Raw genomic sequence first — 72089 nt, forward strand, 5'->3', positions numbered from 1 at the left:
TCGATGACTGGCGACAAGTGACAACTGACGAGAAGAAACACCAACAAGCAACGAGACAATGATGAAGCGAGCTGGCAGTAGTGTGAGCACCTAATTTTTTACCGTGTTTGAATATTTCCCGCTCCCGTCTTTCCGCGCGTGTCCCCACCATACCGGTCCCCCACGTCTAAACCCCCCCATTATTTTTTGTCCCCCATGTTTTGTCCCCCCCATTATTTTTTGTCCCCCATGTCTTGTCCCCCCCATTATTTTTTGTCCCCCACGTCTAAACCCCCCATTGTTTTTGTCCCCCATGTTTTGTCCCCCCCATTATTTTTTGTCCCCCCATGCTTGTCCCCCCCACATGCCTAAAATCAGCCAAAATCAGCCCAAACAACCTTAAAAGACTAGATTTCAGTCCGAAAATGGGACGAAAAAAAGAGCCGAAAATCACTCGAAAAATACCTGAAAAACGGCCCTTTTTCAGCAAAAATTCGCTGCAAAAATAGCCAAAAGGGGACGAAAATCAGCAAGAAAAAAGCCATTTTTCCAGCCGAAAATCACTCCAAAAACGGCTCCAAAAATACCTGAAAAACAGCCCTTTTCCAGCAAAAAAATCGCTGCAAAAATAGCCAAAAGGTGACGAAAATTAGCAAGAAAAAAGCCATTTTTCCAGCCAAAGAATCAGTCCAAAACCCAGTAAAAATACACCAAACTCTAGCTCAAAATCAGCCACTTCTCTAAAAGTTTCGGCTGAGCTTTGAGGTTGCCGGTGAGGTTCCGTTCGAGGTCGACGGTGTTGGTTTCACATTTCATTCACTTAATAAGCGATTTGCTGCACAAGTTCTCTTATCAATATATTGAAAAGCTTTGAGGTTCATTTTTAGCCTTATCTAGTCTCTTTTTAATGATTTCAAATGTTTATAATACTTGCTTTAATTGCAAGTTACTGATTTCTGCTTGGGCACACTGATCTTGAATTGCTCACTTATTTTATTTTATCTGTGTCGTTTGGCTGCCTAATGCGTTTGAAGGTTGTTATTTGCGCGACATGAGTTTTGTAGCGTTTTGAATCTAACTAATTTGTTTCAATACAGCAAATATTTTTGTGTTAGTAAACATCATATTCTCGTTTCTTGCTTGAGTTTAGTATGCGGATTTGGTTGCTTTAATTTTATCTCCTAGTATGAGTAAGTTATGATTGTGAGTATGAAATTTAGCATGATTCAGTTTCTAAATGGATTGAAACTAGAATTGGGCCATAGATAAAGATTTGTAGGCCATGGAGAAGTGATTCTAAAATTGAGAATTGTTGGACTTTACACTTAAGTTATGATTTAAAGTAGTATGGTCCAAAATAGACTTTGTCCAACCCAATAATATCACAATCACATACCATCTCTCCCACAATAATATTTGATTCATAAGTCATGGCCTCATAATAATCCCAAACTTTTAGAAAGAATAATTTATGAATATCGTAACTTGCTTTAGGCGCGATTAATAACAATTCATCGTGAGTATGTATATGTTCGCGTGACATGATTACGATTTCCCAAAATAAATCAAAGTACGCGTTTGTGCGATTTTGAGCAAACAATCTTGATAATAATAAAGTGTTAATAATTGTGTACACGTATGCATGACATAATTTTGGCACAATAAATAAAACGAATTCACACACGCGATTTGTTTCAAAGATAATTTTATATTTTAATAATAAAAGCGGGCATAGATAAAATATGGAAACCAATAAATCACAGTTTGTCCAAAATTAATTCAAGCCAATTTTAGTCAATAAAGCGACCGTGCTAGAACCACGGGACTCGGGGAATGCCTTACACCTTCTCCCCGATCAACAGAATTCCTTCCCGGACTTTGTTTTGCAGACCAATAATAAAAGAGTCAAATCTTCCTTTGACTAGGGATTCAAACAAAAGGTGACTTGGAACACCCAAAAAAATCAATTCCAAGTGACGACTCTGTAAATAAAATAATCCCTATTCAAGTTTGTCACTTTAATTGAAGAAACTCTTTAACCCACCGTCCACAATCAATAACACAAATATCTTTTGGGGGTAGAAAAGGGGTGTGACAGCTCTAGCGACTCTGTTGGGGAACTTCAAGAATTCGAGCTTGTACATTGACTTCATTTGGCTTTATTAATTTTTGTATATATTGTGATTTATTTGAGTCTAATGTGTTACTTGTCGAGTTTTTACCGTTTTGATATTGCTGAACTGTACATATAAATTGTATCTTCTCTCGCATCCCTCTGAGTCTTCTGATAATTAGTTATGTTGTGTTTGCCTACCAGCATCACAAATTTTCTGTCTTGAGATAAACCCAGTTAGCCTACCAGCTTCTGGTGAAGGATTTAGTCACACATGTTTAGGCGGGAGAGCCGTTAGCTAGCTAGTGCTGTTCTACTACTGGTAATGCTTGACGCTCCTCGGCTCGGGTTGTCCGCCTGAGTAAGCCAGGTCTAGATATCATCTCCTTTAGGATTTACAAATTTAGAAGAACAAGCCACAAGCAATGAATACCCCTAGTAGGTTGCGCTTTATTTGCATCATGTGCATTTGACTTAACAGTGGTCGACTCATGGGCCGAGTTTTGTTTTAGGACAGGTACCTAGTTGAGACAATTATGTCATGTTATGTGCTACTTGTTGCATTATTTGGGAGGCTTGCATGTCGACCGACTTTTAGCATAAGACAGTTGAACGAACAGAGAAAAAAATGATGTAGTCTAGCGCATATGGTTTTTGAAGATTAATTTTCATTAAAAGAAAAAAAAAGGGGGTTGATTTTCACCGAACTACGCGGGTCTGATTCTCACCGGATGTGAGATATGTAGTCAAACCTCATCGGTTCCGGCCCCAATTTTCAAAAAAAAAAAAAAATATTTTCTTTTTCCTTAATCCCCTATTTACAATTCTTTCCTTAGAGAAAAAAAAATAATAAAAAATTTTCTAAATCCAAAAATATTTTTTATAGTCCCATAGTTGAGTTTTTATTTATTTATTTATATTCTTTTATGGAGTCAAAACCCGAGAAATCGAAATTTTTGTGTGTCAATAATATGTTTGATCAAATCCTAACCCTGTGTCTGGTTAGACAGGCATACCATGAGTGGGGAAAGAGGTAGGTCTGAAAAGAGGCCCAGATCAGAAGGGATACCAGATTTTCTGATTGTCGATCAGATACCACAGTTGTTGTGGGATTGGTGGAGAGACTTTAAGGAATATGAGCGAAACCAGATAAAGAAATACTTGGGACATTTGGTTCACATGATTACGATAAAGCCCAGGAGGGATGTGATTGAAGCTTTGATTCCGCATTGGGATCCTGAAAATAATGTGTTCCGCTTTACCGACTGTGAAATGACTCCGACCTTGGAGGAAATCTCCCATTTCCAGGGGTGGGGCCGCAATCTTCGCCGCCAAAGGCCTATAGTACCAAAAAATATGAATGAGGGTAAGTTTCTGAAGCTTTTGAACATAAATTACGGACAATATGAAGGTCTAGGAGGCAAATGGGTTAAGTTGGGCCTTTTGTTTCAGTTGTATGGCCTAGAATGCAATTTCGAAAGGAATGTGAGAAAATTAAAATCGAAGGAAGATAAGGAAACATGGAAGATACATAGAAGGTTTGCATTTATGGTCACTTTTTTGGGGCGTGTAGTTTTCCCGGAAAGAGAGGGACGCATTGACATCCGTTTGGCAGGTGTAGTTGAGGCTCTGACCTCAGAAGGGAGTGATTATACTTTGGTTCCTATGATTCTTTCTTGCATTTTTCGTGCTTTAACTAGATGTAAAATGGGCGCGCGAAACTTCGATGGTTGCAACATTTTGTTACAGATATGGTTTTTGGAGCATTTCTATCGTCATCCTACGATCACTAATTTTAGTGAGTTATGGCCTAATCATACTTACGATCACCAGAAAAGGATTGATAAATGTGACTTACCAGAGGGGATTGGCGCCTGGAAAGAACTACTTCTTACTCTGTCTGCCAAACGGATCACTTGGAACTACGATTGGTTCTCCTCCAAAGAGGTCATTTGTGAGTCTGCATACCACTCTTATTTGGTACTCATAGGATTGGATGGTGTTCAGTCTTATGCTCCACTTCGGGTAATGCGCCAATTTGCACGACTACAGGAGGTGCCACCAACACGAGATATGAGCAAGTTCTGTTATGATTTTGGTAAAGATCAACCTCATGACGAAGAAGAAATTATGAAAATTTGGTATGCAAGTAAAGTCTCGGAGTTGAATGATATGGTAGAAGACCGCGATCGTGGAGAGGTGATCCCTGAATATATTACCTGGTTTCATAACCCTTCGTTTCTTAGAGATAGGATTGAAGGATCCAATAGGAGGAGAAACGATCAAAGAGCTATAGAAAGGTTAAAAGAGGAATTGGAGCATTCCCAGATGACCATATCTAAACAACAAGCCCAAATGTAGGCCGGAGTCGCTCAGATTCGTTTAAATGTTGAGAAAGATTATCAATCGGCCTTACAGGGCATGGATAAAGATCTAAAGCATGCTAAAAATGAGGCGGCCCGCTTAGAAGAAGAATTGGCCAGCACTATTGGTTTAGTTAGAAGAGTTGAGGCAAATAAAAATGCTGAAATGCGTAAGCTGCAAGAAGACTTGAGTATCATTGAAGAGGATGCGCACCAACAACAATTAGAGTTTGATCAACAGAGAGAGCAGTTTGCAAGGGAAAGGGCCCATTTGATACGTTCAAAGGGTCAGTTTCTTGCACAATTGGAAGAAACGAAAAGTCATCAACATGCAGATTTTGAGGTTGAGCGGCGTTAGTGGATGATTGAGAGAGCTGTGCTAAACCGCCGGATTGAAGAATATGAGGGACGCGAGACTGATATGGGTAACGCCCTCAACACTACCCAGATATGGTTGCAGAATTGTCACATGAATATGGGGCAAGCTAGAGAGCAAGTACTTCAATTGGCAGAGAAAGCAGCATATATCCATGATGATCATCGTCATCTAAACAATGAGCAAGTTGGTCAACAGGCACGTGCCCTCGTTCCACAATTGCCGGGAGTGTTTCAGAATTTGTACGAGATGTTGGGGAGAGAGTGGAGGCCAAGGGATGCAGATCATTGATGATATCAGTTTAAGAAAGAATGCCAATGAAGATTAAAGTTTTAGTGCAGTCAATTAGTTATTAGTTTCATTTTGCATTTGTCATATTTTTAATTTTATATTTGTCGCATTTTCAGTCATATTTATGTCTTTAGAGTCATTTTGAAAAAGAAAAAAAAGAGAGAAAAAAAAAATTATTATTTTGTCCCTCTTGAACTACGTAATGATCTGATTCATGCGGCGACATGATACGTAGGCAACCCACAAAAGGTTCGATCAAAATATTTTTTCAATGATTCTAAGATAATGGATCAAAATGAGGCGTGAGTGAAAAAAAAAAAAAAAACGTCAATAAGAAGCTACCTCATAAGCCGGAATAAAACATGAAGCCTCCAAAAGCATGTTAGAAATATTGACAATGATAGGAGCATGGCACATTATGTGATTCATATCTATAAAATGCTTAATCCTAACACGTTTGCTGTCTCTTATCTAGTAAGCTTAGGGTGGTTGGTTTGTGGTGAAACTGGCAACACACCATTACTTCACTAGATCTAAGGGAGCGGTAGTAATGGACAACGATGATGAGATCGAGTTGATCAGTGACGATCCATAGGGTCAATCGGTTGAACCAGAGTCAGAGGAAATAAGAAAATTGAGACAACAATTGTCTGATGTGTATCAAGCTTGGGTGTCTGGTCAGCCTCCACCCCGTGGTCCCTCAGAGGGAACTTCCACCGTACCCCTGGCTACTCAACCACCGCCCCATGCAACGAGCAACCACATCCTACCACCAGGGTATGTACCAAACTACAGCCTCCACGTTGCTCCTGGTACCTCTAATGTGCGACCTCCAGTCGCACCGGTCAGGAACACTCCTCTAGTCATGTCTGGCGCACCGGCATACACAATCCCGCCTCTACATCCTGTGACAAGGCCAATTAACGAGCCACCATCTCATGCTTATGATGGCCAATACGACTCTCCGAACAAGGCTTTCGGGGTCTCGGCTCCATATAATCAGACTCCTCAATACGAGTCACCAGTGGAAAATGAAAAGCCTGCCAAGACGGTTGAGTCGGATGAGATGGCCAGGAAAATGAAAAGTCTTGAACAGAATATAAAGAACATACAAGGACTAGGGGGTCACAAAAGTGTTTCGTTCAGTGATTTATGCATGTTCCCTCACATCCATTTGCCACCAGGGTTCAAGACCCCAAAATTCGAGAAATATGATGGACACGGCGACCCTATCGCCCATTTGAAAAGGTACTGCAACCAGCTGAGGGGTGCAGGTGGAAAAGAAGAATTGCTGATGGCTTATTTTGGAGAAAGTCTGGTGGGGGTAGCCTCCGAATGGTTCATTGACCAAGATATCTCTCACTGGCATATCTGGGACGACATGGCCCAAGCCTTCGTCAAACAATTTCAATACAACATAGATATTGCGCCGGATCGCAATTCTCTATCCAATATGAAGAAAAAGCCGACTGAAAGCTTTAGGGAGTATGCAATCAAGTGGAGGGAGCAAGCAGCTAGAGTTAAGCCACCCATGGATAACCACGAGTTGATCACTGTTTTTTTGGAGGCCCAAGAGCCTGATTACTTTCAGAACATGATGTCCACAATGGGTAGACCTTTTGCAAAAGCGATCAAAATAGGAGAAATGGTCGAAAATGGCCTCAAGACTGGCAGAATTGTAAGTCAAGCTGCTCTCAAAGCCACCACCCAGGCTATCCAAAATGGGTCGGGAAGTTTGGCAAATAGAAAGAAAAGAGATGAAGGGTCCATGATGACTTCGGGATCCAGGGAAGTTCAAAGAGGGGCATCGCACCCTTACGTGCAAGCTCAGCAGGGGCACTCCAGCTACCCTCAACATTACTATCCCCCGCCAATTCCTCAGTACTCTTTGGGACCGCCATAATATACAGTGTTTAATGCTCAATCATATGCTCATCTTCCTAATCAACAGGTACGGGCACCAGCTCCAAGATTACCCCGACCTCAGCAGCAAAATTTTCGGGCACCCTACAACGCTCGTCCTAGGCAGGATTATGGTCGAGAGCAGAGGCCAGTGGAAAAATTTACTCCATTGGCGGAATCATACTCTAGTCTGTTCCAAAAGTTGAAGCAGATAGGAGTGATCGGACCCATCGCTCCCCACCATATGCATCCCGATTCACATGGATTTCAAGCAAACGCTAGATGTGAATATCATTCAGGTGCTCCGGGACATAGCACTGATGATTGTTGGACCCTGAAAAGAGCCGTAGAAAGACTCATTGTTGAAAAATTGATTGTAGTCACGAATGGTGAGGACCCTCCTAATGTGACCAATAACCCGTTACCAGTACACAATGATGTTCATTTTGTGGGAATGATTGGCCGAGATCATGAATACAAGCCGGTTGGTCGAGCAGAAATGACAGTGGTAACGATTCAAGAGGGAACCAAACTGGAAGTAAATCCAAGCCTAGATGCACCGTTGATTGTGAAAGGTGCCCAGAGCTCAGAAGGGGAAATTTTATATGTTCCAACAATCTCGAGGTTGGAGGTTCGCTCCAATGCTCCAAGCCCAAAGTTATACGTCCTTGGAGGTCACCCCATCACAAAGGAGAATCAGGGCGGTACGACGGGTATAATAGAGCCGATCATAATCAAGCCTGCCACACAACCCCGTATAACAAATACGAAAACCATCCCTTGGAACTACAACAAAACTGTAGTAACCTACAAAGGTAAGGAAATCATAGAAGAAGTGGGGGAAATTGGAGGTTTGACTCGATCAGGAAGGTGTTACTCTCCAGAAGAGTTGAGGAAGGCTAAGCAAATCAGAGAAGGCCAAATGCCAATAAAGAAACCGGTCACTGAAGAAGAGGCGGAGGAGTTTTTGAAAAAGATGAAAGTTCACGATTACTCAATCATTGACCAGCTGAGAAAGACTCCTGCCCAAATCTCTCTGTTATCTCTGCTTATACACTCAGGAGAGCATGCCCGTGTACTAATCAAAATCCTGAACGAGGCACATATCTCAGAGAATACCACCGTGAATCAATTAGAGAAGATGGCCAATAGATTTTTTGAGGTGAACAGAATTTCATTTACTGATGATGAACTTCCTGAGGAGGGAGCCGGTCACAATAGGGCTTTGCACTTGACTGTCAAATGCGATGGGCATTATGTGAAGCGAGTCATGGTTGATGGAGGCTCGAGTGTAGATGTATGCCCTCTTTCTACCTTGCAAAGAATGAAGATCAATACAGACAGGATCCGACCCAGCAATGTTCTCATCCGGGCTTTTGATGGCTCAACGAGGGATACCATTGGGGAGATCGACCTGACCATGACGATTGGGCATGTTGATTTTGAAATTGTCTTCCAAGTATTGGACATGAAAACTTCTTATAACTTTCTTCTTGGAAGTCCATGGATCCATACAGCCCGAGCTGTGCCATCCACTTTGCATCAGATGCTCAAATTCGAGCACGACAGGCAAGAAATTATTGTTCACGGAGAAGACGAGTCATCCATTTATAAAGACCCGTTAATCCCATGTATTGAGGCCAAGGAAGGATGCGAGTCCATTGTCTATCAGGCTTTCGAAGTGGTTGTTGTGGACCATGTTGAGGAAGGAAAACCCATTCTACATCCGCGTCTCTCTGCCACATCTGTAATGGTGGCTGCACTTATGATGAGACAAGGTTATGAGCCAGGGAAAGGTTTGGGGGCATCATTGCAAGGAATTTCAGAACCCATTTCTCCGTTCAGTAACAGGGGTACTTTTGGTTTAGGCTTCAGGCCAACACAAGCAGACAAAGACAAAGCCAAGCACTGCAAGAAGCAAGGGTGGGTCTTGCAGCAACCTATCCCTCACATTTTCTACACTTTTGTCAAGCCACGATTCAAATATGGTCAAAATTCCGAGGCGCATGCAAACATTAATGAAATTTGCCATGACCTCAGGCAGATGTTTTTTGAAGTGAACATGATCCAGGCGGGTGAAGGCACTAGTCGTGCCAATATGCAACTAATTGGCCCAGAAACCATGCTCAATAACTGGGAAATAACTCCACTCCCCACAAGGAAGGAGTTTTGGTAGTTGACTTTTGCAGCTTCTTTCTTTTGTACTTTGGGTTACTTTCAGGGTTGTAATCCGAATATCTTAGTATGATTGTTTTATTTTGACGTTAACCCTCCTATCCTTTCAAATTCAATGAAATGCAGTTCAGTTTTGTGTTAAACTTTGTATATTTTCCTTTTCCTAATTCCTGCCATTTTATTTCCATTTCAGTTTTGTTAATGCCGGCTTTAATAACATGACATGCATGCGGAATTCACGCCCAGATCTCAAAAGGCTGTCTAATTTCGAAATAATGCATCAAGAGGTCGAATATGATGAAGATAAGGTTTTTGATGAATTAAAAAGAGAGTTGGAACAATTTGAAAACAAGCCTAGGCCCAACCTCAATGAAACTGAGCCAATTAATATCGGAGGTCATGAAGAAGTCAGAGAAACAAAGATAAGCATCCACACTGAACAAAAAACCAGAGATGCCTTGATTCAACTTTTATTTGAGTATAGAGATGTGTTTGCCTGGTCTTATGATGATATGCCTGGTCTAAGCTCCGATTTAGTTGTACATAAGCTTCCTACGTATCATGATTTTCCACCAGTCCAACAGAAGCAGCGTAAATTTAAAACGGATATGAGTGATAAAATCAAAGAGCAAATAATGAAGCAATTGAGCGCCAATGTTGTCAGAGCCGTACGATATACCACCTGGGTGGCAAATGTTGTGCCTGTGCCAAAGAAAGATGGAAAGACTAGAGTCTGTGTTGACTTCCGAGATCTGAACAAAGCAAGTCCGAAGGATAATTTTCCTTTGCCGAACATCCATATTCTTGTAGATAATTGCGCAAATCATGAGATACAATCGTTCGTGGATTGCTATGCTGGGTACCACCAGATTCTAATGGATGAGGGTGATGCAGAAAAGACTGCTTTCACCACTCCATGAGGCACCTATTGTTACAGGGTCATGCCATTCGGTTTAAAGAATGCAGGGGCAACTTACATGAGGGCCATGACCACCATTTTTCACGACATGATGCACAAAGAGATTGAAGTATATGTCGATGATGTTATCATAAAATCAAAGACACAGACTGACCACGTGAATGATTTGAAAAAGTTCTTCGAACGGCTTCGAAGGTATGACCTTAAGCTCAATCCAGCCAAATGTGCGTTTGGGGTTCCATCTGGGAAACTCCTCGGTTTTATAGTCAGTCGAAGAGGCATCGAATTGGACCCATCTAAGATAAAGTCCATTCGAGATCTACCACCCCCGAAGAACAAAAAGGAGGTCATGAGTTTGCTCGGAAGGTTGAACTACATCAGTAGGTTCATTGCTCAACTCACAACCACGTGCGAGCCCATCTTTAAGTTACTGAAAAAGGATGTTGCAATCAAGTGGACAAACGATTGCCAAAATGCTTTTGACAGGATCAAAGATTATCTATCAAAACCCCCTGTACTAGTCCCACCTGAACCTGGTAGGCCTTTGTTTTTGTATCTATCAGTGATGGATAATTCTTTTGGATGCGTTCTGGGGCAACATGATGCGACATGCAAAAAGGAACAAGCAATATATTATTTGAGCAAGAAGTTCACAAATTATGAGGTTAAGTACACCCTTTTAGAAAGGACATGTTGTGCTTTGACTTGGGTCGCTCAGAAGTTGAGACATTATCTTTTGGCCTATACTACTTACCTCATATCCAGAATGGATCCTCTGAAGTATATTTTCCAAAAGCCAATGCCCACCGGCAGGCTCGCAAAATGGCAAATCCTGCTTACTGAGTTCGACATCGTCTATGTCACTCGCACTGCGATGAAAGCACAGGCTTTGGCCGATCATATGGCGGAGAATCCAGTTGATGACGAGTACAAGCCACTTACCACATACTTCCCAGACGAAGAGGTCAACTCAATAGAGGAAGTAGTTCCAGATGACAACCCTCTATGGAAAATGTATTTTGATGGAGCTGTCAATATCAAAGGAGTTGGGATCGGGGCAATCCTCATCTCACCTATTGGACAGTATTACCCTGCAACAGCCCGACTTCAGTTCTTCTGTACCAATAATACGGCAGAATACGAAGCATGTATCATGGGTTTGAAAATGGCCCTCGATCTGGATGTGCATGAACTATTGGTTATGGGAGATTTTGACTTGCTTATCCGGCAAGCCCAAGGTGAATGGGAGACTCGAGACATCAAGCTTATTCCATACAGACAATGTGTACAAGATTTGAGCAAAAGGTTCAAATCCATCGAGTTCAGGTACATTCCCAGGTTTCACAACGAGCTAGCAGATGCTTTGGCTACTTTAGCCTCGATGCTCCCTTATCCGGGAAACACCCATATCGATCCACTAGAAATCCAAGTTCGGAATCAACACGGTTACTGCAATGCAATTGAGACAGAACCAGATGGTGAACCATGACATAAAACGATTCCTAAAAACGAGAGAATACCCAGAGCACGCTAAGGGAGATCAAAAAAGAACTATAAGGAGGCTCGCCAGCGGTTTCTTCTTGAGTGGGGAAGTTTTGTACAAAAGGACCCCAGATTTGAACTTGTTGAGATGCGTAGATACAACAGAAGCTGAGCGGATCATGAGTGAAGTACATTCGGGGGTATGCGGACCTCACATGAATGGATATGTTTTGGCGAAGAAGATTCTACGGGCAGGGTATTATTGGCTTACAATGGAGCGAGAATGCTTCAGTTTTGTTCGCAAGTGTCACCAATGCCAGATTCATGGTGACCTGATTCACTCGCCACCTTCAGAGTTGCATCCCATGTCCTCTCCTTGGCCTTTCGTTTCCTGGGGAATGGATGTTATTGGGCCAATTGAGCCAAAGGCTTCAAATGGGCATAGATTCATTTTGGTTGCAATTGATTACTTCACGAAGTGGGTGGAAGCTGTCACTTTCAAAGCAGTCACCAAGAAGGCAGTGTTAGACTTTGTTCATTCCAACATCATCTGCCGCTTTGGTATCCCAGATACCATTATCACTGACAATGCAGCCAATCTCAATAGTCATTTGATGAAGGAAGTATGCGAGCAATTTAAAATTATGCATCGGCATTCTACCCCTTACCTGCCAAAAGCCAATGGAGCCGTTGAAGCGGCGAACAAGAACATCAAGAATATTCTTAGGAAAATGGTCCAAGGCTCGAGACAATGGCATGAAAAGTTGCCTTTTGCTCTTCTAGGATACCGCACGACCGCTCGCACATCGGTCGGTGCAACTCCTTATCTGTTGGTAAATGGGACAGAAGCTGTAATACCGGCTGAAGTCGAAATTCCCTCTCTTCGGATCATTGTGGAGTCGGAGATTGAAGATGCAGAATGGGTAAAGACCCGATTAGAACAACTAATGTTGATTGATGAGAAACGGCTAGCAGCAGTGTGCTTTGGCCAGTTATACCAGCAAAGAATGGCACGCGCTTACAACAAGAAAGTGCGTCCAAGGTACTTCGAGGTAGGCCAACTCGTCCTGAAATGCGTTCTTCCACACTAGGTAGAAGCTAAAGGAAAGTTCGCCCCAAACTGGAAAGGACCCTACATCATCAAGAAAGTGTTACCAAAAGGGGCCTTGCACTTGGTAGACGAAGAAGGACGGGTACCAGATATGACTATTAATGCAGATGCAGTCAAAAGATATTATGTCTGATATATACCCACTGTGGAACTTTCGCGCATGATTCTCTTAGATCGAAATGATGAAGGCTACCATTGCTCGCTATTCCAAGAAAGTGTCACCCTTTTGTTACCCCTTTTAAGTTATATTTTTCTTCTTCCTTTGTTTTCCACCTTTTGGAACATGTGTACTTGAGCAAATTTTTTTTGAGTCATTGAACTACGTCCGACCTGATTCCGAAAGGATACGTAGGCAGCCTTACCCTGGGTTCGGTCCCATTGCAACAAAAATCCATATTCCCAATACTCCAAAACTGGGGCAGAAGTTTATTTTTATCTTACGGTTTTTCCTGTAGAAACAGTTCCAAAGGTTGTAATTCAGTTCAAGGTTCCTTTCATATTTTTCTGTTAAGAACTTCTGATCGATCTTTGAGAATACTTGAAGTCCCCATGCCAGGGGCATCAGCCAACCTTCCCGCGGGTCGTATCTTAGTGGAAAAAAAAAAGAAAAAAAAAAGAGAAGAAGAAGAAATGAGAGAGTCTTATCGGTGAAAACCCGTATGGGCACTGTAAGGCGCCAGTGATTAGAGAAATGAGAGAGGTGAGTTAGTGAAAACCCGCAAAGGGCGCTACTAGCCGAATGAGGGTCTTCCATGCTCCGACATGAGCACAACTAAGACAGTTGCAAGATGAGTGTTTACGATGTATTTTGTGAATTAGACAGATCAGACAGATCAGGCGTCCAATCCAAAATGCATGTCATGATTCATTGAAGTCGGCACATATCTCCAGATAAGTCTCCTTATTTCTTTCCCCGAAAGGGACACCTTTTATTTAGACACAATTCCTTTTTCATTTCCAATTGCTCTTCTATTCTTTTCCATATTTTTTTTCTAGATTCCCTTCCGGTCTAATCTTGCATCCAAAGCAAAGCAAAAATGGCTGCAAAAATGGCTACAGTTTCCCCGTAACACCAAGCATAATTTGGAGCATATACGGCATTGATGAAGGCATGAATCCATATGTGATCTCTTTTGATAAGGCGGACAAAGTGTCTCAAAGAAACTGAAAAGGTCGCTTAAGCAAGACTTGCTTCATGGGAAAAGTTGATAAGCACTACACACAAACATTGGTTCTAGGTGGAGGACAACTAAGTTTGATTTTAAAGGAAAATTGTCTTGCCTTAGGGACAAGGATCAGCGGTACCATGGACATCCGGGTATGAAACAACCAGGGGAAACGTCAGAAAGACAATGTCTCTAGAAAGCAATACAGAGTATTCGGGAACCTCGGTATCACATTGACAAAATCAGTTCTTCGACAGCGGAGGGGTGAATTCAAATTACTAAGGGAATCAAGGCCACAAACCGACCACCACTTTAAAAACTCACAGATTTTTCTTTGTTTGCAGCATGAACAAAATAGTGAAGAATGGTGATTTCTAAAGGACGAATGTCGCCAAACGTAAGTTTCCTCAAAATCTTCATTTTCCTTTATTTTTAGCATGCGTAACTATTGTTCATACCTCTCATTTTCGTAGCTTAACCCAGGAAGAACCTTTTCGCCTAGGGGGATTCAGCTCATAGTTCCGGGTAGAAGCACTCTTCGCCCAGGTTATTTTCGTAGCTTAACCCAGGTAGAACCTTTTCGCCTAGGGGGATCCAGCTTGTAGTTCCGGGTAGAAGTACTCTTCGCTCAGGTTGTTTTATGTAGTTTAACCCAGGTAGAACCTTTTCGCCTAGGGGATCCATCTCATAGTTTCCGGGTAGAAATACTATTCGCCCAGGATTAGTTTTTTTTTTGTAGCTTAGCCCAGGTAGAACCTTTTCGCCTAGGGAAATCCAACTCATAGTTTCCGTGTAGAAATACTATTCGCCCAGGATTGGTTTAGGTAGCTTAACCCAGGTAGAACCTTTTCGCCTAGGGGGATCCAGCTCATAGTTCCGGGTAGAAGTACTATTCGCCCAGGATTATTTTTCGTAGCTTAACCTAGGTAGAACCTTTTTCGCCTAGGGGGATTCAGCTATTAGTTCCAGGTAGAAGTATCTTCGCTTAGGTTATTTTCGTAGCTTAACCCAGGTAGAACCTTTTCGCCTAGGGGATCCATCTCATAGTTTCCGGGTAGAAATACTATTCGCCCAGGATTAGTTTTTTTTTGTAGTTTAGCCCAGGTAGAACCTTTTCGCCTAGGGGGATCCAGTTCATAGTTCCGGGTAGAAATACTATTCGCCCAGGATTGGTTTAGGTAGCTTAACCCAGGTAGAACCTTTTCTCCTAGGGGGATCCAGCTCATAGTTCCGGGTAGAAGTACTATTCGCCCAAGATTGTTTTTCGTAGCTTAACCCAGGTAGAACCTTTTCGCCTAGGGGGATCCAGTTCATAGTTCCGGGTAGAAGTACTCTTCACCCAGGTTATTTTCGTAGCTTAACCCAGGTAGAACCTTTTCGCCTAGGGAGATCCAGCTTGTAGTTCCGGGTAGAAGTACTCTTCGCTCAGGTTATTTAGGTAGCTTAACCCAGGTAGAACCTTTTTGCCTAGGGGGATCCAGCTCATAGTTCCGAGTAGAAGTACTCTTCGCTCAGGTTGTTTTATGTAGTTTAACCCAGGTAGAACCTTTTCGCCTAGGGGATCCATCTCATAGTTTCCGGGTAGAAATACTATTCGCCCAGGATTAGTTTTTTTGTAGTTTAGCCCAGGTAGAACCTTTTCGCCTAGGGGGATCCAGTTCATAGTTCCGGGTAGAAATACTATTCGCCCAGGATTGGTTTAGGTAGCTTAACCCAGGTAGAACCTTTTCTCCTAGGGGGATCCAGCTCATAGTTCCGGGTAGAAGTACTATTCACCCAGGATTGTTTTTCGTAGCTTAACCCAGGTAGAACCTTTTCGCCTAGGGGGATCCAGTTCATAGTTCCGGGTAGAAGTACTCTTCGCCCAGGTTGTTTTTTGTAGCTTAACCCAGGTAGAACCTTTTCGCCTAGGGGGATCCAGTTCATAGTTCCGGTTAGAAGTACTTTTCGCCCATGTTTGCATAATTTGGTTTAATCCGTGTAGAAGTACTCTTTGTCCAGTCTTGTTTTTCATAGTTTAACCCAGGTAGAACTTTTTTGCCAAGGGGATTCAACATTCTTTTTCCCAGTAATATAGGGCATCAACCTTTGGTTACATTTCCTTTTAAGTAATACAGGGCGCCAACCCCTGGTTATATTTTTCTTTTTAGTAATACAGGGCGCCAACCCTTGGTTACATTTGCTTTTCAGTAATACAGGGCGCCAACCCCTGGTTACATTTCCTTCTCAGTTCTACAGGGCACCAATCCCTGGTTATATTTCCTTTTCAGTAATACAGGGCACCAACCCCTGGTTACATTTCCTTTTCAGTATAGGTTACACCAATCCCTAGCTGTGTTATCCAACATAGGATACTTCATTCCCTGGTTGATTTGAGCTTAAATGCATGGTACACCACTCCCTAATATCATTGCCAATATAGGGTATCCCATTACCTTGCCGCATTTTCCCAATATAAGGTACACCAATACTTAGTTGAGACATTCTTTTGGGATCATGACTTTTTCAGGATACACCATTCCCGTTTTTTTTTGTTTTTTTTTCAATAAAGAAGTAGTTTAGAATTTTATTACAATAACTCACGAAAGTTTCCTAGTGAAAACTGGGGTAGAAAATTTCGTTCGTTTGTTTGTTGTGATGTCTGAGCAGATTTTACCTCGAGGCACATGGTTCGAGATGAACAAAAGAAAAGTCTCAATCCAAAATAAAGAAAAGAAAAGGAAAAGAAAGTGAATCCAAATGCAGAAGCAAATAGAAAGGATATGGACTGCTCAAAACCTGACTGAAGTTAAGAGCTTCACATTTCTCGTCTTGCTCAGAAGAAGCCGTAGAAGAATGAACTAGCACCTACAACTAGCAAGCATCAGGGTTCAGATCAGAGTCCGCATGAACAACCAGCCAAGACTCAAGATCAAGGTTCAGAAGACTTATAGATAGGAATTATGTAACTCATAGTTGATAGGCTTGTCTAGTTTCTTTCAATTTTGATGTAATAGCAAGACCACAGACCGGAGCCTCGACGGAACCTCACTCGACACTCCAACTCATCATTCCATCACTATCCTTGAACTACACGCGACCTGATTCCCTTATAACCCAGGATATGTAGGCGGTCCAAAACCAGGACTCGGTTGCACCCTTATTTTTTCTTCCTCTTTTGAGTAACGATATGGTCAAAATTTAGTCACACGGCTCACTTTATCTTTGCCTGAAAACCTTTAATGTTTCCAAGCAAAGAGGGGCATGCTGTGAGCACCTAATTTTTTACCGTGTTTGAATATTTCCCGCTCCCGTCTTTCCGGGCGTGTCCCCACCATACCGGTCCCCCACGTCTAAACCCCCCCATTATTTTTTGTCCCCCATGTTTTGTCCCCCCCATTATTTTTTGTCCCCCATGTCTTGTCCCCCCCATTATTTTTTGTCCCCCACGTCTAAACCCCCCATTGTTTTTGTCCCCCATGTTTTGTCCCCCCCATTATTTTTTGTCCCCCCATGCTTGTCCTCCCCCCCCCCCCACATGCCTAGAATCAGCCCAAACAACCTTAAAAGACCAGATTTCAGTCCGAAAATGGGACGAAAAAAAGAGCCGAAAATCACTCCAAAAATACCTGAAAACGGCCCTTTTTCAGCAAAAATTCGCTGGAAAAATAGCCAAAAGGGGACGAAAATCAGCAAGAAAAAAGCCATTTTTCCAGCCGAAAATCACTCCAAAAACGGCTCCAAAATACCTGAAAAACAGCCCTTTTCCAGCAAAAAAAATCGCTGCAAAAATAGCCAAAAGGTGACGAAAATCAGCAAGAAAAAAGCCATTTTTCCAGCCAAAGAATCAGTCCAAAAACCAGTAAAAATACACCAAACTCTAGCTCAAAATCAGCCACTTCTCTAAAAGTTTCGGCTGAGCTTTGAGGTTGCCGGTGAGGTTCCGTTCGAGGTCGACGGTGTTGGTTTCACATTTCATTCACTTAATAAGCGATTTGCTGCACAAGTTCTCTTATCAATATATTGAAAAGCTTTGAGGTTCATTTTTAGCCTTATCTAGTCTCTTTTTAATGATTTCAAATGTTTATAATACTTGCTTTAATTGCAAGTTACTGATTTCTGCTTGGGCATACTGATCTTGAATTGCTCACTTATTTTATTTTATCTGTGTCGTTTGGCTGCCTAATGCGTTGGAAGGTTGTTATTTGCGCGACATGAGTTTTGTAGCGTTTTGAATCTAACTAATTTGTTTCAATACAGCAAATATTTTTGTGTTAGTAAACATCATATTCTCGTTTCTTGCTTGAGTTTAGTATGAGGATTTGGTTGCTTTAATTTTATCTCCTAGTATGAGGAAGTTATGATTGTGAGTATGAAATTTAGCATGATTCAGTTTCTAAATGGATTGAAACTAGAATTGGGCCATAGATAAATATTTGTAGGCCATGGAGAAGTGATTCTAAAATTGAGAATTGTTGGACTTTACACTTAAGTTATGATTTAAAGTAGTATGGTCCAAAATAGACTTTGTCCAACCCAATAATATCACAATCACATACCATCTCTCCCACAATAATATTTGATTCATAAGTCATGGCCTCATAATAATCCCAAACTTTTAGAAAGAATAATTTATGAATATCGTAACTTGCTTTAGGCGCGATTAATAACAATTCATCGTGAGTATGTATATGTTCGCGTGACATGATTACGATTTCCCAAAATAAATCAAAGTACGCGTTTGCGCGATTTTGAGCAAACAATCTTGATAATAATAAAGTGTTAATAATTGTGTACACGTATGCATGACATAATTTTGGCACAATAAATAAAACGAATTTACACACGCGATTTGTTTCAAAGATAATTTTATATTTTAATAATAAAAGCGGACATAGATAAAATATGGAAACCAATAAATCACAGTTTGTCCAAAATTAATTCAAGCCAATTTTAGTCAATAAAGCGACCGTGCTAGAACCACGGGACTCGGGGAATGCCTTACACCTTCTCCCCGATCAACAGAATTCCTTCCCGGACTTTGTTTTGCAGACCAATAATAAAAGAGTCAAATCTTCCTTTGACTAGGGATTCAAACAAAAGGTGACTTGGAACACCCAAAAAATCAATTCCAAGTGGCGACTCTGTAAATAAAATAATCCTTATTCAAGTTTGTCACTTTAATTGAAGAAACTCTTTAACCCACCGTCCACAATCAATAACACAAATATCTTTTGGGGGTAGAAAAGGGGTGTGACAAGTAGTACCAAAGAACCAGTGCAAGAACAAGAGTTTGGAACATAAAAGCTTTATTTTGACTTTTGGTCTTAAGGATTTCTAATCCCTTATTTTCCTGGAAAAAAAGAGAGACCATTTTGCTATGTCATATAGACTTTGTGATATTTTCTAACATTTTATTATCGATATAATATTTTATTATTAGTATAGTAGTTTGTTAGATAGCATAGCATTTTTTAATACTTAATATTGTCTGGAAAAAAAGAGACTAATAGTTTCCACGTTCACCCTATTAGAAAAAAGCTTTCTAAAATATGACTGTTTTATCAATCAAAAGAGGTGTAGACTCGTTCATTATTCACAAATTCATTTGAACAGATCAAATGCGTTTTGACTTTTAAAGCAAATAATAAGGTTAATTCAAACAAGAACTAGTATGACAAAAATTGGAGCTTCCATGGTGACTTTTGACTTTTTCTCCTCTTCATCATATTGAAGAATCACAATTAAATAATACCAGTCAAGTCTAATTAGTTGAAAACTCAAAAACTAAAAACTAATAGTCTACCAACCAAAATAGAAATATTTACATGAGCGTTTCCGCAACCTCCTCCAAACTCTTCGGACGACCAATTACTTGAGGTATAAAATCTACAAAGGCGTAATGGCACGGCAAGCAACCATGGCAAGTAATGTCGTCACTTATATGATGCAATTTCTCAAAGTCTCGTAAGGTTTCCTCTAAATAACCTGGCTGGTAAATTTCTTCTATTAATGGGATTTTAGAGTTAAATCCATATGCAAATAACCCCCCAAGGAAATATGACTTTCAAAAAATCATAGTTTCGAAATCCTTTGTTTTTGAACTTTTCATATTTCTCTTGGTAAAAATTAAAATGTGAAAGAAAAGAAAACAAATCAATAAAAAATTATGGAGTAAAGAGAATTAAGCCCAAAATGTAATACCAATTTACACTCGTTGTTCTGGCCCATATCTCATCTCTGCATATGACTTGGTTATTTTTATTATATCAAATATATCCTTCAACTGTCTTGAGGTTTCTAAAGGCATAGGTATAATTTCTAAATTCAAAAAAATATCCCACGAGTTTACTAATTGCAATTTCTGTCTGGAAGCAAGATAAATGTTCATCGTGCAATGCATATCAATCTATCCCATGAAAGAGTTGGCGACATAAAATGGAGAGAAACCTTTTCTTTATTTTCGTGTTCTATGAAAGCATCGGGCTGTTTGATTTTTCACAGATAAATTTTTTAATTTTTGCAGCAAATAAAGAGCAAGGCGGATTATTTAGCAAATTAGGTTGCTGAAGTACTACGAGGAGAAAATTCGGTAAAGAGAAAAGTAGGATTATTAGATGGTTTAAGATGCTTTTGGGACTTAGGAGATGGGATTATTTTGCAATTGGGTATGTTATGAGCAGTGATGAGTGATGATAATAAAATTAGAAAAAATTTATTCCTAGAACAGTGACATATTTCCTCTAACAAATCTCATTTGAGAGAAAAGGACGGTATGCGATAGAGAACCCAATTGAAATTGTGAATGAACGGACTTAATGCATTGCAGTACTAGCACTTTAAATCTTGTTAATTTGAAGTCCGTCATAACTAGCAAAAGAGTGGATGGACAGGGGATTAGGAACTTGAGATTGCACAACATGCAAGTGTCTATTGTGGAAAAAGCCACAGCTAACACAACAAAAATAACCTTAAACTAAACTTTTTGAATTTCAAGAAAAATAGAGAGAAGAGAACTTACCTTCGCAACGTGAGGGTCTATCGGTGACTAACGACAAGTGACGATTGGCGAGAAGAAACACCAACAAGCAACGAGACAATGATGAAGCGAGCTAGCAGTAGGAGCAAAGAACCAATGCAAGAACAAGAGTTTGGAACCAACAACAACAACCCCGTGTAATCCCACAATACAGTTTAGAACCAAAAACTGTATTTTGACTTTTGATTTTAGGGATTTTTAATCCCTCATTTCCCTGCGTTTAAAAAAAAATTGAATAGTACATAACGACTTCGTCTGGCACTTCTAAAAGTAAGAAACTACAATTCCTAAAAATATAAAAATTGACTCCACATATGACAATTAATGCAGTAATTTACGACCTAGGGCCTGAGTATTTCAATTTCAATAAACAATAACTTATGTTTAAGTTTAGAGGTAATAAAATTGTTACGACTTTGTATCGAGTATGGTAACAACACATTACTTTACGATACTTCAGTAACATTTTACTACATATGGCAGTTACAGCAGTAGATAACGAGTTATTAACGACCTAGGGCCTGAGTATTTCAATTTCAATAAACAATAACTTATGTTTCAAGGTTGAGGTTATAATATTGTTATGACTTTGTATTGAGGGAGTGGTACAAAAATCTCCTTAACTCACTTGGTCTAGCCTCTCTCTTGCTTCTCTTATGTCGTGGGCTCAAATCCTAGCAGTTGCATGTGTTGTTTGTTTTAAAGTTTTGTACCCAAAAAGATTACTCTTATAATAACCTCTAGGCTGCTAGTCACCTTGTCAGTTGTCATGCTTTTTTTTTTTTCGAGGAGAGTTTGTAGTAATAGTTTGAATGTTTTTTTATTAAATGATTCAAAATGTAATTTTTTTTATGTGATGTCGTTACGTAGATATATTTATTTATTCACTTCCGTTTATGAAAAATCATGTGTAGGCCTCAGACGATATCCATACAATGTTTTATTCTGCTTTGTTATCTTTTTGCACTGAATGCAAGTTGCTCATGCATGATACTTGGTTTTTTAATATTAACTAATAACTAAAAGAAATAAACTAAAGCTACTGAGACAATATCGAAATGTATTCGACGTATATGAAAAAAGGATGTCAATTACCAAACAACGGGGCATTAAATGCTTTAAACAAATGACTTTGTTGTATAGTATTTTTTATTTTCTTATTTATCAACCTAGTCTTGGTGGGTGTTATTCATCTTCCCCACTGGCTTCTCCCCTCTCTTGGGTGGGACTCTCGATTTTAAAAGGTGATCGATCCTTCGAGGATCTTAAATGTAATAGCCTTTGAGGATCTTATTCAAATAATTGGCTGGATTAATATTTTTATTTTTTCTAGTTGGTATACATAAATTATATATTGATTATATACGGTATTATATATATCTTATATATACGCCGAATATTTTGGATCTAAACTGCTAGGTGGACGGCAATTTAAGTTAATTCTTTGAAATAATAATAATAATAATAATAATAATAATAATAATAATAATGCACTTACCGATCACCGTCGTACTTAAGTGAATTTGAATATGTTTAAAGAGGACATGATTTCACGTCGGTACAAATGGATAGAGTTTAAACTAGCTAGAATACCTTCCTTAAAGATAAAAACAAAAAACAGAATAGTAAGGTCTTAATCTTACTACATAAACCAAATATTTAATCTCTAGTTTAAACCCTATTTCCATCTGGATTTAGTGAGAATATTGTTCCAAATCTTTATCCATTTCGAGGTATGATCGACTAGCGGGTCCCCTTCGTTGCAAGTAGTATGATTACAACATAAAAAATCAGTTTGGAAATCAAGTTTAAGCTTAATTAAGGATCCTTGTGGTTTGTAATTAAAGGGGGATAATCTTCTTGTATACATAATCAAAGTCTTTGTTAAGTGTTACTTTTAAAAAGATAAAATGGTGGTTAACAGTAAGCTTGAAAGGTGTATATCTAATTAAAAAGGGTTTTTTTTTTATCGTCCACCTAGAACTTTAATATTATGTGGCAAGAGCTGTCTTCCCTTTTCTTATTTCAGTTCTATCTTTGCTAATTAAATTAGTTATTAGACAAATCTTGGTTAATCGTTTTCTTTCCTTTTTTAAAAAATTTTTGGGTTGCTCACAGAAGTACCAACATGCACTTACACCCGAACTAGTTTTTGGCTGGACTAGCTAACACTAGTGAATAACGTTCATCTAATTATAGGTGTTTAGGACCTAATTATTTCAAAGTCTTTTAATTCATATGATTACCAACTCTTCCATGTAAGTCGTCTATATAAGGCTACCACAAACCTAAACAAATGAAAATAACGATATAACCTCTTTCTATGTTTAGCGTTAAAGATCTATATTATATTAAAAGCACGAAAATATTTAGTAAAATGTTGTCGCCTTTTTACACTTTAAAATAGAGTTTACACTGAACAAAATAGTCAATTTAATTAATTTCCTAATATTTAGGATACGGGCGGGGGCTTTCTATTTGCTTGCAATGCCGGCTGTTCGCCTTTAGTTCGAAGTAGAAGTAGAGGGTGTTGTTTGCCCAACACTTTAGAAAAGGTAAAAAAGTAATTTAAATCAATTAAAATTTTGCTCATATCCTTATTTGAAACATAAAAGAACCCGTATATCGCTTAATCTAAAAAAGAGTATAATTATATAACTACAAACAAATGCAAAAGTGTGTCGAGATAAATTGGACGCGGCTCAAAATGAGATTTTTGTAAATTTGTGGTATAAAAGATTGAGTCATATATATAAGAGCGAGAAAAAATTGCAAATTTTTTTCAACATGAGATCATTCATCTTTTTTACCAAAAGTACAACGGTAAAACCTTGTGATTATTATTTATTTGGCGAGCAACATAGAGTCTCAGAAACTAATTAAATATACTCGACCTTTACGTATTCTAATGTAATGTTTGTTATTAGTCACCATATTAGATGTCCGTACAAAATGAAATTGGCTGACTTGCAGAGTGTGCTCCCCATGACGTTATTAATACATAAATGGAATATCTCGTCGCTCTAACGATACAACACTCTGTGCAAATGATAAAGAGAATACACTTTCTTGATTGTAAGAAAATTGAGAAGAACCTCCTATCACTTGAATAATAATGTCTTCTTAAATATAATGACTATACAATTTTAATTTAGATGCTTAGCAGTTAGCACAATTTAAAAGAGAAAAAATACTTCCAATATATATTTGTACTCGTATAAACCTGGAGTCGATATATGTTTGCATAGTCTATGTAATTGGAATACCATTTTTCTCTTGTGGGAGAGCAAAAATAAAGTGCTAAATACCACTTGAGATAAAGAAAATTATGTCGGGAGCTAAGAGAGATTGGAAAGGATTTAACAAGAGTGTATCTAGCATCTTTCGCTCTCTTGTTAGAAGAAGGAAAGGGCACAGCTCGAAGAAGTAGCTCTTTCAACTAATCCATTCTTTTCCTCTTCTTCTCCTCACTAATGTAAAAATATTGAATTTCTTTTTTTTAATAGCATGTAAAGAAAAGATCTTTCCAAACACAACTTGAAAGTATCATTTGCTTTTAAACTAATTGAACTCATGAACACCATAAGAACATCATAACCTCTTGATAAACAAGAGATGAGAAACCACTAACCACCCCCTTCATTTCACTCAGAGTACTACTAGCTATATAATTTCAAAAGTTTATTTATACTTATTTAACTGCACCCATTGACACAAAAGAGTTTACCTCACGCTCATTTAAAATTCTGGATTCGCATTTGCCTCACGAACTAACAACTATAAGGCAGCAGGCTAATACGAAAATGTAAAATACAACTTACAAATTATACAGATCAAGAACAACAAAGAGAGCATCGAACCAGTCCATTCTCATTACAAAGTTGACACCTTCTAACTTGTCCTTCATCTTCATCAAAAACTTTCCTGCTGCCATCACAATTTGAGCAAGGCAAAAACCTTACATCCCCACAACCTTCACAAATATATCCAATTGGCCTTAAAGGAATACCTCTTAATAACTTTGGCAATTCACCAATTTCATTCAATTGCTTAATAACTTCAGCTCCTCCAATATATTTCCCTTTTATAAAAACTTGTGGCAATGTCACATTATTCTTCTCGCCCATAACACTTTGTAATTCCTTCCTATATGCGCTGTGCATAGAAACATCTCTTTCATCAGCTTTAACACGATAACTTCCTATGATCATTTTCACCGTATAACAATCCTCAAATGTTCTCCGTACTCCTCGTATACTCGTGAAATAAATTACCACACGATCCTCAGTCCCAGGCAATGTACAAGAATTGTAATTAAATGATTTTGAATGCTTGGTTTGAGGTTTTGGAATTGAGGGTCGATGGTTGTCCTTACGAGAATCGAAAATTGAACATAATTTTTTCACTTTTCCTTTGAAAGAAGTTCCCACCATTGAGCCTAAAGGTGAGCAATGTAGCTTTTTAATGGAGCCATTACGTTCAATAGAAGGAGGAGAAGGGTAGAGATATAAGGTTTTCTCAGGGAATTCAATTGGATTTCTGGGGCTGTGTATAGTCTTTGATCTATTGAATTTTGATGATGTTTTTGCCTTGTTGATTTCTTGGTATTCAAATTCATTGTTCCTTTGATGATGATGATGATGATGATGATCCATTACAAAATTTGAGAATTCTTTATGTTTTTTTCACGTAACAAATTCAGGGGTTACCTCTTAACTTAACAATCTACCAATGATCCAAAGATCAATGTAAGTTGAGGATAATTGATAGAAAGGAGTGGGGAATAAAAGCAATAGATTCTGGAAATGATATAAATATATGATAGAAATTCTTGATAGGAAAATTAAAAATTGTGAAGATCAAAATAAAATTTGAAGAATGAATATAGAGATAGAGGGAGAAAAGGGGTAATGGAGTTTTGGATAAAAATGTTGAAGATGAGGGACGGTGAAGGAGGGGTGGCGTAGGGTGGTGGGATAGCTTTATGACGAAGTTGTATCTATACTAAAATGTTTGTCACAAAAATGGTGCAAAATAGCTTTTGTCAGCGCTAGAGGAATTTTTCTTTTTTGGATGATTTAGTTTATTGGTACAAAAATGATGTTTTTGTACGTTGAGCATATTGAGTTGTGCAGGACGGAAAAGAGTAATTGATTTGAGACATTTTTATCTGTCTCCTTACTTTGGATTTAATTTGTGTATAATTAAAATTTGTTGACTTTTCTCGTCCCTAAGTGGACAACCAATAAAACTCTAATAATAATAAAAATGATGGTCACAGAATAGTTACGGTTGGAGAAACCGAAAAACTTGTTATATCCAGTACATATATAAAATAATACTAAATTCACACGTGTCTCGTTTTAACAAAATTTCGGATATTAGAATAAAACAGTAATAGTCAAGATTCGAATATCAAAATTCTCCTCTTTCATTGGGGCCACAGTAGACATGGAAGAGGGGGAATAGCGAGAAATGTGGTGAAATGGATGAAATCCCTCCATTCTTAATCCGAGGTTTTGGATTTGAGCCGTATGAATAAGAAATTTTTTGATAGGCGTCGCTCCCCCCCCCCTATGCAGCGCAAATTTGGATTAATCAAGTGGGTTCCACTAATTCCTGATGGTTAAACGAAAGAAAGAAAGAAAAAAAGACATGAAGGAGGGGAGCCATGTGAATGGGAAACTCCCTGGTAACGCTTCCCCTTTAAATTAGCTCTACACAGCGCAAATCTGAATTAATCGGGTGGGTTCCACTAATTCCTGATGCATATGGTTAAACGAAAAAAAGACATGAAAGAGGAGAGAAAGATGGAAGAGAAAGCTCTACCCACAAGCCACCCGAGTTCTATTTCTGATTCAACAAACCCAGGGGCCAGGCGAGAACATTAACTAGGTGCATGCAGCTTAACAACAGGGCAATGAGAAATGAAAAAGTTCTGAGACTTATTTTCTCCGTACAAGGTGAAGATCAACTGAAGATTTAATGAATTTCCTCAAAGCAACAGTTTACTCTTGAATCAAATAGCAACTAAGGAGCACTGTGTTAAGCATCCAGGGTCCAACTAATCCTTAGAACACTGGCGAATGAACGAAATTTACTCTTCATTCGCACCTTATGGGTTGCACAGAGTTGGAGGATTCATAGATGAGTATAATTGAAGAAAAGTACACTGACATCTCCAAGTTGGATTGGAAAGTATAGTAATACAAGAAAAGAAGGTGAAGATTCAACAACTCCCTTAAAAGTATGCTTTTTGGAATTACTAAGCAAAGAACAAAGACAAGAAGCTTAAAAGCTTAAAAACAACATTTGATACAAAAGCTAAATATTCACTTTCACTCACCTCTTACTCGGATAGAAGTCATAACTCATAAAGAAGCCCAAGGTCAGAGGACACAGCATCAACTCCAGCCTCCATGTTTGAGATTCGGGCATTGCTTTGGAAACATCAGAAAAAAGGCAGTTACTGGGTCATAAAGCAGATAGGATGTTTTACACCACCAGGCTTTTTATAAAATATTAAATATATCTCATTGGACACATCAAAGAGGCATATAGGGATAAAAGAGGCATCTTCAAAGGCATGCACATAAAGGAACTATCATGCATCAACGAAGCAGCATCTCAGCCAACTCCGGATGTGACCAAAAAAAATGTTGAGAGCTTGACAGCAGGGCTTTAATTCCAGAAAACAAAAGGTGAAGAAGAGAATCTTCCTACATTATCAAAAACAAATTTGATAATCATAGTTTAGCATCACATAAATCTGTATGAGGATCGATATTGAAAAAATGCCAACTCGAACCATGGAATGCTCGAAAAAAATCGTCTGAAAAAGAGTCGATTGCATGCTCTTTTACGAACTGCCTGATTGCCAGGATATACTTCCTAGAATCAGCAAGAGTAAGGTTTTTGCACACTGACCAGTGTTGCTCATATGCCTCAAAACTGTTTCCAAACAATATAATATTATCCAATAGATCAGGCCTCCAATTTGCCTCCAGAAGATTGTCATACAGTTCAGCTTCACAATGTGGCATGAAGAACATCATAGGTTTCAAAGTTTGCCGTCGACCTTGTTCATTTACTGTTAGGACAGAACAGCCAAGAGCTGCCAGTACCTTAGATTCTGCCAGAGAGATCACTGGATCAAATACCTCTACCTCTCCAATCCAATTAAACATTCTTTTCATCAAGATTGCAAGACTAAGCTGCAATCTAGGAGGCTCATACGATTCTATGCTACCAATTCCATATATTACCATCGGCATCTTTCCTTCTGAGCACACAGCTTTTAGAAACTGATCAAGTATTTCAGGGGTTTGTAACTGATCCGAAAATGTCAACCAGAAGGAGGAGCTCTCAAGTTTCTTTATGCAGTTTTGCATCTTCTGCATCAATTTAGATTCTCTCTCTGGATTGGTCTCAATATCTACCGGAGTCCACACTTCCTCTTGCTTTTTCGGTTCATGGATGATAACTTTATGAAAATTCCTTTTCTGTTTTCCACGATGAGGCAATACGACTGTCCAGTCTTCAGCTGGGTTAGGCTTGTCATGAGCTAGTGTCTTTGCTGATGCAGCCATTCCTCTTAAGCTGCTTGAGATGAAGCAGACCGAGTATGTTTGAAATATGTAAGTTAGTCAAGGACCTAAAAGAAAAAATGGATTATTACTGTGTGAATATGAGAATTTTAACATAACACTTCCAAAGACCTGTTACCCGATCAAAAATCACTTTACTTGATTAATGACCTTTTATCCGGATGCTTTCAGCAGACACACGAAAGATACAAACAACTACTATACATAAATTGCCATTGCAATAGTCAGCCCTAGAACATGATCGCAATAAGTCCAGACGAGAAGAAAGATACAGAACACTAACAAAACTTGATATCCATATGAGTTACGCTTAAGCATTTATTTAGGAATATATCTGTGTTTTTCTGAGAATAAAATAGCAATCCTCCTCAGGGAAGAGCACTTACAAGGCGGTTCAGTTCAGTTAGGTTTAAGTTCGTCAAAAATTTGGACACACTAGGCTAATGATGACCTTTACCCCTGCGTATAATTTATTAAAAATAAGGCAGTTGCACCCAGTTTCTTTTGGGGTAATTCATGAATAGAGAACAGACCAATAAGCAATAAACGCAAAATCTTAAATTGACATCCAAATAAAAAACCTAAGCAAATTTTAAGAGAAACATCCAAACAAGCAAACCCCAAACGCATTCCCTGCTACTCCCTCCATCCCAAAACACAATTTTCCACAATTCCCAGATGCTAATAGCGGTTAAGCTAGAGAAATTTAAACACAAAATTTCAAATTATATTCTTTCTAAGTTCTAACCTTCTCAAAGAACCTAATATAATTATAAAGTATAAAGCAAATGTAAATTAGAGTTCTAAATATTTTTTAAGATTTAACCCTCTTAAATACCCAATAAAATTAGAAAATTAATATCACTATTACTACAAACTAGTATATGCTCTCATATATCCGCGCATGTGGGTGTGTGAAAATAGAAGCAGTGTATAACTAGCGTGTTGTTATCCTCACTTAAGGGAATCAACAAGAAATTTAAGATAACCAGCGAAATACGAAATTTCAAAAAACGAGCTGAAAATTATTAATTTTACAGTATTTAGTAACAGGACAACAACAACATTAGTTATCATTCATTCGAATCACTGAAATGATAAGCCCAAAAGGCTCCATATTTTTCATAGGACAGTCAATTACTTATGTTAATCATCTAAGAGAAACAAAATAAACAAATGAATTTCGACAATTCAATAGGAATACAACAGATTTGCAAAACCATATAACTAATCGGGAAAAGGGAAAGCACATGTATGCAGCTGAAAAAAAATGAGAGAATTGAAATAAGAAAGGAAAGAGCCTTACGATGAAAGCGAAAGAGAGAAGAGATGTCCTTCTCCTAGCGAAAAATCAAAAATCAAACTTGCTCTCCTTCAATTCCACCATTTTCCCTTACCTATGTGAAAATTGGGAAACCAAAATTCCAAAGATAAACATCAGTGATACAAGTGTAGAAAATGTTTTTATTAGTTAAACAAAAAACATCGGGCTCGAGATATGATTGAGAGAGTTCAAGTCTGTTAACCAACAGTAGGAAGATTTCATATTTCACCTGGATTTAGGGTTTTGTATTAGAATGGGGTAAATGAGAGTAGGATTTGCAGCAGGTAGCCGATTTTCGGGGTGCTACTTAAAATCTATCCCTTTTACTAATATGTTCCCAAAAGTATTTACTAATTTTTTAGGTGAACATCGCAATTTCAGAATTCGGAACCAAAATATGATTCTTTTGTACTCAAAGAACCAAAATATGTGGAGGTAAAAACTGGCCATCATAATATGTATAGCGCAGTTTTTCACCGCGCTATAACTTAACGGTCGTTTGTCCGTTAAAGTATAGCACGGTTATTCACCGTGCTATACTTAATTATTGGGCCCACCAATAATTCTTCTGGTATTAACGGACACACAAGTATTTCAACAAGGTATAACGCGGTGAATTACCGCGCTATATATAAAATTTGGGCCCACTAATAATTCTTCTATACTTAGTTGACAAACCAATAATTCTACTGGGTATACCGCGCATATTTAAGGCGCTATACATCAATTTTTTCCTTATTTAAAGAGTTTCAGGAGGATTTTGTAAAAAGCCATTCAGAATCCTTCAAGTCTTCCGAAATATTTGTTCGTTGAGTTATTTTGCATTTTGTATAATGTCTGAAGAACGAAGAATTAGGGTTTCATTATATTGGGGAGGTGAGGTTGTAGTGGAGAATAACTCAGTATACTATAGTTGCTCTCTACAATATCATGTTAAGTGACCACTTACAATGGAGTATGATAAATTGGTATCGTTGTTATATAAAAAAATTAGTGGGAGCAAACGTTCGGTGAATATTAAAGTAATCGGAAGATATCCGTATTGTGTTACTCTACAGAGGTTGCTTGCTATTTTTAGTTTAACATCAAAGATGATGAAACTCTGAGAGATTTTTTGAGGACTTTGGATGAACATCGGGAATATCTTGTGATAAAAATATTGAAAATATACGTCAAGGCTAAGACGTTCGCAATAATAAGATTTCGCAAAGTAGGGATATCCCTCAATCATCGGGTGGTTATTTTGGAGCAGTTTTAGTCGAACAAGTTCCGGGTAAAAGAGTTTGGCTTTATCTAAACTTATCTCCACGGGCGAACAGTAGCTCTAGCGATGCAGGTCCGGGATGCACGGGGCGGAACCTCCATGACGACTATTGTAAATTGAACAATATTAATTAAAGTATTTTTCTTTTTCATTGCTTAACATCTTTAAATATATTTCAATATCTTTAATATTAAAATTTATTCGATATTTTTACTATATTGTTAATTAGGTTGATACATTCGATATTTTTATATGTTACTTTAATATTTTATATGTTTGTTTATTATTTAATATGTTTGTTTCTTATTTTATATGTTAGTTTATTATTTTATATGTTAGTTTATTACTCACATATTTTTTACTATAATAAAATTAAATAATTAATTTTCATAACTATACAAGATTTAATTATTAAATATTCATGTAACAATACTTAGTTTGACAAATATTATTGTTTTCTAATGTTATTTTCTTACGTTTGTTGACTAGAATTCGAGAGAGTTTGTGTTTGAACTATCAACTTTTTTAGATATTTTTGGGTTTAACAGATAATTAAATGATTAATTTCAATAACCACAAAGATACTACGTTAAAGGGCACTATATTTTACTACGCTAAAAGGGCACTACATTATAAATACAAGCACTACATTAAAATTACGGGCACAAGATACCACTATAGGGAACTAAAGTCATATATTCATATATGTACAACAATAACATCTAAATAAGATTAATTATTCCTAAAATAATAATTTATCTATTTTACTAATCTTTTAGCAAATAACTAATCTAAACTAGATAAAAATAACAAATTAATTTAATCACAAAACAATCACGAAAAAATATATACCAAAGTAAAAATTAACTAATTAATATATTTTTAACAACTAATAACAATTTCTCTATTTTACTAATTTTTTATCATACTAATAATATTATAATCCGGATAAAAAATAATAAATTAATTAAATCGCAAAACAATCACGAAATAACATAGAACACAGTAAAAATAAGTAATATGCATTTTTTATACATGAGTTTTAACAAAAAATAAGTCGAAATACCTCGATTTAAATTTTTTGAAAAGTTGAAGATTTGGTGATTTGGAGCCGAAACAAGCAACTCACTACGAGATAACACCTTAGATACGATGTGGGGCCGAGAATCTACACTTTTCGTTGGACCGGTGGGCTCCACCCGAGTGTTTTTCATTACAAATGGGGGGACCGCTGGTTTTGGCTCATTTTTTAAATGGGAGTTCTATTTTTGGGGAAGAAGATGGTATTTTTGTAGGTATTGTAATGACTCGGCCGATTCTTTTGAGTATATTAGTCCTGATCCCCTATTTACTGCTTCCTCCATATCTTTTTCTGCTTATGTGACTTGCCGGAAGGTTTTGTTTTGATTTCAGAGTGATTTGGGACACTTAGTCCCTAAAACAGAAGTTTAAGTCCTAGGATTTTGACCGTAGTTGGAAATATATGAAGACAACTTTGGAATGGAGTTTAGTCGGTTCCATTAGCTTCGTTGGGTGATTTTGGACTTAGGAGCGTGTCCGGATTGTGTTTTGGAGGTATGTAGCTAAATTAGGCTTGAAATGGCGAAAGTTGAATTCTTGGGAAGTTTGACCGGAAATGGACTTTTTGATATCGGGTTCGGATTCCGATTTCGGAAGTTGGAGTAGGTCTGAAATGTCGAATATGACTTGTGTGCAAAATTTGAGGTCAATCGGACGTGGTTTGATATTTTCGGCATCGGTTGTAGAAGTTTTCAAAGTTCATTAAGCTTGAAATTGGAGGATGATTCATGTTTTTAGCGTTGTTTGATGTGATTTGAGGGCTCGAATAAGTTCGTATGGTGTTTTAGGACTTGTTGGTATGTTTATTTGAGGTTCCCGAGGGCCTCGGGTATACTTCGGATGCTTAACGGATTGAATTTGGACTTATGCAAATTGCTGAAATTTTCTGGTTTATAGTGTTTTTGCGCCTGCGGTGGGGAGACCGCAGGTGCGGACTCGCACATGCGGAAGGAGGAGCGCATATGCGGATTTGGACAGCCCAGGTTGTGTTCACATGTGCGGATCTATTTGCGCAGAAGCGGCCTCGCTTCTGCGGTGGGATGGTGCGCAAGAGCGGTGAGGGTCGCATGTGCGGCTCCTTGGTCGCAGTAGCGCATCCACAGGTGCGGCGCTTCTCTCGCAGATGCGGACCCAGGGGACATAAGATAAGTCCGCACCTGTGATGGAATTTCCGCAGGTACGATTATAGGCCAGCAGATGCGAAATCGCTAGGCAGAAAAGGGCAAGTTCGAGTGTTTTATCCCATTTTCAATTTTGGGACTTTGAGAGCTCGGATTTGGGCGATAATATGGGAGATTTTTAGAGGAAGCTTTTGGGTAACGATTCTTAACCCATTTATGGTTATATTCCACTAATCTATCATTAATTCTATCCTTTAATTTCGGATTTGAGTTGAAATATTTGGAAAAAATGTGAGAAGCTCTTCAACTAAGTTTTTGAGTTTTGATTGGGATTTTGATATCGAAATTGGATAATTTTGCTACGAGTGAACTTGTGGTTGATTGGGTGTTCGTATTTTGTAATTTTTACCCGATTCTGAGACGTGGGCCCTAGTCGACTTTTTAGGACGATTTTCAAAAAATTTGTTAAAGTCTTGATTTCATTAATTAGATTAGTACATTATAGTTGTATTTATGATATGTAATTATTTTTGGCTAGATTTGGGGCATTCGGGGTCGGATAATCGAGGAAAGGGCATTCTTATTGATTGATTAAGCTTGGTTCGAGGTAAGTGGCTTGCTTAACCTTGTGTGAGGGAAATCTCCTTAGGATTTGGTATTGTTATGATATGCGAGCATCGTGTACGTAAGGTGACGAGTGTGTACACATGCTATTTATTGTAAAACCCGATTTTTATTGAGTAGTAACATATTTTCATTTTAATTGAGCTATACCAGCATGTGTAGTATCCTGCTTAGTCTAATATCGCATGTCTACGTGCTTTAATTGCTTATTTGAACTATGTGCAGCATGCCTAGTTGATCTCCTGTTTCTCCTTGATTTTTATCAGTCTTAACTGTAGGACTCTTGCTTTTAACTATTGTATTTATCTGTTGAGCTCTGTGTTTACTTTTGAGACTACGAAGCGGTACTTCGGGAGTTCTCCTTGCATATTTATTTTTGGGACTACGAGGCGGTACCTTGGGAGATCCCCCTGCACATTTACTTTTGAGACTACGAGGTGGTACCTCGGGAGATCTCCTCACATATTTACTTTTGGGACTACGAGGCGGTACCTCGGGGGTCACGACCCAAAATATCAACCTGTCATGATGGCGCCTATCTCGATACTAGGCAAGCCGAAATTATCAATAAACCACAATTTTCTTTTAAATACGGAAAACACCATAATTCAAGCTTAAGTGAAAATCCCACAAATACTAGGTAAAACATATTCCCAAAACCTGGTGTCACTGAGTACATGAGCATCTAATAGTGAATACAAGTCTGAGACAAAATACAGTAAATAAGGAGATATGGAAGGAGAGGCAAGGTCTGCGAAACCCAGCAGCTGCCTCAGGATCTCCGGAAAATCGGCTGTGCGGAAGAATCAACACCCGCTATGTCCAGGAACACCTGGATCTGCACACAAAGTGCAGGGTATATTATGAGTACAACCAACTCAGCAAGTAACAATAATAAATAAGGAACTGAAGACAGTGACGAGCTACACAACTACGATTCATATTTAGTAATTCCAGCAAAGAATAGACATGCTCTCAAATCCAGCAGTTTAATTCAAATCAATTTATACAGTTCATGTTCACGTAATCCGGATATAAAATCTTTCAGAGATTTCATAACAATGACAGATAGCACTAAGTGCAACAACAAATGGAAAGTAAGTACAGCCTCTCAGGACAATAATCACTCAGGCTCCCAGCCCTCATCACTCACACTCAATGGGTACCCGCGATCACTGGGGGTGTACATACTGCAGAGGGGCTCCTATAGCCCAAGCGCTATAATCTGGACAACTCACGTGTTGCACGGACAACTCATGTGTCCTAGTATTAATATCTGGATCCGTACAGACAACTCACGTGTTGCACGGATAACTCACGTACTATAATATAATATAAGGATCCATACGGCCAACTCACGTGTTGCACCGACAACTCACGTGCTATAGTATAATATAAGGATCCGCACGGCCAACTCTCGTGCATAGTATCAATATCTCACAATCAGGCCCTCGGCCTCACTCAGTCATAAATCTCTCCAGTCTCTCGGGCTCTCAATAATCATGAAATCAGCCCAAACAATAATGATATGATGTATCAATAATAATAATAATAGAGACCGAGATAAAATATGCAAGTAAAAACTGAGACTGAATACATATAGCATTTAGCAGGAAATTCAACAAGTATGCGACCTATGTGGGTCCCAACAGTACTATCATATAGCCGAAGCATGATTTCTAACATGATTTACATTCAAATTTTATCAACACATAGAGAGCATATAGCTAACGACAAATTATTCAACTTTACAGTTTCCCGGGACGGACCAAGTCACAATCCCCTCGGTGCACGCCCACACGGCCGTCACCTAGAATGTGTGTCACCTCCAAAATAATCACATGATACCAAAATTCGGGGTTTCATACCCTCAGGACCAGATTTATAATTGTTACTTACCTCCGAGCGTGAAATTCTTTACTCTGCTATGCCATTGCCTCGCAAATTGGCCTCTGAATGCCTCGAATCTAGTCACAAATAATCCGTTTCAGTCAATAAAATTTATTAGAATTAATTCCATATGAAAATACATTTTTTTTCATAAAAATCCAAATTTTGGCTCAAAAATCGCCCGTGTGGCCTATGTCTCGGAACTCGACAAAAGTTACAAAATATGAACACCAATTCAACCACGAGTCTAACCATACCAAAATCACTAAATTCCTATAACAATTTGGTCCTCAAATGACAGATAGCACTAAGTGCAACAACAAATGGAAAGTAAGTACAACCTCTCAGGACAATAATCACTCACTGGGCTCCCAACTCTCATCACTCACACTCAATAGGTACCCTCACTCACTAAGGGTGTACAGACTCCAGCGGGGCTCCTACAGCTCAAGCACTATAATCTGCACGGACAACTCATGTGTCATAGTATCAATATCTGGATCCGTACGGACAACGCACGTGATGCACGGAAAACTCATGTTCTATAATATAATATAAGGATCTGTACGACCAACTCACATGTTGCACGGACAACTCGCATGCTATAGTATAATATAAGGATCTGTACGGCCAACTCACGTGTTGCACGGACAACTCCCATTCTATAGTATCAATATCTTACAATCAGGCTCACGGCCTCACTCAGTCGTAAATCTCTCCAGTCTCTCGGACTCTCAATAATCATGAAATCAACCCAAACAACAATAATATGATGTATCAATAATAATAACAGAGACTGAGATATAATGTGCAAGTAAAAACTGAGACTGAGTACATATAGCATTTAGCAGGCAATTCAACAAGTACGCGACCTCTGTGGGTCCCAACAATACTATCACATAGCCTAAGCATGATTTCTAACATGATTTACAATCAAACTTTATCAACACATAGAGATCATATAGCTAACAACAAATTATTCAACTTTACAGTTTCCCGGGATGGACCAAGTCACAATCCCCTCGGTGCACGCCCACACGCCTGTGACATAGCATGGGCATCACCTCCAAAATAATCACATGATACCAAAATTCGGGGTTTCATATCCTCAGGACCAGATTTAAAACTGCTACTTACCTCAGAGCGTGAAATTCTTTACTCTACTATGCCCTTACCTCGCAAATCGGCCTCTGAATGCCTCGAATCTGGTTACAAACAATTCGTTTCAGTTAATAAAATTTATTAGAATTAATTCCATATGAAAATACAATTGTTTCATAAAAATCCGAATTTTGGCTCAGAAATCGTCCGTGGGGCCCATATCTCGGAACTCAACAAAAGTTACAAAATATGAACGCCCTTTCAACCACGAGTCTAACCATACCAAAATCACTAAATTCCGATAATAATTCGGTCCCCAAATCCTCAAATTTATCCAAGAGGGTTTTCAAACTTTTCCAACTTAATTCACCAATTAAATGATAAAAACAACCATGGATTCAGATAATTTAACCAATATTGAATTAAGAACACTTACTTCATTGTTTCCTCTTAAAATCTCCCAAAATTTGCCTCAATCCGAGCTCCAAATCGTTAAAAATGGATTTTCTGAACTTAAACTTTCTGTCCAGACATCTCTTCTTCGCGAACGCGACAGGTCCCTCACGTTCGCGAAGCACAAAATCGTGATGTCCAACATTTGCTCTTCGCGAACGCGAGACACTGCTCGCGAACGCGATGCTTTAAGAAGCTCTTCTTCGCGAATGTGAGTCCCCTTCGCGAACGTGAAGGCAAAAATCCATGCCAACTATATTTTCCTTTCACGAACGCAATACCCCACTCGCGAACGCGAGGGCCCACTCACGAACGCGAAGAAGGAAACCAGAAAAACACACCAGCAGTCTTCAGCCAACATGCCAAGTTCAAAAATAATCTGTTAACCTCCCAAAACTCACCCGAGGCCCCCGGGACCTCAACTAAACATACCGTCAAGTCCCATAACATCATACGAACTTAGTCGAACTCTCAAATCACCTCAAACAACGTTAAAACCATGAATCACACCCAATTCAAGCCTAATGAACTTTGAAATTTCAAGTTTTCACAAACGACGCCGGAACCTATCAAATCAAGTTCGATTGACCTCAAATTTTGCACACAAGTCATAAATGACATAATAGAGGTATTCCAATTTTTAGAATCGTATTTCGACCCTGATATCAAAAAGTCAACCCCCCGATCAAACTTTCCAAAAAAAATAATTTTCGGCATTTCAAGCCTAATTCCACCACGGACCTCCAAATAATTTTCAGGACACACTCCTATGTCCAAAATCACCATACGGAGCTATTGGAATCATCAAAATTCAAATCTGAGGTTGTTTACACATAATACTTTTCTAACTTAAAATTTTCAATTATGAGACTAGGTGTCTCATTTCACTCTGAATCCCTTCCGGACCCGAACCAACTACCTCGGCAAGTCATAAAATAACTGTTAAGTATAAATTGAGTTGTAAATGGGGGAATAGGGTTATAATACTCAAAACTACCGGTCGGTTCATTACATTCTCCACCTCTTAAACAAACGCTCGTCCTCGAACTGGTTTAGAATCATACCTGGAGTATCAAATAGGTTTGGATATTTGCTCCGCATCTCCTGCTCAATCTCCCAAGTAGCTTCTCCAACTTGCTGGCCTCTCCATTGTACCTTCACTGATGCTATATTCTTTGACCTCAGCTTTCGAATCTGCCGGGCTAAAAATAGCCACCGACTCCACATCATAAGTCATATTACCGTCCAGCTGCACTGTACTGAAATCCAGAATATAAGACGGATCCCCGACATATTTTCGGAGCATGGATACATGGAACACTAGATGAACACCTGATAGACTAGGTGGCAAGGCAAGTTCATAAGCCACATCCCCAATTTTCTTAAGTATCTCAAAAGGCCCAATATACCGAGGGCTCAACTTGACCTTCTTCCCGAACCTCAACACACCCTTCATGGGTGAAATCTTGAGCATAACCTTCTCCCCAACCATGTAATCAACATCACGAACCTTCCTGTTGGCATAACTCTTTTGTCTAGATTGTGACGTGTGAAGCCGTTCCTGAATCAATTTGACCTTCTCTAAAGCATCCTGAACCAAATCAGTACCCAATAGCCTAGCCTCACCCGGCTCAAACCAACCCATTGGAGACCGGCACAGTCTCCCATACAAAGCCTTATACGGAGCCATATGAATACTCAACCGGTAACTATTATTGTAGGGAAACTCCGCGAGTGGCAGAAATTGATTCCAAGAACTCCCAAAATCAGTGACACAAGCACGTAACATATCCTCCAATATCTGAATAGTGCGCTCGGACTGTCCGTCCGTCTGAGGGTGAAATGTTGTACTCAACTGAACCTGTGTGCCCAATTCTCGCAGCACTGCTCTCCAAAACTGTTATGTAAACTGCGTTCCCCGATCTGAAATGATGGACACCGGCACACCGTGTAAGCGAACAATCATGCGAATATAAATCCTAGCTAACCGCTCCGAAGAATAATTAGTACTAACTGGGATAAAATGTGCGGACTTGGTCAACCGATCTACAATCACCCAAACAACATCAAACTTTCTCAAAGGTCTGTGGGAGCCCAACTACGAAATCCATGGTAATATGCTCCCATTTCCACTCCAGAATTTCAAGTCTCTGAAGCAATCCTCCCGGCCTCTGATGTTCATAATTTACCTGTTGACAATTTAGACACCGAGCTACAAACCCAACTATATCTTTCTTCATCCACCTCCACCAATAGTGTTGCCTCAAATCTTGATACATCTCCGCGGCACATGGATGAATGGAGTATCGCGAACTGTGAGCCTCCTGGAGAATCAACTCACGCAAGCATCTACATTATGCACACATAGCCTTCCCTGCATCCGTAATACACCGTCATCTCCAATAGTGACATCCTTGGCATCACCGTGTTGAACCGTGTCCTTAAGGACAAACAGATATGTGTCATCATACTGGCGCTCTTTGATACGATCATATAAAGAAGACCGAAAAACCACACGAGCCAAAACTCGATTCGGCTCGGAAATATCCAATCTAACCAACTGGTTGGCCAAGGCCTGAACATCCAATGCTAAAGGCCTCTTTGCTACCGGTAAGTATGTTAAGCTGCCCAAACTCTCTGCCTTACGACTCAAGGCATTGGCCACCACATTGGCCTTTCCAAGATGATAGAGAATAGTAATGTCATAATCCTTAAGCAACTCTAACCACCTCCACTGCCGCAAATTAAGATCCTTCTATTTAAACAGATGTTGTAGACTCTGATGATCAGTATATACCTCACACTGGACACCGTACAAGTAATGCCGCCAAATTTTCAAGGCGTGAACAATAGCTGCTAACTCAATATCGTGGACTGGATAATTCTTTTCATGTACCTTTAACTATCTGGACGTGCAGGCAATCACCTTACCATCTTGCATCAGCACTGCGCCGAGACCAATACGCGACGCGTCACAATACATAGTATAAGACTCTAAACATGTAGGCAACACCAATACTGGAGTTGTAGTCAAAACTGTCTTGAGCTTCTGAAAGCTCTCTTCACATTTATCCGACCACCTGAACGGAGCACCTTTCTGGGTCAATTTAGTCATAGGCAATGCAATAGACAAGAAACCCTCCACGAAGCGACGATAATAACCAGCCAAGCCGAGAAAACTCTGAATCTCAGTAACTGAAGATGGTCTGGGCCAATTCTTGACTGCCTCTATTTTCTTCGGATCCATCTTAATTCCTTCACTGGAGACTATATGTCCCAAGAATGTCACCGAACTAAGCCAAAACTCACACTTAGAGAATTTGGCATAAAGTCTCTCCTCTCTCAGCCTCTGTAATACAATACTCAAGTGTTGTACATGCTCCTCCTGGCTACGCGAGTACACCAGAATATCGTTAATAAATACTTCGACAAATAAATTAAGATATGGCTGGAATACACTATTCATCAAATGCATAAATGATGTTGGGGCATTGGTTAGACCAAAAGACATCACAAGAAATTCATAGTGGCCATAACGAGTTCTGAATGTCGTCTTGAGAATATCCGAATCCCGAATTTTCAACTGGTGATACCCAAACCTAAAATCAATTTTGGAGAACACCCTCGCTCCCTGAAGCTTGTCAAATAAGTCATCAATACGCGGCAAGGGATATTTATTCTTGATTGTAACTTTTTTCAACTGCCTATAATAGATACACATCCGCATAGTACCATCTTTATTTTTCACAAACGGAACCGGTATACCCCAAGGTGACACACTAGGCCTAATAAACCCATTTTCAAGGAGTTGCTGAAGTTGCTATTTCAATTCTTTTAACTCAGCCAATGCCATACGATATGGAGGAATAGAAATGGGCTGAGTGCCCTGCACCAAGTCAATACCGAAATCAATATCCCTGTCGAGTGGCATACCCGGCAGGTCTGCAGGAAATACATCTAGAAAGTCTCGCACGACCGGTACTGAATAAATAATAGGAGTATCTGTGTCAACATCTCTCACAAAGGCCTAATATGACAAACATCCCTTTCCAACCATACGTTGGGCCTTCAAATAAGAAATTACCCTGCTAGGAACAAAATCTAGAGAACCTCTCCATTCCACCTTTGGCAACCCCGGCATCTTCAACGTCACAATATTTGCGTGACAGTCCAGAATAGCATGACATGGAGACAACCAATCCATATCAAGTATTACATCGAAATCAACCATACCGAGTAATAAGAGATCAACTCTAGTCTCCAGTTCCCCAATAGTTACCACACACGGCCGATACACACTATCCACAGTAATATTATCGCCAAACGGTGTAGATACACAAATAGGTGAAACTAAGGACTCATAGGGCATATCCAGAAAATGAACAAAATACGATGATACATATGAATAAGTGGAACCAGGGTCAAATAATATAGAAGCCTCTATGTGGCATACTGAAACAATACATGTGATCACTGCATCTGAGGAAACAACATCTGGCCTGGTAGGAAAAGCATAGAATCGGGCCTGCCCGCCACCTGATCGGCCTCCCCCCCTTGGGCGACCCCTAGCTGTCTGACTCCCCACCCCAAGCTGGCTGGGCGAGTGGTAGAACTGCTGGTGCTGGTCTCGTCAGTCGAGGACTCTGATGTGGATCCCCACTCAATAGTCTAGGACTCTCTCTCTTGGAATGACTGAATTCTCCGCAATCAAAACAACCCATTCTCTGACGGAACTACTACTCCTGATAACCCGAGGAATTACCTGTAGAAGCCTGAGCGGACGAGGCATGATGAGAACTCTGCACTGGTAGTGCACTGAATGAATACTGGCTTCAGTGAGCACTGTAAGAACCGTGGCTAGCTGATGCACCACGATGAGCTGGACGACCTGTCTGAGTGTGTTTGTAAGAATGACCCCTGCTGCGGTAAAACTAACCCCCTGAAGGAATATCTCCGTAATCACCTGGACCACGAGGCCTCTTATCCTCCCTCTCTCCACGTTCCTCGCTACGAACTATCTCTATTTGCCAAGCAATGTCAACTACCTCATCAAAAGTAGCACTGACTACCCTCTCCCTAGTCATAAGTGAGGCCATCAATGAACCTCTTAATCTTCTACCTATCTGTGGGAACTAACCAGACTATGTGACGATCAAACTCAAAAACTCTCATCTCGTACTGCGTCACGGACATATCACCCTGGCGAAGATGCTCAAACTGTCTACGCAGCTCCTCTCTGTGGGACTGAGGCATGAACTTTTCCAAAAAGACCATAGAGAACTACTGCCAAGTAAGGGGTGTTACGCCAATAGGCTTACGCCTCTCATAGGTCTCCCACCATCTGAGTGCATCCCTAGAAAACTGAAAAGTAGTGAATGAGACCCCACTGGTCTCCAGAATACCCGTTGTCTGAAGCATCCGTTGACACCTATCCAAAAAACCCTGAGCATCCTCTGACTCAGTACCACTAAATGGTAGAGGTCAAAGCCTTTCAAATCTCTCAAGTCTCATCTGCTCATCATCTGCCATAACATCAACTATTAGGGCATGAGTAGTTGTAACCGGCTGGGATGGTAGTGCCCCCGGTATCTAAAGTCCATGTACTACCTGGTCTGGAGTACGGGTAACATGGGTATGATTACCTCCCCTGGCCTGAGAAGTGGCAGGTGCAGCCTGAGCCAAAATCGCCTGAGCAAGACCAGTGCAAACTACCAATATCTGGGCCAAAGTCTCCTGAAGGCCAGGAATCTCAATGGGCACAGCTGGTGCCTGAGTTGATTCTGTCGGCTCAACTATATCTAGAATCTGCTCCTGAGCTGGAGCAACTGGTGGTATTACAAGTGATGGTCCAACTGTGGTACGAGCTACACCTCTACCTCAACCCTGGACTCGGCCTCTCGCGGCCCTAACTGGTGGCTGACCGTCTGATCCAGTAGTGCGTGTTCTCACCATCTGTGAGAGTATAGAATAACGAAAATTTAGTTTTCGGAATCAACAAATTCGCACGACAGAATACAAAAAAGTGAAATTTTCCTAAGGGTTCACACGACAGAATACATGAGCATCTAATTATGAATACAAGTCTGAGACCAAATACAATAAATAAGGAGATAGGGAAGGAGAGGCAAGGTCTGCGAAACACGGCAGCTACCTCAAGATCTTCGAAAAATCGGCTGTGCGGAAGAATCAATACCGGTTATGTCCAGGAACACCTGGATCTGCACACAAAGTGCAGAGTGTAGTATGAGTACAACCAACTCAACAAGTAACAATAATAAATAAGGAACTGAAGACAGTGGCGAGCTACACAACTACAATTCATATTCAGTAATTCCAGCAAAGAATAGACATGCTCTCAAATCCAACAGTTTAAGTCAAATCAATTTATACAGTTCATGTTCATGTAATTCGGATATAAAATCTTTCAGAGATTTCACAACAATGACAGATAGCACTAAGTGCAACAACAAATAGAAAGTAAGTACAGCCTCTCACGACAATAATCACTCACTGGGCTCCCAGCTCTCATCACTCACACTCAATAGGTACCCACACTCACTGAGGGTGTACAGACTCCAGAGGGGCTCCTACAGCCCAAGCGCTATAATCTGCACGGACAACTCACGTGTAATAGTATCAATATCTGGATCCGCAAGGACAACTCACGTGATGCACGAAAAACTCACGTGCTATAATATAATATAAGGATATGCACGACCAACTCACATGTTGCACGGACAACTCGCGTGCTATAGTATAATATAAGGATCCGCATGGCCAACTCATGTGCTGCACGGATAACTCTCATTCTATAGTATCAATATCTTTTAATCAGTCCCTCGGCCTCACTCAGTCATAAATCTCTCCACTCTCTCGGGCTCTCAATAATCATGAAATCAACCCAAACAACAATGATATGATGTATCAATAATAATAACAGAGATTGACATATAATGTGCAAGTAAAAACTGAGACTAAGTACATATAGCATTAAGCAGGCAATTCAACAAGTACGCGACCTCTGTGGGTCCCAACAGTACTATCACATATCCTAAGCATGATTTCTAACATGATTTACAATCAAACTTTATCAATACATAGAGAGCATATAGCTAACAACAAATTATTCAACTTTACAGTTTCCCGGGATGGACCAAGTCACAATCCCCTCGGTGCATGCCCACACGCCTGTGACATAGCATGTGAGTCACTTCCAAAATAATCACATGATACCAAAATTCGGGGTTTCATATCCTCAGGACCAGATTTAAAACTGCTACTTATCTCAGAGCGTGAAATTCCCTACTCTACTATGCCCTTGCCTAGCAAATCGGCCTCCGAATGCCTCGATTCTGGTTACAAATAATTTGTTTCAGTCAATAAAATTTATTAGAATTAATTCCATATGAAAATACAATTGTTTCATAAAAATTCGAATTTTGGCTCAAATATCGTCCGTTGGGCCCATATCTCAGAACTCAACAAACGTTACAAAATATGAACGCCCTTTCAACCACGAGTCTAAAATTCCGGTAATAATTCGGTCCTCAAATGCTCAAATTTATCCAAGAGGGTTTTCAAACCTTTCCAACTTAATTCACCAATTAAATGATAAAAACAACTATGGATTCGGGTAATTTAACTAATATTGAGTTAAGAACACTTGCCATGTTATTTCCTCTGAAATTCTCCTAAATATCGCCTCAATCCGAGCTCCAAATCGTTAAAAATGAAAAATGGGACGAAGTCCCATTTTCTGAACTTATACTTTTGTCCAGACCTCTCTTATTCGCGAACGCGACAGATCCCTCACGTTCGCGAAGCACAAAATCATGTTGTCTAACATTTGCTCTTCGCTAACGCGAGACACTGCTCGTGAACGCGATGCTTTAAGGAGCTCTTCTTCGCGAACGCGAGTCCCCTTCGCGAATACGATGGCAAAAATCCATGCCAACTATATTTTCCTTTCGCGAACGCGATACCCTAACGTGAACGCGCTGAACAACTCAGCTACTCTTCGCGAACGCGATGGCCCTCTCGAGAACGCGAAGAGAAAATCAGGCCTGCCTCAAATTCCCCTTCGCGAACACAAGGGCCCACTCGCGAAAACAAGGAAGGAAGCCAGAAAAACACAACATCAGTCTTCAGCCAATATACCAAGTCCAAAAATGATTCGTTAACCTCTCGAAACTCACCCGAGGACCCCGGGACATCAACCAAACATACCGTCAAGTCCCATAACATCATATGAACTTAGTAGAACCCTCAAATCACCTCAAACAATGCTAAAACCATGAATCACACCAAAAATTCAAGCCTAATGAACTTTGAAATTTCAAGTTTCCACAAACGACGCCGGAACCTATCAAATCAAGTCCAATTAACCTCAAAATTTTCAAACAATTCATAAATGACATAACAGAGGTATTACAATTTTTAGAATCGGATTTCGACCCCGATATCAAAAAGTCAACCCCCGGGTCAAACTTTCCAAAAATTCACGTTTCGACATTTCAAGCCTAATTCCACCACGGACCTCCAAATAATTTTACGAACATGCTCCGATGTCCAAAATCACCATACGGAGCTATTGGAATCATCAAAATTCAAATCCGAGGTCGTTTACACATAATTCCACATCCAGACACTTTTTTATCTTAAAAGTTTCAATTATGAGACTAAGTGTCGCATTTCATTCCGAATCCCTTCCGGACCTGAACCAACTACCCCGGAAAGTCATAAAACAAATGTAAAGCATAAATTGAGTTGTAAATAGGTGAATGGGGTTATAATACTCAAAACAACTGACCGAGTCGTTACATCGGGAGATCCCCTATTGAATATTTACTTTTGGGACTACGAGATGGTATCTCGGGAGATCCCCTATTGAGTATTTACTTTTAGGAATACGAGACTATATCTCGGGAGCGCCCTGTTGTTATTACATTATGTTGTGTTGTTATTTCTTTGTGAATTCTTCTTGTTAAATTCCAATCTCAGATCTATGTGCTCCTTATCAACCTCGCTATTAGTTGAGAGTGCTTGCTGTTGTACGAAGACTTCAAGGTACATCTGCCGTGTCCGCAGACCTTGAAGTCCTCCTCCATTCTCTCATATGTCATTTACCTTCCGTACTTGTTTTATTAGACTAAGGTGTATAGAGATACTAGTTTTCCTTCTGTAGCTTGTGACATATGATGTTCCGGGTTTTGGGAATACTGTGTATTACTAGAGTGTTGGTTATTGTGCATACCGAGAGGCATTGTTACCAGTTATTTAGTTATCTCCTGTAGTTGGTTGTTAAGTTTTACTTCCATTTTTATTATTTCCGCATTTTGTTAAGCTTACCTTGTCGTAGAGACTAGGTGCCACCATGACATCTTACGGAGGGTGAATTGGGTCGTGACAAGTTGGTATAAGAGTTATAAGTTCATAAGTGTCGTGAGTCACAAGCAAGTTTGGTAAAGTCTCACGAATCGGTACAGAGACATATATATTTATCTTGGGGAGGCTATGGAACTGTTAGGAAAAATTTCACTTCTTTGATTCCTTGTTGTGCGAAATTATTGACTTCAAAATTCTAAACGTATGTATTCTATTCTCTCACGAATGGTGAGGACATGTACAGGCGAATCTAATGACCAAGAACCCGCCCCCCTGTTAGAGCCGCGAGAGGCTGGGGTAGAGGCTGAGGATGCCCACGCGGTGTAGCCAGAGCACCCGCAAGAGATGCCATAGAGAAGCCCCCAGTAGCTCCAACTCGAGAGCAGACACTTGAGATACTTGTTGCTGCACCAGCCCTATAGGAGACTCTAGCCCAGTTTCTGAGCATGTTCAGCACCTTAGCTCAGGTTGGATTGATTCCACTTACTCCTGCCACATATCAGGCTGGGGGAGGAGCATAGACTCCCGTCGCCGGTACTCCAGAGCATCAGGTTTAGGTCGACCAGGTTCCAGAGATTATACCGATGCAGCCGGTAGCTCCAATTTATCCCGAGGTTAGGGCAGCAGTTTTTGAGGTGGGGCAGCTCAGACTTGAGAGGTACAAGAAGTACCACCATCCTACCTTTAGTGGATTGGCGTCAGAGAATTCCCAAGGTTTTCTGGAGGAGTGTCACCGTATTCTCCGTACTATGGGTATAGCGGAGTCGAGTGGGGTTTCTTTTACTACATTCCAGCTTAGAGGAGTAGCCTATCAGTTGTGGCATGCTTATGAGTTGGGTAGTCCGTATGAGGCAGCTTCACTTACATGTACTCAGTTTTCGGACATGTTCTTGAGGGAGTATGTTCCCCAGAGTCTCAGAGACGCATGGCACGTGAAGTTTGAGCAGTTACGCCAGGGTGCTATGACTGTGTCAGAGTATGTAGTTTGCTTCAATGATTTGGCCCGACATGCACCAGCCTTGGTTGCAACAGTTCAAGAGAGGGTTCGTCGGTTTATTGAGGGACTCCACCCCAGTATCAAGCTTAGCATAGCCCGGGAGTTAGAGATGGAAATTTCTTACCAGCAGGTTGTGAGTATTATTAGGATATTGGAGGGTATACTTGCTCAGGAGAGAGAGGAGAGGGAGTTCAAGAGGTCTCGAGAGTCTGGTACTTATAGTGGTATTTGTGCCCCAACTGTAGCTCGCCATGGTAGGGGTTATATGAGTCGCCCCGTTCATTCAGCTCTTCCAGCCGCCAATGGTATTCCAACCCCTTCTAGGCCCCATGAGCCTTATTATGCACCACCAGTATCTAGTGCACCTTATGCACATGGGTGCTTTTAGCGGTCAGTCCAGCAGACCTAGCCTGAACCAGCCACAACAGTCACGCCCTCCGAAAGCTTGTTTTGAGTGTGGTGACACTCGCCATATGGTGAGGGATTGCCCCTGACTTAGGAGGGGTGCACCTCCAAAAACTTCTCAGGCATAGTGTGATCCACCGGGTCCTCAGGCTATGATTATAGCACCAGCTACTACTCTACCTGCTCAGCCAGCTCGAGGTGAAGGTCAGCGAGGTCGAGGTCGCCCTAGAGGGGGAGGCCAAGCCAGATATTATGCTCTTCCTACTCGTACCGAGCAGTTGGCTCGAATTTATATCCGCGAGATTTTCAGGCTTCATGGCATACCGGTATCTATCATCTCTGACCGGGTACGTAGTTTACATTATGGTTCTATAGGGCTGTACAACAGGAGTTGGGTACTCGAGTGGAGTTGAGCACAACATTTCACCCTCAGACGGACGGACAGTCCGAGCGCTCTATCCAAATATTGGAAGATATGCTTCGTGCGTGTGTGATAGATTTTGGGGGTGCTTGGGATTAGTTCTTTCCACTTGCATAGTTTGCTTACACTAATAGTTATTAGTCGAGCATTCAGATGGCACCGTGTGAGGCCTTATATGGGAGGCAGTGCCGGTCTCCAGTGGGTTGGTTCGAGCCGGGCGAGGCTAAATTATTGGGTATAGACTTGGTTTAGGATGCTCTGTAGAAGATTAAGGTGATTCAGGATTGACTTCGCGCAGCCCAATCCAGACAGAAGAGTTATGCGGATCAAAAGGTTTGCGATGTTGCATTCATGGTTGGAGAGCAGATCTCGCTCCGGATTTTGCCTATGAAGGGCGTTACGAGGGTCGGGAAGAAGGGCAAGCTGAGCCCAAGGTTTGTTGGTCCATTTGAGGTGTTGCGGCGAGTTGGGTAGGTTGCTTATGAGCTTGTCTTACCTCCCAGTCTAGCAGGATTTCATCCGGTATTCCATATGTCTATGCTCCGTAAGTATCACAGTGATCCATCTCATATGTTGGATTTCACCTCAGTCCAGTTGGACAAGGATCTATCTTATGTTGAGGAACTGGTGGCTATTTTGGACAGGCAGGTTTGAAAGCTGAGATCAAAGAACATTGCTTCAGTGAAGGTTCAGTGGAGGGATCAACCGGTCGAGGAGGCGACTTGGGAGACCTCGCATAATATGTGAAGTCGTTATCCTCATCTTTTCACCACTTCAGATATGTCTCTATGCTCGTTCAAAGACGAACGATTATTTTAAGAGGGGGAGAATGTAACGACTCGGCCGGTCGTTTTGAGTGCATTAGCCTCGATCCCCTATTTACAGCTTCCCCCATATCTTTTTCTGTTTATGTGACTTGCTGGAAGGTTTTGTTGTATTTTCGGAGTGATTTGGGACACTTAGTCCCTAAAATAGAAGCTTAAGTCCTAGGATTTTGACCGTAGTGGGAAATGTGTGACGACGACTCCAGAATAAGTTTTGTCAGTTCTGTTACATCTGTTGGGTGATTTTGGACATAGGAGCGTGTCCGGATTGTGTTTTGGAGGTCTGTAGCTAAACTAGGCTTGAACTGGCGAAAGTTGAATTCTTAGGAAGTTTGACCCGAAGTGGACTTTTTGATATCATGGTCGGATTCCGATTCCAAAATTTAGGGTAGGTTCTTAATGTTGAATATGACTTATGTGCAAAATTTGAGGTCAATCAGACGTGGTTGGTATGTTTCGGCATCGGTTGTAGAAGTTTGAAGTTTCAAAGTTCATTAATCTTGAACTGGAGGGTGATTCATGTTTTTAGCGTTGTTTGATATGATTTGAGGGCTCGACAAAGTTTGTATGGTAATTTAGGACTTGTTGGTGTGTTTGGTTGAGGTCCCTGGGGCCTCAAGTATGTTTCAGATGCTTTAACGGATTGAATTTGGACTTATGCAAATTGCTAAAGTTTTCTGGTTTTTGGTGTTTTCGCACATGCGGTGGGGAGGCCGCAGGTGTGGACTCGCACAAGCGGAAGGAGGAGAGCATATGCAGATTTGGGTAGCCCAGGCTAGGTTTGCAGGTGCACATCTATTTGCACAGAAGCGGCCTCGTTTCTGTGGTGGCATGGTGCGCAAGAGCGTTGAGGGTCGCAAGTGCGACTCCTTGGTCGCAGGAGCGCATCCGTAGGTGCGACGCTTCTCTCGCAGATGCGGACCCAGGGGACTTAAGCTAAGTCTGCACCTTCCATGGAATTATAGCATGTGCGGCAGCGCATGTGCGATTATAGTCCCGCAGATGCGAAATCGCTGGGCAGAAAAGGGCAAGTTCGAGGGTTTTATCCCATTTTAAATTTTGGGACTTTGAGAGCTCGGATTTGGGCGATAATTTGGGAGATTTTCAGAGGAAACTTTGGGTAATGATTCTTAACCCATTTATGGTTATATTCCACTAATCTATCATTAATTCCATCCTTTAATTTCGGATTTGGGTTGAAAGTTTTGGGGAAAATAGGAGAAGCTCTTCAACTAAGTTTTTGAGTTTTGATTGGGATTTTGATATTGGATTTGGATAATTTGGTACGAGTGAACTCGTGGTTGATTGGGTGTTTGTGTTTTGTAATTTTTACCCTATTTCGAGACGTGGGCCCTGGTCAACTTTTTAGGATGATTTTCGAATTTTTTGTTAGATTCTTGATTTCATTAATTAGATTAGTCCATTATAGTTCGATGTATGCTATGTAATTATTTTTGGCTAGATTTGGTCCATTCAGAGTCGGAAAATCGAGGAACGTCATTCTTACTGATTGATTGAGCTTGGTTCGAGGTAAGTGGTTTGCCTAACCTTGTGTGGGGGAAATCCCCTTATGATTTGGTACCGTTGTGATATGTGAGCGCCGTGTACGTGAGGTGACGAGTGCGTACACGGACTATTTATTGTAAAACCCGATTTTTACTAAGTAGTAACATGTTTTCATCTTAATTGAGTTATACTAGCATGTGTAGTATCCTGTTTAGTCTAATATCGCATGTCAACGTGCTTTAGCTGCCTATTTGAACTTTGTGCAGCATGCCTAGTTGATTTCTTATTTCTCCTTGATTTTTATCAGTCTTAACTGTAGGACTTTTTCTTTTAACTATTGTATTTATCGGCTGACCTGTGTATTTACTTTTGAGACTACGAGGCGGTACCTCGGGAGTTCTCCCTACATATTCACTTTTGGGACTACGAGGCGGTACCTCGGGAGATCCCCCTGCACATTTACTTTTGAGACTACGAGGTGGTACCTCGGGAGATCTCCTCGCATATTTACTTTTGGAACTATGAGACGGTATCTCGGGAGATCCCCTGTTGAATATTTACTTTTAGGATTATGAGACGGTATATCGGGAGATCCCCTGTTGAGTATTTACTTTTGGGACTACGAGACGGTATCTCGGGAGCACCCTTGTTGTTATCACATTGTGTTGTGTTGTTATTTCTCTGTGAATTCTTCTTGTTGAAGTTTAGTCTCTTATTACACCGTTATATTCTCCTCTTTTATTTATTATATACCAGTGGGCCTGACCTGACCTCGTCACTACTCTACCGAGGTTAGTCTTGGCACTTATTGAGTACCGTTGTGGTGTACTCATGCTACTCTTCTGCACATGTTTTGTGTGCAGATCCAGGTGCTCCTTATCAGCCCCACTATTAGCTGAGAGTGCTTGCTGCTGTACGGAGACTTCAAGGTACATCTGTTGCGTCCTTAGACCTAGGAGTCCCTCTCCATTCTCTCCTATGTCATTTACCTTCCATACTTCTTTTATTAGATTTTAGTGTATAGAGATACTAGTTTTCCTTCTGTAGCTTATGACTTATGATGTTCCGGGTTTTGGGAATACTGTGTATTACTAGAGTGTTGGTTATTGTACATGCCGAGCAGTATTGTTACCAGTTATTTAGTTATCTGCCGCAGTTGGTTGTTAAGTTTGACTTCTATTTTTGTTATTTCCATATTTTATTAGGCTTACTTAGTCGTTGAGACTAGGTGCCATCACGACATCTTACGGAGGGAAAATTGGGTCGTGACAGGTATAGCGCCCTTATTTACTATGCTATACTATAGCGCGGTAAATAAGGGCGCTACACCTTCCCGCCCATTTAAGTTCAAATATAGCGCGGTGAATAATCACGCTATACCTTAACGGACAAACAGTCGTTAAGGTATAGCACGGTGAAATACCGCGCTCTATATATATATATATATATATATATATTATAGTGGCCAGTTGTTTTCCACATATTTTGATTTTTTGAATCTAAAAAAACCATATTTTGGTTCCGAACTCATTCATACGTGCACTAAAGAAGAGAGCAGACCACCATTATTACCTCTCACATTTTCTTTATACGTGTCCCCACTCCACTTTCCCACTCAATCCCCCACTCATGTCCCCCACTCCTTGTCCCCCACTCACAACTCCCGTATCCCTATTTCCTTCACGGACACACACATATATTCATTCACTTTCCCTCATCTTTCAAAAAATAAAAACCTCTATATAGTTGCTGAAAATAAATCAGCCAAAGGAGGCCATGGAAAATCAGCAAGAAACAGCCCTTTTTCCCAGCAAAAATCAGCTGCCAAAAAAGCAACAACAATCAGCTGAAATCAACCCCCAAACTCCTGAAAAAGCAGCTCTAAAACAGCTACGAAGACTGGTCATTTTCGCACTTTTAACCACCAAAAATCAGCAGCAAATCACCTCTGAAAAACCAACCGAACTCCCGCCCCAAAACGTAGCAAAATCCAGTCAAAAGAAGAAGCAAAACCAGCTGCAAAATAGCCCGAACACAGCTCCAAAGGTAGCTTTAAACCACCAAAAAATGTTCCCGTCCTCATCGGTCAGGCGAGGCTTCTATGTCGAGGTTCCGGTTCGTTATTTCGTCGTTTCAGTCCGACGTGTTGCTTTGTTAATTCGATTGAGTTGCAAATTTTCTTCTTTATTCATCAATATAAAAGTCTATTCGAATCCATTTTTCTCAGTATTTGTTTACATTTTTAGTATACATTGGCTTTGATATATTAGTGTTTCTATTTGCTCGTTATGAATTTTATTTGCTCTATGAAAAATACTTGATCTCTTTTGTATTAATTGTGTACGGATTGCATATTACTTGGGTTATATATTAGTTTTAAAGATTAATTCGTTTGAGTACATGTAAGTTTGTTTTGGATGATTTCTATTAAATATGCTATGAACTTTGATTTAGTTTTCTTACTTATATGGTATTAAATACTTTTTGACAAGGTGGGTTGCTCTGATGGTAAGCACCCTCTACTTCCAACCAAGAGGTTGTGAGTTCGAGTCACCCCAAGAGCAAGGTGGGAGTTCTTGGAGGGAAGGATACCGAGGGTCATTTGGAAACAGCCTCTCTACCCCAGGGTAGGGGTAAGGTCTACGTACACACTACCCTCCCCAGACCCCACTAGTGAGATTATACATTTATACTGGGTTGTTGTTGTTGTTACTTATATGGTTATGTTACGTTTCTTTTTGTTTTAGCATGTTGAAATGGTGATTTAAGTGAGTTGTTAAAATGTATAGATGGAAAATTAGGGTTGTTTCTTTCTTGGCAAGGAATAAGAATAGGCCATGAGTGGTGTTAAGTCAGAAGAATGTATAACTCTTAAGCATCACAATAATCCCAAACTTAGAAAAACAAAATTTGAGTACGTTAGAATGCTTTAAGCACGCCCTAAATTAATCAAATCAGCATAGTTATATATACGTTCGCGTGACATAATCATGATTTTCAAAATTAAAACTGAAGTATGCGTTCACGCAACTTTGGGTAAAACAATCTTAATATAATAAAATGCTATTAATTGTGTACACGTACGCGTGGCATTATTTTGGCACATTAAAAAAAAACAGATTCACACACGTGATTTGTTTCAAAGATAATTTTATATTTTAATAATTAAAAGCGGAAAGATAAACCATGGAAACCAATAAATCACATTTTATCCAAAATTAACTCAAGCCAAGTTGTAGTCAATAAAGCGATCGTGCTAGAACCACGGAACTTGGGGAATGCCTTACACCTTCTCTCCGATCAATATAATTCCTTATCCGGACTTTATTTTTGCAGACCAATAATAAAAGAGTCAAATCTTCCTTTGAATAGGGATTCAAATAAAAGGTGACTTGGAACAATCAAAAATCAAAATCCAAGTGGCGACATTAAATAATAAAATAATATATACTTCAAAATTGTCACTTTAATTGAAAAAACTCTTTAACCCACAACAATCTATAACACAAATCTTTTTGGGGTAGAAAAGGGGTGTGACAACTCTGGCGACTCTGCTGAGGACCAACCAAAATTCGAGCTTGTACATGTTGACTTGTATTTGGCTTTATTAATTTTGTATATACTGTGATTTTTTGGGGGCCTAATGTGCTACTTGTCTGTTTTTTACCGCTTTGATATTGTTCAATTGTACATTATAAATTGTCTTCTCACGCACCCCCTCTAAGTCTTCTTGAAATTAAAATTGGGCATTTGCTTGACATAACCCGCTTTCTTTGAGATAGCTGAGGTGCTTGCCACCCGGTGAAGGATTTTTAGTCACACATATTTTACGCGCGGAGCACCACCAGCTAAGCCGGAAAGCAATGCTACTGGTATGTTGACCCTCCCCGGCTCGAGTTGTCTGCTCGAGTAAGCCAGTCTGCATACCTTTCTCCATCAGGATTTAAACCTAGAAGAACAAACCTCATGCCGGATATCCCTAGTAGATTCGCTTTATTTACTTCAAGTGCATTTCGCTTAGCAGCGCTCGACACAAGGTCAGGTTCTGTTTTAGGACATGTAAATTGTTGAGACCAATATGTTCATGTTATGTGCTATCTGTTGCATTAATTGATAGGCTTGCATGTTGACCGACTTTATGATAGATTAGTTGAATAAACAAGATAGAAATTCTCCGATTTTTGTACAAATGACCGTTAAAAGAAACAAATTAAAAACAAATAAGGGGACGATGTGGTCTAGTTCTATGGTTTTACGGATTAATTTTCATAAATAAAAAGAGAACATAGTCGGTTTTGATCAAACTATGCGGGTCTGATTCTCACCGAATGTGAGATACGTAGGCAAACACCATCGGTTCTAGCTCCCAATTTTCAAAAACAAATCCAAAAATATATTTTTTTCCCTAGTTCCCTCTTTAGATATTTTTTCTTAGAAAATCCAAAACAAAAAATCCAAAAATATTTTCCTTCTTTTCTGAAGTCTTTCATTCGGAAACAAATCCAAAAATTCCATAAAAATAAAAAAACTCAAAAAACTCAAAAATACATAATTAAAAGTCTTTATAAAAAGAAAACAAATGGGTTAGTCTATTCTCGATATCCCTGAACTATGTAATGATCTAATTCATGCGGCGACATGATATGTAGGCAACCCACAAAATGTTAAATCAAAATATTTTTCAACGATTCTAAGATGAGGGATCAAAATGAGGCATGAGTGAAAAGAAAAGAAAGGAAGAGAAGAAACTAAGAGCGTCAATAAGAAGAAACCTGATAAACCGGAATGAAACATGAAGCCTTCCAAAAGCATGTTAGAATGGTGATAATGTTAGGAGCATGGAATATTACGTGTGATTCATATCTATAAAATGCCTAACCCTAACATGTTTGCTTTCCCTTATATAGTAAGCTTAAGGTGGTTGGTTTGTGGTGAAACTGGCAACACATCATTACTTCACCAGATCAAAGGGAATGGTAGTAATGGATAACAGTGATGAAATCGAGTTGGTCAGTGACAATCCCCAGGGCCAGCCAGTTGAGCAAGAGTCAGAGGAAATAATAAAATTGAGACAGCAACTGTCAGATGTATATCAAGCTTGGGTTTCCGGGCAGCCTCCACCCAGGGTCCCTCAGAGGGAACTCCCACCGTACTCCGGGCTACTCAACCATCGCTCCATGTAGTGAGCGATCACATTCTACCACCAGGGTATGTGTCAAACTACAACCTCTATGTTTCCCCCGGTACCTCTACTATGCGACCTCCGACTGCATCGGTTAGGAACACTCCTCTCGTTGTGTCTGGCGCACTGGTATATACAACCCCGCCACCACCTCCTGTGATGAGGCCAAATAACGATCCACTACCTCAGGCTAATGATGACCAATACTACTCTCCAAATATGGCTTTCAGGGTCTCACCTCCATACAATCAGACTCCTCAGTATGAGTCACCAGTGGAAAATGAAAAGCCTGCCAAGACAGGTGAGCCAAATGAGATAGCCAGGAAAATGAAAAATCTTGAACAAAACACAAAGAACATACAAGGACTAGGTGGTCACAAAAATATTTTGTTCAGTGATCTATGCATGTTCCCTCACATCCATTTGCCACCAGGGTTCAAGACCCCAAAATTTGAGAATTATGATGGACACGACGACCCTATCGCCCACTTGAAAAGGTATTGCAACCAACTAAGGGGTGCAGGTGGAAAAGAAGAATTTTTGGTGGCTTATTTAGGGAAAGTCTTATGGGGGTAGCCTCTGAATAGTTCATTGACCAAGATATCTCTCACTGGCATGTCTGGGATGACATGGCCCAGGCCTTCATCAAACAATTCTAGTACAATATTAATATTGCACTAGATCACAATTCCCTGTCCAATATGAAAAAAAAAAAGCCGACGGAAAGCTTTAGGGAGTATGCCATCAAGTGGAGGGAGAAAGCGGCTTGAGTTAAGCCACCCATGGATAATCATGAGTTGATCACTGTTTTTATAGAGGCTCAAGAGCCTGATTATTTCCAGAACATAATGTCTGCTATGGGTAAACCATTCGCTGAGGCTATCAAAATTGGGGAGATGGTCGAAAATGGTTTGAAAACGGCCGAATCTTGAATCAAGCTGCTTTTAAGGTTGCATCACAGATTGTTGAGAATAGTTTGCGGGGTTTGATGAACAGAAACGGGAGAGAAGAGAAAGCCATGATGGCTTCCAGCTCGAGGGGCCCACAGGGCATTCAACCAATCATATATGCTTCATGAGGTCCCACAACACTATTATCCCCATCAAGATGCTCCTTATGTCGTGGCACCGACTACCTATATGGTGATGAACACGCAACCACAACATTATACACAAAATCGAGATCCACCTCCCAAAAATGCACGTCCCTACCAAGCTCTATATAATCCCCATCCAAATATTCCCCAATATAATCCTCGCCCAAGAGAGTCCCTCAGAAGGAATCAGTTCACCCCTATTGGTGAATCATACTATAGCTTGTTCCAAAAGCTAGCCAGGCTAGGTCTGTTGCAGCCAATGGCCACGAACCGGCCAAACCCCGAGTCCTCCTCGCACTGAGCTGATGCTAGATGTGAATACCACTCCGGAGCAGTGGGACATGATACTAAAGATTGTTGGACTCTCAAAAGAGTTGTGGAAGACCTCATCGAGGTCAAGGCAATAGTTCTTCAGGACGAGGAGGCTCATGATGTGACAAGCAATCCCTTGCTAGCTCACAACATTGGGCCAGTAGTCGGAATGATTTGTGAAAATGAGGAATTTGATCCGGCACTGAAGGCCATTGCATCCATTGCCGAGACAGAAGAAAAGACAAAAAACGGTCGCCAAACCTGAAAGTTCCCTATCATACAGGAGTCTTAGTAGCCGGTCTTGCTATCCTTTCTGCGTTCGGATTATTTTAGGGTATGATCCGGATGTTTAACTTTGTTGTCTTACTTTTCGATGTAAACCCTTCTATCTTTAAATTTTTTAAAAAAATCAAATGAAATTAATATTTTATTGTCCAAGAATATCTCTTTTCTTTATCTTGTCATTTTTCTTATTATCCTTCCAGTTCTGTTAAATACAAATTTTAATGACATGGCATGCTTGCGGACTTCAGGCCCATATCCTAAATTGCTGTCAGATTTTGAAATAATGAATCAAAAATAAGAATGCAATGAAGATAATTTTAAGAAAATAAAATAATGAATTAGAACAGCTAAAGAAAAATTGGCTCAAGATTTGAAAGGTCCATACATCGTAACGAAAGTACTGCCAAAAGAGAGCGTTGTAGCTAGGAAGCATCGAAGGAAATGTCCCTGAAACAACTTTCATGTTAATGCGGATGCAGTCAAAAGGTATTATGTTTGACCTTCTATGTAGCATTAATGTTCTCTGATTGGGATGATGATGGCTTTCATTCTCGCTACCCAAACAACATTAACCCTTTTGCCAACCCTTTGAGCCGGTTTCCGTTCTATGATTACCCTCTTTGGAACCTGGAAGTTATTATTAAAAAAACTTAAAATAAAAAAAATAAGCAAAAGAAAACAAAACAGAAGAAAAACAAAATAAAAATCCAAACAAGTTCATGTTAATTGAACTACGTTCGATTTGATTCCGAAAGGATACATAGGCAGAGAGATCAGTCACACAAAAATAAAAATCCATATTCCCCAAAATGTTGAAACTGGGGTAGATGTTACAATGGTTCGGCGATGGTCTCGCCTGAGAGGTTCCAAAGTTGTAATTCAATCCAAATCCTTTTTACCCAAATCCTTTTCAAGTCCTTCCGATCAATCAACGAAAATGTTCAAAATTGGAGGATACAGTCACTTGGATCTGGTGCAACCAAAATGAGAGAAATAAAATGAGAGTATTATTGATGAAAACCCGCATGGGCACCGTAAGGCAATGGAGAGTAAAGAAACTAAATTGAGAGTTTTTTTAGTGAAAACTCGCAAGGAGCACTCTAAGGCGATGGCGAGAAAAGAGAGGTCAACTGGTAAAAACCCACAAAGGGCGCCACTGAACGAAAAGAGGATCTTCACAACCATTATCATCGACACGGTCATGGGCAAGGTTTCTTGATTTTGAGGCAAAATATGTGATGCATTTCTGAGAGTCGGATGGTTTATACAGATTAGGCATCCAGTCCAAAAGGCATGTCATGTCCATTAAAGTCCGCATGTACTCCAAATAAGTCCTTATTTCCTTTATCCGAAAGGGATACCTCTTGTCTAAATTCATTGTCAATTTCATTGTTTGTTGTTCTTTGAATCCCTTTTGGTCTAACTCCGTTCTAAAACTAAAGCAAAGAAGGGATGGCAAGGCTGATTTACAAGGATTTTGTTTGATACAAGCTAATATTCAAGAGGCACCCAGCCTCAGCAGGGGCATCAAGTCAACCGCGACTGGACATAGTGGTTGATGATTTGAAATCAAAAACTCCCGAAAGGAGGAAATCAAATTGAAAGTGCATACAAGGGCAAAATGAAGTTAAAAAGGTTAAGTCCCAAGTGGCTAATTGTTTTCGCAATGTTTGAAAATCCAAAGGTTCGCCAATGCTCTGAAATTGAAAGTTTTGGAAGAAATAAGTCGAAAGTGAAATGCCACAAAGGCAAAATAAAGTTGAAAAGGTTAAACCCCACGCGACCATCCGTCATGTAAAAGTTTGAAAATTCAAAGGCTCTTCGGGGCCAGAAATACAAGTGGTATTCAGGAAACATCTAGTGGCAGGTTAAAATCATCATCAAAAGAAGACGGGCACAAAGCCAAGCTGCCAAAGACATCAAGGCCACACACCGACCACCACTTTTAAAACTCACAAATTTTCTTTGTTTTGAATTAGGAACAAAGAAGTGCATAATGGCAATTCTTAAAGGACGAATGTCACCAAAGGTAAGTTTCCGCAAAATCTCCAGGGTATGTTAACCTAGATAGAACCTAGGGGGATCCAGCTCAAATTTCAGAGCAGAAGTACTCTTCGCTCAGGTTGTTATACGTAGCTTAACCCAGGTAGAACCTTTTTACCTAGGGGGATCCAGCTCATAATTCTGGGTAGAAGTAGTCTTCGCTCAGGATGTTTTACGTAGCTTAACCCAGGTAGAACCTTTTCACCTAGGGGATCCAGCTCATAGTTCCGAGTAGAAGTACTCTTCGCTCAGGATGTTTTATGTGGCTTAACCCAGGTAGAATCTTTTCGCCTAGAGGGGTCCAGCTCATAGTTCCGGGTAGAAGTACTCTTTGCTTAGGATGTTTTACGTAGCTTAACCCAGGTAGAACCTTTTCTCCTAGGGGGATCCAGCTCATAGTTCCGGGTAGAAGTACTCTTCGCTGAGGATGTTTTACATAGCTTAACCCAGGTAGAAACTTTTTGCATAGGGGAATCCAGCTCATAGTTCCGAGTAGAAGTACTCTTCGCTCAAGATGTTTTACATAGCTTAACCCAGGTAGAACCTTTTCGCCTAGGGGGTCTAGCTCATAGTTCCGGATAGAAGTACTCTTCGCTCAAGATGTTTTGCGTAGCTTAACCCAAGTAGAAATATTTTGCCTATGGGGATCCATCTCATAGTTCAGGGTAGAAGTACTCTTTGCTTAGGATGTTTTACGTAGCTTAACCTAGGTAGAACCTTTTCACCTAGGGGGTCCAGCTCATAGTTTCGGGTAGAAGTACTCTTCGCTTAGGATGTTTTACGTAGCTCAACTCAGGTAGAACTTTTTCGCCTAGGGGGATCCAGCTCATAGTTTCGGGTAGAAGTACTCTTCGCTCAAGATGTTTTACATAGCTTAACCCAGGTAGAACCTTTTCACCTAGGGGGATTCAGCTCATAGTTCTGGGTAGAAGTACTCTTCGCTCAGGCTATTTCCAGGTAGAACCTTTTCGCCTGGGGGGATCCATCTCATAGTTCCGGGTAGAAGTACTTTTCGCCCAGGCTTGTTTTTCATAGTTTAACCCAGGTATAATCTTTTCGCCCAGGAAATTCGGTATTTTATCTGTGATACAGGGTACCAACCCATGGTTACATTTCCATTTTAGTAATATAAGGCACCAACCCCTTGTTATATTTCCTTATCAGTAATACATGGCGCAAACCCCTGGTTACATTCTTTCTCGGTAATACAGGGTTCCAACCCCTGGTTACATTTTATTTTCGGTAATACAGGGCACCAACCCCTGGTTACATTTCATATCAGTAATATAGGGTACCAACCCCTAATTACATTCTTTCTTTGTAATACAGGGTGCCAACCCCTGGTTACTTTCTTTCTCAGTAATATAGGGTTCCAACCCCTGGTTACTTTTTTTCTAAGTAATACAGGGTTCAAACCCCTGGTTACGTTCCATTTTCAGTAATATAGGGCACTAACCCCTGGTTACATTTTCTTTTTAGTAATACAGGGCGCCAACCCCTGGTTACATTTCATATCAGTAATACATGGTATCAACCCCTAATTACATTCTTTTTCAGTAATAGAGGGTGCCAACCCCTAGTTACATTTCCTTACCAGTATCAGGGTACACCAATCCCTAGTTAACGTTATTATAGACATAGGGTCTCCACTCCCTAGTCTATTTTCCAACATATGGTCTTCATTTCCTAGTTGATTTTATTTTAGACATAGGGTCTCTACTCCCTAGTCTCTTTTCCAATATAGGTTCTCCACTCTCTAGTTGATTTTTACTTTTAGACATAGGGTCCTCACTCCCTAGTTGATTTTATTTTAGACATAGGGTCTCCACTCCCTAGTCTCTTTTCCAACATAGGGTCTCCACTCCCTAGTTGATTTTTATTTTTAGACATAGGGTCTTCACTCCCTAGTTAATTTTATTTTATACATAGGGTCTCCACTCCCTAGTTGATTTTATTTTTAGACATAGGGTCTCATCTCCCTAGTTGATTTTATTTTAAACATAGGATCTCTACTCCTTAATATTCTTTTTCTAACATAAGGTCCCCACTCCCTAGTTGATTTGATCTTAAATGCAGGGTACACCACTCCTCGATATCTTTGTTAACATAGGGTACACCATTCTCTCATCACATTTCCCAACATAAGGTACACCAATCCTTAGTTGAGACACCATTTAGACAAATCAGGGTACACCATTACCAAAGAATCATGTTTTCCCAAGGTACACCTATAACGACTCGGCCGGTCATTTCGAGATTTATAGCCCCGTTTTCTCCATTCATGCTTCCTTTTTATGCTTTTCAGCTATATTATGATATATCGGGTTAGTTGATTCAGGTCCGGAGTAGTTTCATAGTGAATTGAGACACTTAGTCTCTTATTTAGAAGCTTAAGTTAGAAAAGTCAACTGGTGGATGTTGACTTATGTGTAAACGATCTCTGATGTGAATTTTGATGGTTCCATTAGCTCCGTTAGGTGATTTTAGACTTAGGAGCGCGTCTGGAATGTGATTTGGAGGTCCATGGTGCAATTAGGCTTGAATTGGCGAAAGTTGGAAATATGGCGATTTCAAGTTGGGCCTTGGAGTTTTTGGAGTAATATTTGAAGGGGATTCAAGGGTTTTCACAGAGGTAAGTTGCTTGAGCTCTAATACTCCTAGCTATGGTGTTTTCCCGTTGTTTTCTCACCTAATTAGTAGGATTTTTGAAGTGAAATAAAGGGGTTAGGGCTTGGGATTTTGGAGAGAGTAATTTGGGGATTTAACGGGCCAAATGATGTCGGATTTTAATGAATTTGGTATGGATAGACTTGTGAGTGAATGATATTTCGGGTTTTATGACTTTTGTTGGATTTTGAGATGTGGGTCCGGGGGGCGGGTTTAAGCCGATTTTGGATCTTGGGCTAGATTTCAATAGTTTTCTTGTGGAATTGATCCTTTTAGTCAATATTGATTATCTCGTACTGTTTCTGACTAGATTCGGGACATTTGGAGGCCAGTTCGAGAGAAAAAAGCATTCTGGAGTAGAATTTCTACGTTGTTGAGGTAAGTAACAGTTTTAAATCTGGTCTTGAGGATATGAAACCCGAAGTTTGGTATAATGTGACTGTGTGGAGGTGGCACCCATGTTAGGTGACAAGTGTATGGGTGTACGCCATGAGGGATTGAGACTTGGTCCGTCCCGGGAGACTATGAAGTCTAATAGCCTTTATTTGTGTTTATATGCATTCGTATCCACTCGAATTGACTGCCTTTCATGTTAAAAATCATGCTTAGGCTATATTCCTCCTCATGGTAGTTATACTCAGTCATGGTGATTTTTGTACATGTTTGCCTCAGTCTCTATTATTTTTCCTGAAGATATACTGTAACACTTTGATTTGGGCTATTTTCCCTTTCTTTATTGAGGGCTATGTGATTAGAGAGGTTCATGACTGAGTAAGGTCGAGGGCCTGGTTATGAGTTATTATTCTAGGGCACGTGAGTGGTCCGTGCAACACGTGAGTTGTCTGTGTGGATCCTTATATTTATACTATGGCACATGAGCTGTCCGTGCAACACGTGAGTCGTCTGTGCAGATTATAGAGCTTGGGTTGTAGGATCCCCTCATGAGTCTGAACACCCCCAGTGAGCGTAGGTACCTATTGAGCGTGTGCATTGAGGGCTGAGAGTTGAGTGTCGAGTTGCTGAGGGTTTGAGTGATTGTTTCCCTAAGAGGCTGTACTTAGTTGTTGAGGGTTTGAGTGACTGTTTCCCTAAAAGGTTGTACTTGCTTTTCAATTGTTGATGCATTTAGTTTCTATCTTTCATTGTTGTGAAATTTCTGAAAGATTCTATATCCGGAGTACCTGCACTTTAACTGTATAAAACTTATTTGACTTAATATGTCGGATTTGAAAGTATGTCTATTCTTTGCTGGAATTATTGAAAATGAACTGTACTGTATAGCTCGTCATTGCTTCTCAGTTCCTTATATAATTATGTTACTTGCTGAGTTGGTTGAACTCATGCTACACCCTGCACTTCATGTGCAGATCTAGGTGTGTTTGATCACGGAGGCCGCTGAGTTCGGGCGCGATCGAGTACCGGAGGCTACGAGGTAGCTACCGGTGTCCGTAGGACCTTGTCTCTCATTCTATATTTCTTTGTCTTGTATTGATATTTATACACTCGTTGTATTATTTTTGGTTATTTAGATGCTCATTGCTTAGTGACACCCCGACGTTTGGGGTTGGTTTCCGCATTTTGATTCTATGGTGAGCTCAACTTTGGTTTTATGAAAATTCGTGATATGAAATAGTTTTAAACTACCTCTTTTATAGAATTACTGGAGTATTTTGAAAGGTCGGCTTGCCTAGTACCATCAATAGGCACCATCACGATAGGTTAAGTTTTTGGGTCGTGACAAGTTGGTATCAGAGTCCTAGGTTACATAGGTCTCACGAGTCATGAGCAGGTTTAGTAGAGTCTTGCGGATCGGTACGGAGACGTCTGTACTTATCTTCGAGAGGCTGCAGAACCTTTAGGAAAATTCCACATTCTTGAATTCTTGTCGTGTGAATCTGTTGATTCTGGTAACTAAACGTTTGTTGTATCATTCTCTCATAGATGGTGAGGACTCGTACTACCGAGTAAGAAGGACAACCACCAGTACCACCAGCCAGGGCCACGAGAGGTCGAGGTCGTGGTAGGGGCAGAGTGCAGCTCGCACAACAGATGGGGCAATACTTGTAGATCAACCAGTTGTCCCAGATCAGGACTAGATTCCAGTTGTTGATGCACCAGATAAGGCACCACATATGCCTATTGTGATTCCAGGACTCCAAGAGGCCCTAGCTCAGATTTTAACAACATGTACTGGCCTTGCTCAAGCGATCTCTATCTCGACGGTCGCAGCCACTTCTCAGTCCGGAGGAGGCACTCAGACTCCCGTCGCTCGCACACCCGAGCAGGTTGTTCACAGGCTCCAGACATCGGAGGCACCACCATCCCAACTGGTTGTAACTGCTCAGAACTATGTGGTTCTTGCTATGCCTGGGGATGATCATCGTAGGTTGGAGAGGTTTGGGAGACTCTAGCCTCCACCTTTCAGTGGCACAGAGTGAGAGGATGCCTAAGACTTCTTGGACAGATGTCAGAGGATACTTCGTATAACTCGTATTCTGGAGACTTGTGGGGTCTCATTCAATACTTTTTAGTTTTTTGGGGCTGCACTCAGATGATGGGAGACTTACGAGAGGCAAGGACTGTTGGCGCATCACCCCTTACTTGGCAGTAGTTCTCTGTGGTCTTTTAGGAGAAGTTCGTGCCTCAGTCCCACAGAGAGGACTGCGCAGACAGTTTGAGCAGCTTTGCTAGGGTGATATGTCTATAATGGAGTATGAGATATGATTCTTGGAGTTGGCCCGTCATGCTATCTGGTTGGTTCCCACAGACAGGGAGAGGATCATGAGGTTTATAGATGGTCTCACTTTTTAGCTACAGTTGCTCATGACCAGAGAGGGTGTATGGTGCTACCTTTGATGAGGTTGTCGACATTACTCGGCAGATTGGGATAGTTCGCGGTCAGGAAAGGGTTGAGAGGGAGGCCAAGAGGCCTCGTGGTCAGGGTGGATTCAGCGGTGCACCTTCTAGGGATCAGTTCCAGCACGATAGAGGTCATTATTTTAGATATGCTTAGACAGTTCGGCCATTTCACTATGGTACGTCATCTGGCCATGGTTCTCACAGTCATCAGCAGGGCCAGTCATCATTCAGTGCACTACCAGCGCAAAATTTTCATCATGCCCTGTCTACTCAGATATCCCCGAGTAGTTCTTTTGGGCATCAGGAGCAACAATTTCATCAGAGGAGGGGTTATTTCGAGTGCGGCAATTTTGGTCACATTATGAGAGATTGCCCTAGGCTATTGGATAGGACTCCACAGCGGAGTACTCAGCCAATGGCACCAACACCAGTTCCTCCACCACCTGCCCAGCCAGCCAAGAGTGGAGCTCAGCCAGCTAGGGGTGAGCCTAGTCTGCTAGGGGTCGCCCAAAAGGGGAAGGCAGATCAAGGGGTGGCCAGGCTCATTTATATACCTCCCAGCTAGACCAGATGCTATTGCTTCAGATGCTGTGATTACATGTATTGTCTCGGTTGGTCACAGATATGCCTCTGTATTATTTGACCCTGGTTCCACATATTCATATGTTTCCTCGTATTTTGCCCATTTTCTGGATATGCCCCGTGAGTTTTTAGTTTCATCCGTTCATGTATATACTCTGGTGGGCGATACTATTATTGTGGACCGCATATATCAGTCATGTGTGGTGACTATTGGGGGTCTGGAGACCCGAGTGGACCTATTGATGCTCAGTATGGTTGAATTTGATGTGATATTGGGTATGGATTGGCTATCTCCATGTCATATTGTTCTATATTGTCACGCTAAGACCGTGACGTTGGTGATTCCGGGATTTTCGAGGGTTGAGAGGAGAGGTTATATAGATTATGTACCTAGTAGGGTGATTTCATATTTGAAGGCTCATCGTATGGTGGAGAAGGGTTTCCTATCTTATTTGGATTTTGTGAGGGATGTTAGTGCGGAGACTCCTACCATTGATTCTGTTCCGGTGGTACGGGATTTTCCGGAATTGTTTCCTGCAAACCTACCGGGCATTTCGCCTGATAGGTTTATTGACTTCGGTATTGATTTGGTACCGGGCACTCAGCCCATTTCTATTCCGTTGTATCGTATGGCACCAACAGAGTTAAAGGAACAACTTTAGAAACTCCTTGATTAGGGGTTTATTCGGCCTAGTGTGTCACCTTGGGGTGTACCAGTTCTATTTGACAAGAAGAAGGATGGTTCTATGAGGATGTGTATTGATTACAGACAGTTGAACAAGCTCACAGTCAAGAATAAGTATCCTTTGCCTCGTATTGATGATTTATTTGACCCGCTTCAGGGAGCGAGAGTGTTCTCCAAGATTGATTTGAGGTCCGGTTATCACCAGCTGAAGATTCGAGATTCAGATATTCTTAAGACAACTTTCAGGACCCGATATGGCCATTATGAGTTCTTGGTGATGTCTTTTGGGATAACCAATGCCCCAGCAACGTTCATGCATTTGATGAACAGTGTATTCCAGCCTTATTTGGATTCATTCGTTATTGTATTCATTGATGACATCCTGGTGTACTCTCATAGCTAGGAGAAGTATACCCAGCATCTGAGGATTATATTACAGAGATTGAGGGAGGAGAAGCTTTATGCAAAGTTCTTCAAGTGTGAGTTCTGGCTCGGTTCAGTAGCATTCTTGGGGCACGTGGTGTCTAGTGAGGGTATTCAGGTTGATCCGAAGAAGATAGAGGTGGTTCAGAGTTGTCCCAGACCATCCTTAGCTACAGAGATTCAGAGCTTTCTTGGTTTGGCTGGTTATTACCGTCGGTTCATTCAGGGTTTCTCATCTATTGCATCACCCTTGACCAAATTGACCCAAAAGGGTGCTCCACTCAAGTGGTCGAACGAGTGTGGGGAGAGCTTTTAGAAGCTCAAGACTGCTTTGACCACAGCTCCAGTGTTAGTCGCCATCATCTTCAGGTTCTTACACCGTGTATTGTGATGCCTCGATGGTAGGTACTGGATGTGTTCTGATGCAGGAGGGTAGGGTAATTGCCTATGCCTCATGCTAGTTGAAGACCCATGAGAAGAACTATCATATCCATGATCTTGAGTTAGCAGCCATTGTTCACGCCTTGAAGATTTGGCATCATTATTTGTATGGGGTTCATTGTGAGATCTATACTGATCACCGGAGTTTGCAGTATCTGTTGAAGCAAAGGATCTTAACTTGTGTAAGTGGAGATGGTTAGAGCTTCTTAGGACTATGATATCAATATTTTGTACTATCCGAGGAAGGCCAATGTGGTGGCTGATGCTTTGAGTCGTCGGGCGGAGAGTTTGGGAAGTTTAGCATTCCTCCTAGCAGCAGAGACCCTTAGCATTGGATGTTCAAGCCTTAGCGGTCCAGCTTGTCAGATTGGATATTTCGGAGACGAGTCGGGTATTGGCTTGTGTGGTCTCTAGGTCGTCTCTTTATGACCGTATCAGGAAGGTTTTTGCTGAAGGTATCACCCATGAAGGGTATTATGAGGTTTGGGAAGAGGGGCAAGTTGATCCCCCGGTTCATTGGGCCTTTTGAGGTGCTTCAGAGGATAGGGGAGGTGGCTTATAAGCTTGCCTTGCCACCCAGCTTGTCGAGTGTGCATCTAGTGTTTCATGTTTCCATGCTCCGGAAATATGTTGGCGATCTGTCCCATGTTCTGGACTTCAGCACGGTTCATTTGGAGGGTGATATGACTTATTATGCAGAGCCGGTGGCCAGTTTGGAGCAGCAGGTTCGGAAGTTGAGATCAAAGGACATAGCTTCGGTAAGGTGTAGTGGAGAGGTCAGCCTGTGGAAGAGGCCACCTGGGAGACCAAGCGAGAGATGCAGAATAGATATCCACGCCTATTAGACACTCCAGGTATGTTTCTAGACCAGTTCGAGGACGAACAGTTATTTAAGAGGGGGAAGAAGTAATGACCCGGCCGGTCGTTTCAAGAGTTATAGTCCCGTTTTCCCCATGTATGTATCCTTTTTGTGCTTTTCAGCTATATTATGATATACCGGGTTAGTTGGTTCGGGTCCGAAGTGGTTTCGGAGTGGATTGAGACACTTAGTCTCTTATTTAAAAGTTTAAGTTAGAAAAGTCAACCAGATGCTGACTTATGTGTAAAGGATCTCTGATTTGAAATCTGATGGTTTCATTAGCTTCGTTAGGTGATTTTGGTCTTAGGAGCGCGTCTGGAATCCGAGGGTAATTTGGTATTTTGATGTTGTTTTGAGTGATTCGAAGGCTCGACTAAGTTTGTATATTGATATATGACTTGTTGGTATGTTTGGTTGAGGTCTCGAGGAGGTCGGGGTGATTCCGGGTGGTTAACGTATTGTTTGAAGTTGGAAAAATACAGTTGAAGTTCCTGCTACTGGTATTTCTGCACCTGCGGAGGGGGAACCGCGGGTGCGAAGTTGCTGGTGCGCTTGGTAATCCGCAGATGCAGACATAGAGGACATGGGTTGGAACCGCAGGTGTGTAGAAGTGGTCGCATTAGCGAGCCCGCAGATGCGAGGCTGAGTCGTAGATGCAGAAATGAGGAGGGCCGGCAGTGGCCGTAGGTGTAAGGTCTTTTCCTCACAAGCGAGGTCGCAGAAGCGGAAGGGAGCGCATGTGCAGAGATGGGCACTTAAGTGATTTTCCGCAGATGCGGAGATTTATGCGCAAATGCGGCTCAGCAGGTGCGCATTTCTGAGCCGCATGTGCGAAAATCTGGGCAGAACCTATAGATAGAAGAGTTCACGAATTTTTGTTCATTTCCACCATTTTCAAGTCGGACCATGGAGCTTTCAGAGTAATTTTTTAAGAGATTCAAGGGTTTTCACAAAGGTAAGTTGCTTGAGCTCTAATACTCCTAGCTATGGTGTTTTCCCGTTGTTTTCTCACCTAATTAGTAGGATTTTTGAAGTGAAATAAGGGGGTTAGGGCTTGGGATTTTAGAGAGAGTAATTTGGAGATTTGAGGGGCCAAATGATGTCGGATTTTGATGAATTTTATATGGCTAGACTCGTGAGTGAATGGGCTTTCGGGTTTTGTAACTTTTGTCGGATTTCAAGTTATGGGCCTAGGGAACGGGTTTAAGACGATTTCGGATGGGCTAGATTTCAGTAGTTTTCTTGTGGAATTGATCCTTTTAGAAAATATTGATTACCTCGTATTGTTTCTGACTAGATTCAGGGCATTTGGAGGCCGGTTCGAGAGGAAAGAGCATTCCAGAGTAGAAGTTCTACGCTGTTAAGGTAAGTAATAGTTTTAAATCTGGTCTTGAGGGTATGAAACCTGGAGTTTGGTATAATGTGACTGTTTGGAAAGTGCACCCATGCTAGGTGAAGGGCGTGTGGGTGTACACCATGAGGGATTAAGACTTGGTCCGTGTCGGGAGACTGTGAAGTCTAATATCCTTTATTTTTGTTTATATGCATTCCTGTTCACTAGAACTTGACTGCCTTTCATGTTAGAAATCTTGCTTAGGCTATATACCTGCTCATGGTAGTTATACTCGGTCATAGTGATTTTCGTACATGTTTTCCTCAGTCTCTATTATTTTTCCTAAATATATACGGTAACAGTTTGATTTGGGTTGTTTTCTCTTTCTTTATTGAGATCTATGAGACTAGAGAGGTTCATGACTGAGTAAGGCCGAGGGCCTCGTTGTGAGTTATTGTTCTAGGGCACGTGAGTGGTCCGTGAAGCACGTGAGTTTTTCGTGCAGATCCTTACATTTATACTATGGCACGTGAGTTGTCCGTGCAGCACGTGAGTTATCCGTGCGGATCGAGATATTTATACTATGGCATGTGAGTTGTCCGTGCAGCACGTGAGTTGTCCTTGCAGATTATAGCGCTTGGGCTGTAGGAGCCTCTCAGAGCACCCCCAGTAAGCGCATGTACCTATTGAGCATGTGCATTGAGGGCTGAGAGTTGAGTGTCGAGTTGTTGAGGGTTTGAGTGAATGTTTCCCTGAGAGGCTGTACTTAGTTGTTGAGGGTTTGAGTGACTATTGCCGTGAGGGGTTGTACTTGCTTTTCAATTGTTGATGCATGTAGTTTCTATCTGTCATTGTTTTGAAATTTCTGAAATATTCTATATCTGGAGTACCTGCACTTTAACTGTATAAAACTGATTTGACTTAATCTGTCGGATTTGAAAGTATGTCTATTCTTTGCTGGAATTATTGAAAATGAATTGTACTGTATAGCTCGTCACAACTTCTCAGTTCCTTATTTAAACATGTTACTTGCTGAGTTGGTATTACTCATGCTACACCCTGCACTTCATGTGCAGATCCAGGTGTATTTGATCACGAAGGTCGCTGAGTTCGGGCGCGATCGAGTACCGGAGACTACGAGGTAGTTGCCGGCGTCCGCAAGACCTTGTCTCTCCTTCTATATTTCTTTTTTGTCTTGTATTGATACTTAGACACTGGTTGTATTAGTTTTGGTTATTTAGATGCTCATGACTTAGTGACACCCCGATGTTTGGGGTTGTATTCCGCATTTTGATTCTTTGTTGAGTTCAACTTTGGTTTTTAAGGAAATTCCTAATATGAAAAAGTTTTAAACTACCTTTTTTATTGAATTATTGGAGTATTTTGGAAGGTCGGCTTGCCTAGTACCATCGATAGGCGTCATCACGGTAGGTTAGATTTTTGGGTCCTGGCAACACCAATCCCGACCTTTTATTGCTTTCAATAATGAATTAGTATAGAATTTTGTTACATTAACTCGAGAAATTTTCCTAGTGAAAACTGGGGCAGAAAAATTTTATTTGTTTGTTTTGATGTCTGAGCAGGTTTTTACCTCAAGGTAGAGGGTTCAAGATGACCAAAAGAAGAATTCTCAATCCAGAATAAAGAAAAGGAAAGGAAAAGAAGTGAATTCAAATGCAGAAGCTATACATTTCCCGTTTTTATCAGAAGAAGACGTAGAAGAATGAACTAGCACCTGTAACTAGCAAGCATCAATGTTCATATCAGAGTCTGCATGAAGAACCAGTCAAGACTCAAGATCAAGTTTCAAAAGACTTATATATAGGAATCTTGTAACTCATAGCTGATAGGCTTGTTTAGTTTCTTTTTATTTTGATGTAATAACAGGACCACAGACCGGAGTCTCGACGGAACCTCACTAGACTCTCTAACTCATCATTCCATCACTCTTCTTTTACTACACACGACCTAATTCCCTTATAACCCAAGATATGTAAGTCGTCCAAACCATGACTCATTTGCACTCTTTTCTCTTATCTCTTCCCTTTTGAATAATGATATGGCCAAAATAAGTCATATCGCTCATCTTTTCTTTGCCTGAAAACTCTTCATGTTTCCAAGCAAAGAGGGGCAAGATGTGAGCGCAAAAGTTTTTACCATACTTGAATTTCTTTTCACTCATCTCACCAATACCTCACTTTCCACTCCATCATTCCCGCTCCCATTTTCCCCACGCGTGTCCCCACTCCACTTTCCCACTCACTGTCACACTTATGTCCCTCACTCACAATCCCCATTTCCTTCACGGACACACACATATATTCATTCACTTTCCCTCATCTCTCAAAAAAAAAACTCTATATAGTTGCTGAAAAAAATCAGCCAAAGGAGGCCATGGAAAATCAACAAGAAAACATCCCTTTTCC

At 40.5% G+C, this 72089-nt stretch overlaps 2 protein-coding genes across 3 annotated transcripts; both read right to left on the bottom strand.

Annotated features, from left to right (window-relative positions):
- Positions 1-24555: 24555 nt before the first annotated feature.
- LOC104109760 (uncharacterized protein At5g39865-like) lies at positions 24556-25703 on the bottom strand. The gene has a single exon (XM_009619120.4). It carries the CDS (start codon positions 25548-25550, stop codon positions 24729-24731), a length of 822 nt encoding a protein of 273 aa, XP_009617415.1. The 5' UTR covers positions 25551-25703; the 3' UTR covers positions 24556-24728.
- Positions 25704-27552: 1849 nt separating this feature from the next.
- On the bottom strand, positions 27553-30160 carry LOC104109745 (protein SENSITIVITY TO RED LIGHT REDUCED 1). 2 transcript variants are annotated; one of them, XM_018775386.3, is made up of 3 exons: positions 30056-30160; positions 29809-29899; positions 27553-28494 (listed from the first exon to the last, which is right to left on the bottom strand). In XM_018775386.3, exon 3 carries the CDS (start codon positions 28482-28484, stop codon positions 27642-27644), a length of 843 nt encoding a protein of 280 aa, XP_018630902.1. In that variant the 5' UTR covers positions 28485-28494; positions 29809-29899; positions 30056-30160; the 3' UTR covers positions 27553-27641. The 2 variants fall into 2 exon arrangements, with proteins under 2 accessions (XP_018630902.1, XP_009617405.1); XM_009619110.4 differs by having other exon boundaries at positions 27553-28549.
- Between the last annotated feature and the right edge of the window lie 41929 nt (positions 30161-72089).

Source organism: Nicotiana tomentosiformis, chromosome 5, assembly GCF_000390325.3.
Source record: "Nicotiana tomentosiformis chromosome 5, ASM39032v3, whole genome shotgun sequence".
NCBI lineage: Eukaryota > Viridiplantae > Streptophyta > Magnoliopsida > Solanales > Solanaceae > Nicotiana > Nicotiana tomentosiformis.

Bases quoted from the DNA above. Each gene is read 5' to 3' on its own strand.
- LOC104109760 (XM_009619120.4), bottom strand. From the start codon at position 25,550: ATGGATCATCATCATCATCATCATCATCAAAGGAACAATGAATTTGAA.
- LOC104109745 (XM_018775386.3), bottom strand. From the start codon at position 28,484: ATGGCTGCATCAGCAAAGACACTAGCTCATGACAAGCCTAACCCAGCT.